The sequence below is a fragment of the Cricetulus griseus genome (assembly GCF_003668045.3).
Source record: "Cricetulus griseus strain 17A/GY chromosome 1 unlocalized genomic scaffold, alternate assembly CriGri-PICRH-1.0 chr1_0, whole genome shotgun sequence".
In the NCBI taxonomy this organism is placed as follows: domain Eukaryota; kingdom Metazoa; phylum Chordata; class Mammalia; order Rodentia; family Cricetidae; genus Cricetulus; species Cricetulus griseus.
The window spans coordinates 48,911,949-48,975,360 of record NW_023276806.1 but is presented as its reverse complement, the minus strand read 5'-3'; the positions used below and the strand labels follow the sequence as shown (position 1 = coordinate 48,975,360).

At 48.6% G+C, this 63,412-nt stretch overlaps 4 protein-coding genes and 1 long non-coding RNA gene across 8 annotated transcripts; 2 read left to right on the top strand and 3 right to left on the bottom strand.

Moving 5' to 3' along the window:
- The first annotated feature begins 22,624 nt into the window (after positions 1 to 22,624).
- Positions 22,625 to 24,106, top strand: Amigo1 (adhesion molecule with Ig like domain 1). Its single transcript, XM_035450671.1, has one exon. It carries the CDS (start codon positions 22,625 to 22,627, stop codon positions 24,104 to 24,106), a length of 1,482 nt encoding a protein of 493 aa, XP_035306562.1.
- A 7,018-nt stretch (positions 24,107 to 31,124) lies between these two features.
- Positions 31,125 to 36,489, bottom strand: LOC100773256 (cytochrome b561 domain-containing protein 1). 3 transcript variants are annotated; one of them, XM_027395486.2, is made up of 3 exons: positions 36,137 to 36,489; positions 35,654 to 35,691; positions 31,125 to 35,258 (listed from the first exon to the last, which is right to left on the bottom strand). In XM_027395486.2, exons 1-3 carry the CDS (start codon positions 36,486 to 36,488, stop codon positions 34,755 to 34,757), a joined length of 894 nt encoding a protein of 297 aa, XP_027251287.1. In that variant the 5' UTR covers position 36,489; the 3' UTR covers positions 31,125 to 34,754. The 3 variants fall into 3 exon arrangements, with proteins under 3 accessions (XP_027251287.1, XP_027251289.1, XP_027251288.1); XM_027395488.2 differs by having other exon boundaries at positions 36,270 to 36,383; XM_027395487.2 differs by lacking the exon at positions 36,137 to 36,489 and adding an exon at positions 35,811 to 36,071.
- A 358-nt stretch (positions 36,490 to 36,847) lies between these two features.
- On the top strand, positions 36,848 to 44,766 carry LOC118239482. The gene is made up of 4 exons (XR_004771751.1): positions 36,848 to 36,980; positions 42,140 to 42,947; positions 43,432 to 43,452; positions 43,812 to 44,766. It is a non-coding gene; the product is annotated as an uncharacterized LOC118239482 (long non-coding RNA).
- Atxn7l2 (ataxin 7 like 2) lies at positions 37,744 to 46,363 on the bottom strand. Of its 2 annotated transcripts, none has more exons than XM_027395482.2 (11): positions 46,193 to 46,363; positions 44,302 to 44,367; positions 43,824 to 43,928; positions 43,211 to 43,421; positions 42,644 to 42,930; positions 41,992 to 42,074; positions 41,215 to 41,465; positions 40,246 to 40,444; positions 40,018 to 40,139; positions 38,762 to 39,557; positions 37,744 to 37,894 (listed from the first exon to the last, which is right to left on the bottom strand). In XM_027395482.2, exons 1-11 carry the CDS (start codon positions 46,317 to 46,319, stop codon positions 37,880 to 37,882), a joined length of 2,262 nt encoding a protein of 753 aa, XP_027251283.1. In that variant the 5' UTR covers positions 46,320 to 46,363; the 3' UTR covers positions 37,744 to 37,879. The 2 variants fall into 2 exon arrangements, with proteins under 2 accessions (XP_027251283.1, XP_035306811.1); XM_035450920.1 differs by lacking the exon at positions 46,193 to 46,363 and adding an exon at positions 44,761 to 44,899.
- A 3,406-nt stretch (positions 46,364 to 49,769) lies between these two features.
- Positions 49,770 to 62,829, bottom strand: Sypl2 (synaptophysin like 2). Its single transcript, XM_027395489.2, has 6 exons — positions 62,776 to 62,829; positions 62,546 to 62,620; positions 55,238 to 55,362; positions 53,928 to 54,129; positions 52,918 to 53,109; positions 49,770 to 50,759 (listed from the first exon to the last, which is right to left on the bottom strand). The coding sequence occupies exons 1-6, from the start codon at positions 62,827 to 62,829 to the stop codon at positions 50,613 to 50,615; spliced, it is 795 nt and encodes a 264-aa protein (XP_027251290.1). The 3' UTR covers positions 49,770 to 50,612.
- Positions 62,830 to 63,412: the final 583 nt, after the last annotated feature.

The window sequence follows — 63,412 nt, the reverse complement described above, 5'->3', positions numbered from 1 at the left end:
TTCATATTTCTATATCTGTTTCTTATAAGTTTGCTTGGGCTCCTTTCCTTTTGTTTGTTTTGTCCTGTTCTGATGTGTTTGTTTTCATTTTATCTTATATTATTTTTATGTGTTTTTTTTTTCTAATGAGAGACAGAAAGGGGGTGGATCCAGATGAGGGGAGGCGGGGATGAACTTGGAGGAGTAGAGGGAGGGGAAACTGTAATCAGGTAGTATTATATGGAAAAAAATATCAGAATGGAGGTGCACCCTTGTAATCCTAGCATGGGGGAGGCTGAGGCAGGAGGATCAGGAATTCAAGGTTAGCTTAAGCTATATAGCGAGACTGTCTCAAAAGAAAGAAAATATCAGAGAAGATGGCTCGGTTAAAGCGCTAGTGATACAAACCTGAGCTTGACCAAATCTGAGCTTAGTCCCCAGAATTCATGTAAAAACATCAGGAGTGGTAGCAGGTGTGTGTAACCCAAGTGCTGGGAAGACAGAGGCAGGAGGATCCCTGAGGCCTTTTGGAACAGCCAGTCTAGCCTCCAGGGTGAACTCGTAGCCATGGAGAGACCCTGTCTCAAAAGAGATGAAAGCCATTTCTGAGAACGACATCAGAGGTTGTCCTCAGCCCCGTATGCACTCATCCATGTGCACATGCACTCATCACACAAGACCACTCACACGTACAGGGACATGTACACACATGCATGCACACATACACAAAGAAAGAGAGAGGGCACGGAAGGAAGAAGGAAGGCAGATGAAAAAGAGAAAAAAGGAACTATCAGGACATCTTGAGTTGTTCACTTGATGGGAAAGTAATTTGCATGTAGAGAGGTAGCTCTACAGGGTTGCAGGGGGTCTTGTAAGCCAGCCTGAGAGGGCAGACTTGGAAATCAACACAGTAAAGTGTTGTGAGCAAGGAAATGTGAGGTTGTCACCAGATTTTTGTGAGTTAATGGTTAGGCATTGCTGAACAGACAAGTTCCAGAGAAAGGGGCGCTAAACTAGACACTTGGCGTTTTCCTTGTGTTTTGGGACCAGAGAGAGGAGCATGAAGTGCCTATGTCATGAGGGAGCTAGGGCCTGGGAACCGAAGGCAAAGGAAGGTCAGAGTGAACACAGAGAAAAGTCAGGTCAGAGGGGAAGAGACAAGAGATGGTGATCCTCGGGTTTCCAGTGGGGCTTTTAGAGCTTTGGCCCAGGTAAGTGTGAGCAAGCTGCAAGTCCAGTCTTTGGGGGAGGAGGTGAAAAGGAGCAGAGCAGCAATCTGAGTCCCTGGAAATCACCCCTCTAGATTCCTGATGTCATAAGGAGCTGCCCAGACTGATTTGCACACATGTGGTATCCTAGGCCACTCAGATGGGCACCTCAGCTTGGGATGCCCCACTCAAGACCAAATCCTTTAGCTTTGGCCTAAGAATAAGGAGCTGGGCTGGGTTTCCCAGGTGTCTGGCCTCGTACTCTAGGGGTCACATCTGCTCTATGCTTCTGGGGCAACTGCCCCAAGTGTCTCATGGTTAGCAGAACCCAACCAGGCCCTACTGGGCCCTTGGGAAGTCTAACTCTTCTTCTCCCGGCTGGCCAACCACCTTGTGGTCTTTTCCCCAGCAACTCTCCTTCCATTATCGTTCTCTCCCTGTGCTTCTGGACTACTGAAAAACAGAACCACATCTTACTGGGTTCTCATTCCCGTCTGATCTCAAGTCCTAGAACTCTGAAACGCTCCTTAAGGATAGAGGAAAACTGAATGCCCCCTCAGAGATGGGTGATGACGAGTGGAAAGTAGCATGTAGAATCTGTTCCTCTTTACAATCTAACCCTCAGGAATAATCTTAAGAGAGTCTAAATCCGCCTCACACTGAGGTAGGGGGGTCCCTGGATGGGAAGGATCTAGCTAGATAAGAAAAAAAGAACCTTGGCGCGATATTTCAGGGCCCTCAGCCTGCACTGGTAGATTTTAGGCACAAGAGGGCAGTGTTGGCCACAGAGCTCTGAAGAGTTACTGCAGTGTCTCCCTACACAGCTTCCCTCTGCCAAACCCACACCCGCTTTCATTATCCTGGGGCCATGTGGTCCTGCGTGCACCTTTTCACATTTATGCAGTCTCAGCAGTGAAGGTTGGACAGAAGGGACAGAGGTCCCAAGGGTCCCAAAAGGCTGTAAGGTGGATTTGGTGAACTGAGGTCCCCGCAGCAGCTGTGTGATAGTGCTGAGGGCCCACTACACTTGGGGGACCCTCTCCCAGCTTCTCTATGCCTCAGCTTCTAACGAATAGTTGAACTAGATTCCTAGTTCAACCCGAGAGGGTCATTTATTGTATGTATTTGGAGTCAGAGTCAGCAGCTACGGTTCTTGAGTGGCTCCTCTCCGTGGCTGACAGCTTCGGAGGCTGGGCAGGTGGGGTGGAAAAATGAATGACAGCAGTCACTTTCCATCTCTCCAAATGGGTCGTTCTTCTCAGAATCACAGCCAGGCAGAAACCCAAGTGGTGCCCAAGAACTACGAATGGGCCAAGAAAGGGATAGCCATATTCAACTGGGTTTGATCGGTTTACATTTGAAGGTGCAAATGGCACAAGGGCTGGGCCTGGCTAAAGAATGTACCCTTTCAACCAAGGCTACCCCTAAACACCATGGGGCCATAATGAGCTGCCCGGAATTAGAGGCTCTAAAAAGCCTAGAGCCCCGCCCCCAGCCTCCTCTCAGATCCCTGCATTAACTCCTTCTCTATTCTTCTAACCTTTGCTCCCAGCTCCCCTCTGAACCCTCATCCTACAGTGCACACGGCTCACTGCCTTGCCTGTCCCTCAAGCCAGTCCCTCCCACACACCCATGGTTCTTGCCTTGTGCCCTTCTGACCCCAACCATTCTCTCCCTGGTCCTGAAATTACACACCAGGCCCCAGGATAGTCTCAGTGGCACCTCAGCTTCCCCGGTGGGGCATCTGATCCGGCACTTGGGGCTTGACCCTCCAAGCACAAGGTGTGCCCTGGTTCTACACTCTGCATTCCTATTTATTCCTCAGTGCCCCATTTTCTCACTTTTTCTGCCTCTCTTGTTTGGTTTTTGTTTTCCCTCCTTTGACCCCCCTCCTCTCTCCTTGACTCTCTGTTTCCTGTTTGGGCCTCAGCTCCCCATTTTACGTGCCTTTGCCTAAATGTACACATTTCACTAGTCTCTCTCCATACCCTCACTTCCTCCTCTGCAGCCAGTACCCAGAGAAGCTGATCTATGCCTCCCTGCATGAGGGTATAAATAGCAGAAGGAGGCTGGGCCAGCAGCCAGACTTGCCTTTAGCCCCTGGCTTGGGCATCTGGGCCCTGTGTAAGGGAGAGTCCTGGACAGGGCCTCGGGTCTATGGAGCTGGAGGGGATCAAGGTTGAAGACCCACTGCACAGAGTGCCTGAAAGTAAAGGATGTGACAGTAAGCGGGGGATTGGGGGGGGGGGAGTATCACACACACACACACTCAGACACTCAGAACATGATTCTGTAGCCCTAACTTCTGCCTCTGGAGAAGGAACTCAGCCAGAAACCCTCCCAACGGCCACTGGAGGGCCCTGCCTATTCCTCCAGGGCGCAGATGCAGGGGCCCAGGTGGCTGCCAGCGGACTGCAGCTGGGGGCTGGAGTGGAAGCTGCGCCCTCAGGAAACAGGCCACACTTTCACCCCAGCCAGTTCCCGGCCTAATTAGAGACCAGAACGGCATTGATCGTCCCTGAGCTCATTATGTCACAGCTGGGGAACAGCTGGCCAGTCTTTTCCAGGCCATTAGCTGCGCCATGAAGTGGAGAAGAGGCGGGGGTGAGGGAGCAGGGATCAATACCCTGTCTGTGTGTGGGGGAAGCAGCTTGGTGGCTGCCTCCCCTGGCACTCTGGGCTGTGTTTCTCTCAAAGGCTGCCTCCTGCTCACAAGCTTTCACTTCCCATGTGGGAACTGAGCCCTAACCATCATCCGGAGCCTGGAGAAATAGACTTACTTGGGGGCCAATGCTGGCCTGGTTCTGGGGACCTTTCCAACCTCCTCCCAGGGCATTGGAAGGGGAAAAGCTCATATTACCTACCCAGTCTCAAAGGGGACCTTAAAAGTCCAGGTCCTCTCCACTGTGCAGGAAGATGACACCCAAGGCAGCTGTTTCTCTTGGCCTCCAGCCACTTCAGTGTTCCTCTGGGCCCAGTTGTGTTTGGTTTCCTGTGGGATGGGAAAATGTCAGGAGTGCTTCTGATCCTTGGGGAGTAGGGAGGGAAGAGGTAATGGCTCTCTCATCCTGGCTTAAGGCTTATCTGCGTGGCACCTGAGGCAGGTATGTATGCTGCCTGACCCCAGGAGCCTGAGGGAGCCCAGCATTGCTGAGCAAACTTGCTCTTTACTTTCAGAGTTTAAAAGTGTCCCATGTAGAAGGACACTCCAAAATCTCACAGGCTTCTTTCTCATTTGACTGAGTGAGGAGATGGCTAGTCTGAGCTTTGAGTTCTGCTGTGCCTTACTGATTCTTCCACCAGGTGCTCCTCTCCAGTCTTTCCCATCTCTTGTAAGCATCCCATATTGAATTTATTGTAGCCCAGAGGTCTCCAGGACACACGCCCTTGAGTTTCTGGCACAGGGCAGGAGAAGAGAGGATCTGTCGGCTCCTGCCCATCCTGTTCAGCACCACCATGAGAAAAAGTACCAGTTCCTGGACCTCTGACAGCCCTAGCTGCATTGCCAGACTGTGATCCCACCCCACTGAACAGAGAGGCCAGGCTACACATAACACCCTCTGCACTCTAGATTCCTATGATGGTCCCTACGGACTCAGCAGTGAATGAAGCATGGACAGTGGTCTGAATTCTCTCTCAGGGCCCAGCTCTACCCCTTAGAAACCAGCACTTGGCTCTAAGTAGAAGCACGGGCGCTCGGAGCGAAGAGGCACAGATGAGGAGGCTGTGCCCCAGCGAAGAGGCTTTGCTCAAGGACATCCACAGGCTGAATGGAGATCAGATTTCCCAGTTCCAAGTGGGTCAGTGTTGGTAGGTTTCATCACATGGCCTAATGGCCTAGCTCTGAGATCTTCTCCAACAAACCAGCAACCCAACCCTCAACTTCCCAACCCCATCCCCGTGCCCATGCACCCACCCTCACCCTCACCCTCCCTCCTCACCCTGGCTCTGGGCTCTTAGAACAGGGAGGAGTTCCCACCACTGACAGAGCCATCTATCAGATGAGCGGCAGTAAAGAGAAGCAGAGACCACTGGGCTCCCCTCTGTCTGGTGTGGAGCTAGGCAGTGCTCAGGGCAGACAGAACCTGGTGATAAGTTGGCCTCAGCTAAATTCCCTCCAGCCAAGTACACAGAAATGGAAGTTGAGGGACTAGAAACCAGGGTTGCTCTTTCTTCTGACATTGGAAGGGAAGGGGACGTCTTCAGGAGCTAGAAGATGACATAGCATCAGGATGGGAGAGCAGGGAGGGCATGTAAGTGATTTCTGGGCCAGCTTCCTGGAGCCATTGGCAGGCACCCTCATCTTCATTTTCTTCTCTTGGCTCCAGAACAGGGAGTGAGTGACAGCCTCAGCAGCAGGGACTAAGATGCTAACCCCTGCAGTTCTAGCTGGAATGTGGGGGCTGGGAGAAGGGCTGATTGGACCAGCTGGAGCAGGGGCAGGAGTAGGGTATTTCAGGGGCAGAGAGCTAGCAGTGGATGTCTTGTGATTGGAAAGGAGAGTACTGAGAAGCCAAGGACATCGGAATGCAAACCCCCCTCTCCAGGTGGGGGAAAGGGAACAAAGAGAGATGAAAACGGAGCATTGCTAACATCCCAACTTCATTCCCTTGGGTGCCATTTATTAGCACTGTGGCCTATGGCAAATCCCAGACCTGATCGGGGCAAGTTCTGATCTGTAAGAAATAACCCAGCAGTTCTTGCCACCCAGGTTGCTGTGGCTTTGAGGCTTACACGAAGGAATGTGGGTGAGAGGCTTTGGGAAGTGTTCAGGCCTCAGCAATGATTTTCATTAGCCTACACTGCCAGCTACCAGTGGGCAGGTGGGCAGCATTAGGACCCTCGTGACAAAAACAGAGGGCTTTCCTTCTAGAAGGGACTACCCAGGCGACTGGAGCAGCTGTTTATGAATCTGGAACAACATGCATCATCCCCACAGCATCTCTGCATACACAGAGACGGCTGGAAACCAAGGCTTCCAAGACATGTGCACTCGCATTCCTGCACACGTGAACACAAACACACACACCATTGCCAAGCCCTGGCGTCTGTGCCAGCCGCGCCGAGTGTCCTTAGTTCTCAGTCCACTGAGAGTCATCTCTTGGAAAGTCAGCACACTGAGATAATACCCAGATGAAAAGCTGAGAGCCACTGGGGCTCCGGGCAGCTCAGCCTTCATTGGCTGCAGTTTCCTGGGAGAAAGAAGATATGTACTACTGTGATACCTGCTGCCACATTTTATGTCTGTCATATATATTATTTTATTACTACTTAAAGCCACAGGGTACTCTTTCGAGGGCTCAGTCCTATCAGATGAGGCTCTACAAGGTGAAATGTCTTCTTGCAGAGCCTCTCTAACTGACAGGAGACAAGATCAGAACCTCGTCTAGATCACTGACCCAAATCCAGTCAGTCTCTCTGACACGACTACCTCTTTCTCACACTGCTAACTCTACCTCTCACATGTCTCTCCTGCCAGACTCCAAAAGCATTCTGTTCACTTTATGTGCTTTTTATTATTTATTTGCCATTTTATTTATTTTTGTTTTATATGTATGAGTTTTGCCTGCATGTAAGTCTGTGCACCACAGGCATGCAGTGCCCGGGGGGCCAGAAGATGGCATCGAATCCCCTGGAACTGGAGTTGCAGAAGGTCATTAGCCTCCATGTGGGCACTAGAAATGGAGCCTGGGTCCTCTGGAAGAGCATCAACATTCTTAGGCACTGAGCCACCTCTCCAGCTCCAACTTTTTTATTTTGAAATAGTTTTGAATTTATAGAAAAGTTTCAAAGAACTCTTACATATCTTGTATTCCATTTCCATTCTCCCTCTCCTTCTCTCTCTCTCTCTCTCTCTCTCTCTCTCTCACACACACACACACACACACACACACACACACACACACACTCGTGTGTGTGCTCACATGCACTCGCTCGAGCATGCATTCCACACATACACATCTAATACATTGGACAGTAAAATACAACATAATGTCCTTCTACCACTTAATACTTCAGTATATACTTAATAAAAAACAAAGACATTCTCCTACATAATCACAGTACAATATTGAAATTGTTGGTACACAACAATGTTCGACTCAAATTTCACTGACTGTCCTAATGGCATTGCTTACAAATCTAGGTTTCAATCCAGATCCACATCATGTGTGTCTTTTAGTCTCTTTCAATATGGAACAACATAAATCTGTGTATTCTCTCCCTCTCTCTCTCTCTCTTTCTCTCTCTCTCTCTCTCTCTCTCTCTCTCTCTCTCTCTCTCTCCCTCTCTCTCTCTCTTTCTCCCTCTCTCCCTCTCCCTCTCTCCCTCTCCTTCTCTCTCTTTCTCTCACACCTCTCCTGGTTGCCTTATAGAAAGTCTCTCAGTTTGGGTTTGACTGATGTTGAGTTAGTGAGTGGATTCAGGTTCTATAGTTCTGACAGGAATCACAGAAGCAATGGTGTTCACTATTGTTTTCAGTTTATTTCACCCAGAGGTGCACCCTGTTGATATGGCCCATTCCCTGGGACATTAGCTTTTGTCACTTGGTTAGGTTTCGGTCAGCCAAGTTGTTCCACAATAAGTCAGTAAGTATTGTGTACTTATCAATTAGTGAGTATTTGGGGGAGATATCTTGAGGTTGTATAAACATCTTATTTCTCATCAAAATTTCACCCAGTGGTTTTAACATCCACAAATGAATCTTGCCTAAATTATTTATTACTATGATGATGATTGCTGCCAAGTGGTGATTTTTCTAACTTTATCCTTTTTTATATTTATCAATTGGCATTCCATTGTAAGACAAACACTTCCCTTTTCCCTTTATTTATTAATGTATATACTAATCCATTCATAGTTTACTCAATGGGTTATAGCCTAATACCAAAATGGTTTGTTCCGCTGTGTAACTGACCTCAGGTTTGACCTGTGAGCACACCTTTAAGCTGAATTTTCTATCCTTTTGGCAAGTTTACAATTTTTTTCCTTTCTAGTGTAAGATACTCCAGGTTTGCTAGTATAGGCTGATCAGCTTCGTGTGTGTGTGTGTGTGTGTGTGTGTGTGTGTGTGTGTGTGTGTGTGGTGTAAAAAAACGATAGTTAGAAACCAAGATCTGGGTGGTTGGGGTGCTTGCTGCTGTTGCTTTTCATATCTTTCAGGACACACAAATGAGTTCTGAGATTGCAATAGAGAATTGTACAGGTACTGAGGAAGTGGCTTAGTCAGTAAAGTTTGCTACACAAGCATAAGGACCTGAGTTTGGATGCGCAGCACCCATGTAAACTCAAAAATTAAGGTGGTAAGCAATTAAAGAAGACACATGACGTTTGCCTCTGGCCTCCACAAGCACACGAACAGACTGATATATACACCACCATACACAAAAAGAGATATGCTTGTACACACACACACACACACACACACACACACACACACAGAGAGAGAGAGAGAGAGAGAGAGAGAGAGAGAGATACACTTATTTATATTGCAAACATGAAGGTGGAATTAATTACCTACTTCTTACCAGTGCATATATATATATATATATATATATATATATATATATATATATGCCCTTCTACACAGATAACTCCAAGATTACTAACCACTGCTCTCATCCTCAGTACATCATTTGTTTGTTCAATCTCTGATCAGAATCAACCTACTGACCACACAGGCTGTCATCTTGGTCATGGGTGCCTCCACTATGCAGGTTGGGGCAGCCAAATCATGATTCCAGCCATACTGGCCACACCAGCTGTGCTGGCTGAGTCCTTCATGCAAAACAAAGGTAAGGGTAGAGGAAGAGCAAGTTCTACAATTTTATGGGTTGAATGTATTGAAGAGTTTGTTTTTATCATACCATGAAACCAGTTCCTCCATCATTCCAACACTTGTCATGTTGTTCAAATAAAGTTATTCCAACTACAGAGAGCTTTAGTGGTTCTAACAGAGCCAGCAATTTTAAAGTTAATGCTAGATTAACTTAAAGAAAATAATTTTGAGACAGGGTCTCATTATGTAACCCTTACTGGCCTGACACTTGTTATGTAGACAGGGTTTAGACTCGCTAATTATATGTTATATATGTTAATCTGAGAAGCGCATGCTTGTTTACACACTTTGCATTCGAAAAGCTCGTGCAATTTGTCCTACTTTATATCATACCCATTCAGATTACAAAATACAGGCTCTTTGACACACACAAACAGAAGTTAAGCAATGTATATCAGAGACTGACTAGTTGTTTATCAAACTGTTTCCTCCTGTGTACATAGTTTGACTACATTACCCAAGGTCCCCTGCAGTCAGATGTGCTCATATGACCAAATCTTGGTCAGGGGAATGGGGCAGAAATGATGAATACCAGTTGCAGACTTGACCTGTAAAAATCCTTTTATATAATTGGGCATGCTCCCTGTTTCCTCTTGCATCTGCCAACTGAATGCAGAGGGTCCAGCAGAGAATTGTAAAGCCCGTGCAGTGAGCAGAACCTTTAACGGATAGGGCTGCTTCCCAGTATCACCAGGTAGGCTATTCACTGCATACCTACATGAAACTATGCTGCACCTTTAACTGACATTAGCCAGTGATGTTGGGGGTTATGATTAGCTCACCCTACCCAATAGAGAAAGTAAATAAATTATCCAGATACAACATTAAAAGTGCTAAAGTCTAATATTCCCATTAGATCAGGCCAGGTAACACAGACTTGGTACCTGGGGAGGCTCCAAGCCTGTCTTTGACTATCCCCAAACAACATTTTTCTCCTTGATCCACGTATAACATTAGTCCTACTCCTTTCTCCTCGCCCCTTCGAAAGGCATTTGTGACCTAGATGTTGCTCTTTAGCCTTTGTCTTCAGCAGATGAAACATCTGGTTTGTCTAGCATCTGTCCTCCAGTAGAGGTAGGCTTAACCCCTACTAGAGAGAGTCTCTTTGTCAAGGGAAAGGGGATGGCCCTTCAATTTCCTACAAGTGGCTCTTGCAATTGGTGTGAAGGTGCTAATAGGCTCCATAGCCAGCGATGGTCCAAAATGCCTGGCAGGCAAACTGATTCTTCCTTTGTCCACAGTTGGCTGGGCAGTTCTGCTCAGGCGGAAGGCACCTCCACATCCTGTCTTTTTGTAAGTTCTGTGCTAACTCTGCAAAGTGAGCACAGTCCAGGCTGCTAAAACTCTTCTGGGGCTGGAGAGATAGTTTAGCGGTTAAGGACATGAACTGCTTTTGTAGAGGAGCTGAGCTCCATTCTCAGCATCCACATCTGGAGGTTCACAGCTACCTGTAACTCCAGCTGCAGAGTATCCACACTTTCTTTTGGACTCGTGTGCAATTCCCACGACACACACATATTTACATACCATTAAAAATAATAAAAGCAAACAAAAAAGGAAAGAAAAGAAACTTCCTAAGGCAGGTGTCGCTCACCCTTTGTTTTCAAGACCCAGTGAGATGAGGGGCAGTGTGGTAGCTGCAGAAGGAGAAATCAGCCATAAGAGCTTTTTCAGCTTTTTCAGTTCTAAGACAACACTACAATCAGATTTCAGACTTACAGTCACAAAAGTTCCAAAGCCATTACACCTCATTTCATCAAGAGGAAAGAGGGGCCAGAGTGATTAAGGAGCATGCTCAAGGTCACAGAGGTAGTCAGGTCTAACCAGAGTCCAGGACAACATTCGTCTTTGCACTTTTCTTCTTTTATCCGCTAGTCCAATGGGAACCACTCAGCTTTAGGAGTCGGAGTAGCAGATGTAATTAGGAGACTAAGTACTGGAGTATGTGGTCCCTAAGGACCCATCCTTCCATGCCCTTGGCCAACCTCTAGCCTTCCTCTGAAAGCCTCTGCCTGCTTCTTTGAGAAGCTGGCTCCAGCGCCCACTAGGGAATGACATAAACAGTCTGTCTGGGGTGAGTCTCTCAATTCCAAGGTGAAGCAGAAGAGTGAACGTTTCCACTTAGAGCTCCAGGGATGGCATCTGGGAAGGGAGAGCACCGACAGACTGGAAAGGCATGGAAATTTCCCTGAGCCCAGAAGCATGCTTGGAATAGTATCAACTGCGGCATCGCATCACCACTCCAGCCCAGCCTTGTTAGTGAGGCAAGCCGCAATCAGGGAGATAATTAGCTTGCTGTTATTTATTCCCTGTGCTAATCAGCAGCCCACTGCTTGCACAGTGGAGAGGGCTCCCGCCCCCAGAGCTATGGGGGTTCTCAGGGACCTCTAGCTACCAGTCAGAAAACAAGCAGCAGAAGACAAAGGGCTGAGGAAAGGGACAGAAGGAGAAGGAGACCTGGACCCTAGGCTCTGGGCTCTTCTGCAAGGCTTCCTGCTCAGTACACAGGTCCCCTGGGAGAGCCAGAAGCATCACCAGGAGCTCAGGGCCACTCCATACTCTTCTTTATTTTGTTCTTGGGCTGGGCTCTGGTCGATAAAGGGCGGCTGGTGTTCAGCTCCCTGTTCTGCCTCACTGCAGTCAAATTGCCTTTTTCCAAGGCGACTTTCAAAAAAAGATGACATTTATCAAAGCCTGCTGAGTGGTGACCTTGGTGGGAGGGAGAAAGGGCGGGTATACTGTCTGTGGAAGCAGGCACAGAAAAATGAAGAAAACCTGCAGGGAAGGAAATGCTTTCAAATCTGAGTTGTTGGAACAATTATGGGGAGATGGCCCTGTGTTTGGGCATAGCCAATCTATGCTCAGTACACTCCCCTCTGTCCACTACAGCACCCTCACCAGCTGGCTCTCACAGGTAGTCTCTGGCTTCCATCTCAACAGCACAATGAAGACACTCCATCCCAATACTAATCACCAGGATGATGAGGTCAGACATAGGATCAGTGGTGGTTCCAAAACATCCACATGGGATAGGCTAAGAGGTTGCCAATTGGTTGAAAGCAGGAGCTGGGGGTGGAGGATTAGATGATTTGTCCTGAAGTTTATTTGTACAGAAAGCGCATTGTTGTTGTTGTACTTTAACAATACATCTGTCGAGCTGCAGAGATGGCTCAGAGGTTGAGAGCACAGGCTGCCCTTCGAGAGGTCCTGAGTTCAATTCCTAGCAACCACATGGTGGTTCACAACCATCTATAGTGAGATCTGCTGCCCTCTTCTGTCCTGCAGGCAGAACACTGTATACATAATAAATAAATCTTAAAAAACAAAACAATACATCTGTCTGAAAGGACATAGTGGGAGCCCTTTCTTCCTACTCCAGTTACCCTTCAACCCTGCTGCTGCACTGGACATCAGAGTTGGAAGAAGACTAGAGGTCATCGGTCCCTCTCTGGTGCTGTGCAGGACCAATCTGTAGATTCATTTCTTTCTCTTCTCTGGCTTTCTGAGTCTTTTAGACATGAGCTCTCACTGTCACCATGCCCATGACCACCTGTGTCTTGGTTTCCTTTATTTAATTGTAACATTGAGAAAAGACTTTCTTTTGTGTGTATCTTTATATTCCACTCTTGTACTCCTAAACACTCAAAAGAGTTCTTGCCATGTGTGAATGGGGGTGTGTATAAAAGAATGAATGAAAAATAATGAATGGACATCTGTGCAAACTGGTCATGCCCATGATCACTTCCTATGATGGGAAGCTCACTACCTCAAGGTGGAGACAATTCATGAATGAAATGTCAGAGGATATTTCTGAACATGGAGTAGGAATCTGTTTGACTCTTTTACTACCCAGTTTTACAGTTATGTCATTTAAAGGCCAAGAAGAATAGATGTTCTCAATCTAGTAATGCATGAAGTCTATGCTTCTAAAAAAAAATGAATGTAAAATTGCATGTGTGTCTGCCCATGTGCTTAGTGGGAGGGAATCTGCTAGTATTACCAAATTTCTGAATAACACTTCATTTCTTTCCTCTGTCTTTCTCATAAACATCTATACTAGATAAACAAAGGGCTTGCTTTTTTGTTTGTTTTTCAGATTTTAATGTTTATTTTTAATTATGTGTAGGGGTGGGGAGGAGTTGTACACATGAGTGCAGTATCCATAGAGGCCAGAAGAGGGCATCAAATCCCCTGGAGCTGGAGTTACAGATGATTGTGAGCCACCTGGTATGGGTGCTGGGACCTGAAGGAGGGTCTTTGGAAAGAGCAGAATTTGCTCTTAACTGCTGAGCCATCTTGTCAGTCCTTTCTCTTAAAAATTTTCCCTGCTAACTTTCCTGAAAAGAAAGCAGACCCCAGGCATTATACACCCTGAACAAAACTCTGCTCCACTAATTACAGTCATTAGATGGAGATTGGTCAACATACTAAAATTAACCATGAATGGTTGGGGCACACAGAAGCCAAGGGAAAGTGCTTGGTAAAAATTCTACCCAAAGAATTCCCCACATTGGATGGCAGGGATTTGATTCATTCAAAACCTTTTTTTTTGGAGGTAAAGTATGTCCTTGTGGAAAGCAAAAAGTAAGTGACTTTTGGATTGCCATCTCTCTCTCTCTCTCTCTCTCTCTCTCTCTCTCTCTCTCTCTCTTTCTCTCTCCCCTCTCTAACCTCTCTCTCTCCTCTCTCTTAACTTTTTTTTTAGACTTTAAAAAATTTTTATTCATATGAGTGCTTTGCCTGCACATATGTCTGTGTGCAGCATGCATGCCCAGTACCTGAGGAAGGTGGTGAGCCTCCATGTGGGTACTGGGAATCAAACCCGGGTCCTTCACAAGAACAAGTGCTCGTAACAACTGAGCCAACTAACTCTCCAGTCCCTGCAAGCCTCTTTCTACCATTTCAGAACACTGTCTCTAACTTGTGCAGGCTCTGGGCCCCCTGGTTTCTGCAGATAGCACCCTGGCTACCCTTTGGGACCCTGCAGCAAATCTCTCTTCCCAAAGATTGCTATGTAAGATTGTTGTTGTTGTGATGATGGGGATGGTGATGGTGATGGTGATGGTGATAAGACAAGGTCTCACTATGTATCTCTGGCTGGCCTGGAACACACTGTGTACATCAGATTGGCCTCAGATTCACATATATCAGCCTGCCTTTGCACCCCACACGCTGGGATTAAAGGCATAGCACTACCATACCCAGGCTGCCTAGGACACTTCTTTGCAGTTCTGAAGATCCCAAAAGATGCACCACTCTACATCGTTCAGAAGTGCTTATCGTGCTCCATCATCCCTTGTGCAAGAGTTATCAAAGTTCCTCCAATGTCTTCATCTATTCCTGCCCAAATTATATAATAATAACTCTTAAATCTAAGGGTGCAAAGAACCACTTAGAATCACATTAAATAATGACTTACAGGTCCCACACTCCAGAATTCTAAGTAAGTCTGGAGATGGGCTTTGGAACCTTCTCTCCAGGTTCCTTTGACTTTCTGATGTAGGCAGTATGAAACCCACATCTAGAAAACATTGCCCTAAAGGGTAGCATTCCCCAACTTCCCTGGTCAAAGTGCCTCCCATGATCTTAATGATGAAGATCCTCATTCAGCGCTTTTTCAAGATTTATTTTATTTTATGTATCTGGGCGTTTTGCCTGAAACTACGTAGGGAGGTGCACCACGTGTATGCAGTGCCCACACAGACCAGAAGAGGGCACTGGAACTGGAGTTACAAATGGAAATGAACCTCTCTCTCTATGGGTGCTAGACATGGAAACCAGGTCCTCTTCAAGGGCAGCTAGTTCTCTTAACCACTGAGCCATCCCTCCAGCCCCAGTTTGAGCTGTTAATAAAGAAGGTCTTATAACTTCAACTTTCTGTGTAAGAAAACAGAGATTCGGGATAATGTCTCCATAGTCTCACAGCTAGTTGACAGGGAGGAACTAGAGTCCAGCTGCCTTGGAGTAAATCCAGTGATCTTCCTACTAGTCCCAAAAAGCCATACCACCTACAGGGAATCCTGAACTTAGCAGGCAGTTGATTGGTACTTGCCAAGTTGAATACAATCCATGTATCATACTTTCTAGGTCCCAGACAGAGGAAGAACTATTGCTGAAGCACATTTAAATCCCCCTTTACCCAGCCTCACCCTGAGGCCTGTAACGTAGTGCTCTGCCCCAGGGATTCAGCAGATGTTTGTGAGCAAATGCATATGATATGATTACTGGACTGTGCACAGCTCCATCAGCGACCTCTGGCTGTGCTCCAGGCTGTAAACGAGCTTCCCAGAACTGATCTGGATACTGCAGCTATAGTCTGACCCAAACTGAGTACAGCAGAGATCCTGTAGTCTTAAAGGAACTACTCTCTGGGGGGGAGGGGAGGAGGGGGGTTGGACCTGTTGGAACAGCAAGAGCTTTCTTAGGAGCTGGCAGGATTGGCTGCTGACTCCAGGTCCTTCTTGCTTGTTCAGCCTCTATTGTGACTTCCTCGTTACTTCCTAATCCTTCTTAAATTTTTTTCTTCATTTTATGTGTGTGGGTGTTTTCCTTGCATGTATGTCTGTACACCACATGTATACATTGTCTGCGGAAGCCAGAAGGTGTCAGATCTTCTGGGACTGGAGGTACAGAGGGTTTTGAGCCTCTATATTGGTTCTGAGAAGCAAATCTGGGTCCTCTGGAAGAGCATCAATTGCTCTTGACCCCCTGAGCCATCTCTCCAGCCCCTAGCTTCCCATCCTTTAACACCCAGAACTCTGTCCATAAGCTCCACTGGACTCCGGGACATAGGACTCTGTAGAACATAGACCACAGACCACAGCTTTCCCCTCTTCTGTGTGTTGTTCCTCATAGACTTGTGGTACATTGACACTGAGTGAAACTGTGATTACCTGCACATCATCAGATTCATCAACATTCCATCATGGTCAGGGAAAGAACTCCTGAGGCCCCACCCTTCTCTGTGGGACTACTGACAGTTAATTGTGGCTGGGGCAATAGGTATAGCTTTCTTCAGTGATATGGCCATTCATAAACTGTCCATACTCCAATAAACAATCTCCCACCTATACTTGTGCAAGAAGCCTTGATTAAACTCTCTCTCTCTGTCTCTGTCTCTGTCTCTCTCACACACACACAAAGATACAGGCAACTTGCTGTGAAGAAGTACTTCAGTGGGAGGAGTGGTGATGAAAGAGAGCAATGGGGTGTGTGAAAATGACTACAGTTCATTGTGTACATGTATGTACATAATGTGTAAGAATAAAAATAAATTTAAAAGGACCCCAATCAAAGATGCAAGGACAGCCCGCTCCACCTTCCTGATGTGTGGTGCTTACTGCCTGCTAAGAGTCCACTGGGATGTTGGAGCTTGCTAAAGTCTCATGACCCTATTAGGCAGGTCTTCTTATTGTCTCAATAGTATATCCTAAGTAATAAAAACACAGTGAGAGGCAGAGCAAGGACAGGAAGCCCGGCAGCTGAGACTGCACTCTAAACCACAAAATGACACTTCTCCCTGCAGTCTCTTACTGCTCTGCCAGCTAGCTTGTGAAATTGACTGTTAACATCTCTTATAACCTGGGCAGGCTGTAGAGCTCTCTTTACCATAAGTAAGGGCCAGACCAGCCAAAATCACAATGAACATGATAAGCAGTTAAGAATAGTATAAATGGTTGAAATTCCTCAAGGATAATTGAATTGGACTCAGAAAGTATAATTAGACATGGGCATGGTGACACACAACTTTAATTCTAGCACTTGGGAGGCAGAAGTGGGTGGGTTTCTGTGAGTTTGCAGATAGCCTGGTCTATATAGTAAGTTCCAGGATAGCCACGGCTATGTAGAAAGACCCTGTTTCAAGAAACAAAACAAACAAACAAACCAAAAGGAAGAAAGAAATAAAGGAAGGAAGGAAGGAAGGAAGGAAGGGAGAAAGGTTAGAGGAAAAAGATCTATTTACATAAAGAATTAATTAAATAAATGGCCACAAGTCAGGGAAAGAAAGCCTTAGATATTTGTTTAATAATTATCCCACCCCAAGTTGAAAAGCCCCGACTTCCTAAACTGGAATATTAAACTCTCCAGACATAATACAAACTAGTCAAGAATTTTTATAACATGAAAATTAGCTGAGAAGTCTCAACGTTAGCTAGGACTTAATTTTAGACTTAGAAGACTTTTTAAAAAATCAAAAGAAAGGGTTGCATGAACAGGAGAAGAAAATATTTTCAGGTTCATGACAAAACTCCTTAATTAAGAAAAAAAAAAAGTCAAACCTCCTTTAAAATACAGTAGTACATCAGGAGATCTAGGGGATTCTTGTTTGTAACAAGGCCTTGGAACCCATCCTCCACCTTGGGAGGAGCAGGGAGACTGTGGTAGTAGAATGCTGTCCTTCAGGGATGTTATAATATTTCAAATCATGAAATTGTCAGATATATTTTTCAAGAAATGTCTGTCTGATGACTCAGTTCAGGACTATTTCGAGATGTTCATATGTGCATATCAAAAGTCAAGAAAATCTTCATAATCTAGCTACCTGGAACAATCGCTGCCATGAAGGCAGGACAGCCCTGACGGAGAGCGATAAATTAAAGCAAGTGCCATCAGATAGGTTTGATAAACTGGAAAAGCCCAGAGCACTGAAAACTGTCTGTGGTACCCTCAGGCCCACACCATTGGTCCATTTTCAGCCTCCAGTCAACATGCTTGTCCTTGTGGTTTGTGCAGACTACCCAGAGCTTTCAGGAAGTGTGCATGGTTGAGGTGACAAAGGCAAGGAGTGGCAAAGGGGGAGTGTGACATCAACTGTCTAAAAAGAGGGAATTCTTTGCCTATAGGATGGGAAAGACATCAATGTATGAGCATGATCAGAACCAAGTAAGTAAAAGAACAAAGGAAATAAGTGATAATTTATATGGTTGGAAGTGGCGACAGAAATTCTGTCAGAAAAAGTGCCATCAGGGACAAAACAAAAAGGGAAACACAGGTGAACGTCTTGCAACCCACTGGTGAGCTCTAAACCATTATCCCTTTAAGCAAATCTCAGAATGAAGTCTCTTTTTGTAACTGCTCCAAGGTAGCCTCATTTCATAGGTTCCACTTTCTGGAGATGCCACAAAGTTACTGTTAGTACTAACACCCAGATGCTCTCCACAAAATGCAAGAACACTTAAAGTTTTCAGTTTGGGGGATGGGCGGATGCTCAGCGGTTAAGAACAACTGCTGCTGTTGCAGAGGAGCTAGGTTCCCAGCACCCACATCAGGGGCTCACAAACACCTGCAACTCTAGCTCCACAGGATCTGACACTGTCTTCTGGCTTTGGCAAGGGCACCCATACATGCATGCACACGTGTGTATGCTCTTGTAACCCCCCACACACATATGTACACATGGACAAATCATTTTAAATGAAGCTAACTTATGGATCTTTGTTTATTATTTAATTTTTAAAAAAAATTTATTTATTATGTATACAACATTCTGCTTCCATGTATATCTGCACACCAGAAGAGGGCACCAGATCTCATTACAGATGGTTGTGAGCCACCATGTGGTTGCTGGGAATTGAACTCAGGACCTCTGGAAGAGCAGTCGGTGCTCTTAACTGCTGAGCCATCTCTCCAGCCCCTATTATTTAATTTTAATTTTTAAAAATTATATATACATATATTAAATATCTATCCCATGCTTGTCTTTATCAAACTCAGGGTTTCTTCAATGCTAGGCAAGCATTCTACCAACTAAGTACATCTTCAACCTCAAATTTTTGTGTTTTTTTTTTTTTTTTTGGTTTTTCGAGACAGGGTTTCTCTGTGGCTTTGGAGGCTGTGCTGGAACTAGCTCTTGTAGACCAGGCTGGTCTTGAACTCATAGAGATTCGCCTGCCTCCCGAGTGCTGTGATTAAAGGCGTGTGCCACCACTGCCCAGCAAAGTTAGCTTCTTAATGGGGTGTCTTCCCCCACCACCCTTTGTTTTATTTTATTTTTATTTCTTTATCTAACTATTGTCTACTTATTTATCTATTTTTTGAGACAGGGTTTCTCTGTGTAACAGCTCTCGATGTCCCAGAACTCACTTTGTAGCTGCCTCTGCCTCCCAGGTGTTGGGATTAAATGTGTGCACCACCACCACCCTTTCTGCTTTGGAGTCAGTATCAGTCAGCCCAACAGAAAAAAAAATACTTCTAGTGTGGAGGAAAGCAATCTATTCAGTCTCATAAGCTAACAGATATATGCAACCTCTTTTGTTCAAGCCCTGAACTATCCAAATCACCTTTGAAATTGTAATGAGGAACACTGGGTTGATCTGTTCCAGCAAGAGGAAATAAATACACACTGTAAATAACCTGTTGCTATTTATCCTGCATGGGTTGTCTTTTGTTGTGAATTAATAGATAGTTGTTTGATCTAAAAAGCAGCTGTGGCAGAGTTATTATGAGTCAGTTCTCTATACTGTGCCACCCAAAGGACTTTCTGGGACAATGCCTTGTTCAGCTTGGCTAGGAAAACTAAAGATGTGGTTTCTAAGGCTATTTATTTGTAATTAATTCAGCTATCTACATGGCTGGCTCACAGCTACCTACTTGAATGGCACAATTCTAGTCCCTTTGGACTCAACACGCGGCCTGTGGATCTGCAGCATGCATACCACCATGTTAGAAACACAGAATGCTGGGCCCCTCTCTGAACTAGTGATTCAGAATCTCACTGTTGACAAGATTCCTCGCTGGTTAGTATGCATATTTTAAAAAATTTAAGTACAGTCAAGATCAAAAGAGGCTGAGGATACATATCCAAATTATAGAGATATAGGTTGTACCTATCTTGAAACTGGCATCCAGCACAAAAGGCCTTTTTCTTTCTTGCTACTGTGTTTTCCCTACCTTCCAAAGACAGTAGAAAGAAGAGAGGGTTAGGAGAGAGCTTGGAATGGTGGAGTCTAAAGGGAGAATAGGGAGGTTAGAGCAAGGTAGGAGGATGCATTTTTTTCCCCAGGGATATTTGCATAAAACACATTGACAGTATTTCCTTGTTAAAAGAACAGACATGATTTCAGAGACCATGTATGAGGAAACAGCTTCAAGATGGCCCCCAACAATCCTCTTCTACTGGAATTCATGATTTTATGTGATCTCTTTCCACCAGGATCTGTCTATGTGACCAAAGTGGAGATGACAGCAGCCCTTTAAAGACCTGGGTCACTGTGACTTCTGTGTTTTTGGACCTCTTGCCCTGAGGGAAGCTGTCCTGTCTCGGCACTTAAGCAGTCTTGGGACTTGAGTCCTGGAGAGCCACTGAGTTCTTGCCAACAGCCAACCATCTGAGGGATCCATGTGACTCTCTGAAAGTTGACCTTCTCTCACAGTCAACTTTTCTGACATGCACCCGCAATGGTGAAACCTGCCGGCCGGGACTGACTAGCATGCTTCTCAGGAGTCTCTGGCTAACAGAAACTCTCATGATTCCTCCTTCCCTCTCCCTGACTTTTCACCTATGCCTGGATTAAATAGGGAAGGAGGAAAAAAAAGATCTTTCAAATCCTGCATAAGGTTAACATGCTAATATCCCTTGAAGAGATACAGTGGTTTAAATTCACAATAAAACATATATTTTTATTTGTCTTTGTTTTTCGAGACAGGGCTTTTCTGTGGCTTTGGAGACTGTCCTGGAACTAGCTCTTATAGACCAGGCTGGTCTCGAACTCACAGAGATCCACCTGCCTCTGCCTCCCAAGTGCTGGGATTTAAGGCCTGCACCACCACCGCCCAACCTCCGTTCTTTCTTTTTAAAACTCTTACCAAGCTAATCTGTTGAGATATTAATTTCAGGCTTGATCTTGCTACTGTAAGAGACTAGAAAGAAAAACTTAGTAATTTCTCCCTCGGTGTCCACTATCTCAAGAAGAGTTTTAGTTTGTCCTACACCCCGCCCCCAATCATCAATATCATACATTAACAGCTAGTTTGTGTTTGGGGGGGTTACCCTACAGAAAACACCTTAAACGCCCCACCACTGGCCTTCATTTTTGAGAATTAGGTTAATAGAGAAACTACAGGATTCATCCCCGCAATAAGAAAGTGTGGGCTCTACTTTGGGAAGAAGACAAGTGAGAGAGCTGCATGGGATGGGAAATGGGGAGAGCACAATGGGCTCTCTGGAGGGACAAACCTCCCAACCACACTTATGCCCAGCAGGCTTGCAGGCTGTGGAGCTGTGCTCTTCAGTGGTACTCCACGGTGTGTGGACTAGTGGCATCAAGAATGGAGAAAAACGCAATAAAGCTCTTCCCCCAAATTTTTGGAACTTCACAGCTCCACCGAGAAAGCAGGAGGAACATCAAAAACGTGACTAATGAATTTCCCGCCAACACTGAAGGGCGGGAGTCGAGCCAGATGTCTTTAATTTGGAAAATTAAAAGACGTGTGACGCTTCTTGCCCCGGAGTCAATCCCCTGGCTCCGGCGAACTCACTCCTGTTGGACTTACTTTTCCTGACAGTGGGTTTGAGCAGGAAGAGGTAGGTGCTGCGGCATGAGGAGGATGGAGAAAGGGGTGCAAGGGAGAAGAGGCGCTTACGGAGCTTCGGTCGCTAGCTTTAGCCCCGGCACGGGTTCGCAGAGGAAGTGACCCCTGACTCGAGCCAGCCACCCGCGTGTCCGTCGGGAGCCGGAGACAAACACACGCACGTGCGCCCCGCCCCCGCCGCGCGCACGCGCCCCAAGGCTCTGGCGGCGCGACGGGCGCGCGCGCGGTGCTCGCTGCCCCCACGCTGCTCCCTCGGCTGGGATCGCGGCGTCTCCCGCTCGCCGCACTGCTCCACGCCTGGTCCGGGGGTCCGGAGGCGGCAGCCGTGCGTGGGCTGGGGCGGACGAGCGCGGCGGTCGAGGCGAGGCGGCGGCACGGGTGGACAGCGCGGAACCCAGCAAGTTCCTCGCAGGCGATGTCGCCGGGCGCGGGCCCCTGCGTACGCCGGGCGCCGTGACAGGCCGGCCGGGGAGGCGCGGACGGGGGAGGCCGCGACGGAGCTCCCGGACTGGCCATGGGCTGAGACGCATCCTAGCAGAGCAGGTGCAGTGACCGGAGGTTCTGGGGAGGGAGCCCGCGTCACAGGCCCCGGAAACCTTCGGCCCTTCCTAGCCCGGTACCCTGTTGACCTTCCCTGGGCTCCTCGGGAAAGGCCCTGATGACCCCGCCTCCAGACCTCCAGTGTGCAATCCCTGTGACACCCCACCACCACGCCGCAGGCGACACGCTGTGCATACCCTCACTCTGTACCCCGGCGACCCCAGCCCACGGGGCCTTTGCGCCAATGCCTCTAATGCCCTAGTATTTTGAGCCCACAGTCTGCCTGCACTGTGCCTGGGAACTACCCGGGATAGCTTCCTCTTTCTACTCGACCAAGGGGCTGGGGGCAGGGGTGGGAGGGGAAAGGGGGAGTGGTGGTCCATCCCTTCGGAGTCCTTGGTGACAACAAACCCATCCTTTTTCTCTCAAGCCTGTAGTGAAAGTGACCCTTCCATACTCCACCAGAACATGCCGGGGTGACTCCCTCCCAGATCTTCCAGTGGCCTTCCTCGCTCTCCCCAGTGACACTATGCAACCCCCGCGTGACCTGCGAGGCCTCTGGCTCCTGCTGCTCTCCTTGTTCCTGCTCCTCTTTGAGGTGGCCAGGGCTGGCCGATCTGTGGTTAGCTGTCCCGCCAACTGCCTGTGCGCCAGCAACATCCTCAGCTGCTCCAAGCAGCAGCTGCCCAGTGTGCCCCAATCTTTGCCCAGCTACACAGCACTTCTGGACCTCAGCCATAACAACTTGAGCCGGCTACGGGCCGAGTGGACCCCCACCCGTCTGATCAACCTGCACTCCCTGCTGCTGAGCCACAACCACCTGAACTTCATCTCCTCTGAGGCCTTTGTCCCAGTACCCAACCTGCGGTACCTGGACCTCTCCTCCAACCATCTTCACACACTGGATGAGTTCCTGTTCAGCGATCTGCATGCACTGGAAGTGCTGTTGCTCTACAATAACCGCATTATGGCGGTGGACCGGTATGCCTTCGAGGACATGGCCCAGCTGCAGAAACTCTACTTGAGCCAGAATCAGATCTCTCGCTTCCCTCTGGAACTGATCAAGGATGGAAACAAATTACCCAAACTAATGCTCTTGGATCTGTCTTCCAACAAGCTGAAGAAGTTGCCATTCACTGACCTGCAGAAATTGCCAGCATGGGTCAAGAATGGCCTTTACCTGCACAACAACCCCCTGGAATGTGACTGCAAGCTCTACCAGCTCTTTTCACACTGGCAGTACCGGCAGCTGAGTTCTGTGATGGACTTCCAGGAGGATCTATACTGCATGCATTTCAAGAAGCCGCACAATGTCTTCAATCTGGATTTCTTCAATTGCAGCGAGTACAAGGAAAGTGCCTGGGAGGCTCACCTGGGAGACACCTTGACCATCACATGTGATACCAAACAGCAAGGGATGACCAAAGTGTGGGTGACACCAAGCAATGAACAGGTGCTAAATCAGGGGGCCAATGGCACAGTGACTGTGTCCGAGGATGGCAGTCTTCGTTTTGAAAAGGTGCAGGTCGAGGATGGGGGTGTGTATACCTGCTATGCCATGGGGGAGACTTTCAATGAGACACTGTCTGTGGAGTTGAAAGTGTACAACTTCACCTTGCACGGACACCATGATACCCTCAACACAGCCTATACCACCCTGGTGGGCTGTATCCTCAGTGTGGTTCTGGTCCTCATATACTTGTACCTCACCCCTTGCCGCTGTTGGTGCCGGGGTGTAGAGAAACCTTCCAGCCATCAAGGGGATAGCCTCAGTTCTTCTATGCTCAGTACCACACCCAACCACGATCCTATGGCTGGTGGGGACAAAGATGATGGTTTTGACCGGCGGGTGGCCTTCCTGGAACCTGCTGGACCTGGGCAGGGTCAAAATGGCAAACTCAAGCCAGGCAACACTCTGCCAGTGCCCGAGGCAACAGGCAAGGGCCAACGGAGGATGTCAGATCCTGAGTCGGTCAGCTCGGTCTTCTCTGATACGCCCATTGTGGTGTGAGCAGGATAGGTTGGTGGGGAGGTTCTGCCCCAGGAGAGGTAGTGTACCCTTGAGGGATAGGAGGGGATGGAAGAGAGGGCTGGCTGCCCAAGGGAGCAGGTTCTTCCTGACCACCAGGGAATTGGTCATGGGCACAAGAGCAGGCACGACCCCAGTGACAGTGTGGATGCTGCAAGTTTCACATGCGGATATATTAATTCTCAGGCAGACACCACACCCCTACCCAAAGCCTTGGCTATTCTCAGTGTGGTAGAGGAGGAGGGATGCATCTGAGTTGGATGGGAATGAGGAAAGGGGTGAGGGGAAGAGCAGATTCCCAAAACTTTTTTGAGGTCATCCTTAGCTCCTTAAGAGAAAACCATTTGAAAAACAAATTTTTTTCTGTCTCTGCCCACCCACACCTGTGAAGTTGTGTGTTGGGGGAGCCTCCACAGGAGCCATGCTGGGACGCTGCAGTGTCTTCTCTGGTCAGGAAGTCCCATCCAGAGCTAGGGGATTGGAAACCTTTGGAAAATGAGTCAGGGAAAGATGGAGGCGCTGCCTGAAGCTGCTGTGAGACTTCTCCCCGGGAGTCCGGAGTAGGTGGATTTTTGCAGGAGTCTGGCCTCTTGCCTGTTAGTTATGGCAGCAATATAGGATGTGGTATCTGTGCTTCGTCCTGGGGCAAGTGGCACAGATAGATATAGAATGAATTAAGGGGTCCCTGTCTTCACGTAAAATTTGTAGATAGGACATAAATTCCAGGTAGGCTAATTCCCTGGCTGGGGGAAAGCTTTGATTAGTTTTTGACTCCCAGTGTATGTCTGTTGGGACCACAGTAGAGGATGCTGAAGGCGGAGCTTTATAGATGACTGCCACCAATGTGGCACAAGGGCCACTCTCCCTGAAAGCATGAGGAAAACAATTCTCTTTGATGTAGCAGCCAGCCAGACCTACCTGATTTTCTGTGTGTGCCCTCTCTTCAGTCAGCCTTCTAATCAACTCAGGTGGGGTTCTGAGCCTGCTGTATTATGCTGTTCTGCAAGGGAGGAGTCCAGTAAAGTCCGGTCCTGCTCAGCTAGACTAAGTCTGGAGATAGACAGGACCCAACGTTTATCTTCTCTCTGCTGACAAAGCTGCCTCATTCCTGCTGCGAAGCCAAAGTGTGGGATTTTGTTATTGGAAGGGTTGGAATCTAGTGGTCTCTAACCCAGAATAGTGCTTGCTACACAGTGTGGCTTAGAGTTCTTCCCTCCCCACCAGGCTCTAAGGCAATCTTGTAACAGAGGTGTAAGGGGCAATAAACTTTGTAAAAGAAGTTCTGCCATACCATTCCTCTCAGTTGGAGGTCAGTGCAGTTGTGGCTGTCAGAGCAGAGAGAATTAAAAACAAACCCAGCCTTAGCTTCCATCCAGGCTTGCAAAATGCATCGAGTACGGAGATGACTGCGCCCAGCACCCTTTGACCATACTGCAGGTCCAGGAGCTTTGGAAGAGGGGTGAGCAAGGCAAAGGTGAAAGTGTTCCCCAGCATTAGTCTTTTTCGGTGTCTTTTCTTTCCCTTGTTTCCTGTAGTTGGAAGTTGTCCAGGTCCTCCAGTTTCCTGACCTGCTTTTTAAGTTCTAAGAGGTGTTGTTTACCTATGGTGAGGGCTGCTTAGTGCTAGGAGGGCCTGTCAGGCTGCCTGCAAGGACAGGGGAAGAGAAACTGAAGTAAACATTGTCCCCTGTCTGTTCTAGGATCTCAAGGCTGCTGTCCATCCTTTATTAGTAACCTAGTTTTTTCAAGAGAGGTGCAGCGATTCCCCTTACGTAGTTGCATGCTCATAGGTGTGCATGCTCGTAGGTATGCATGCACCCCACACCGGCACCTTGACCTCCACTGCGACAGTGAATCTATGGCCCCCTCCAGAATGGCCTCCACCCACGTGCACAACTTCTCACACACAATTTTCTACCACTGTAGGAGAGACAGTGACCATGCCAGGCTCCTCAAATGCACAGTCTCTTGTACTTTAATTTCTGAACACCCTGAACTTTACCCATATCTCCATGGCTCTGAATAACTTCTCTGCCGGAGTTAAGGGGAGCACATGTTGAAGCCTTTAGGAGAAGGGGTGGAGAGGCACCAGCTGGTTCATCAGACTCCTCGGAAACCCTCCTTAGAGACTACACATGTATAAGATAGGAAGCTAGAGCCAGAGCAGTGAAGGACCCCAAAGGATGCTGGTCATGGCTAAGCAGCTGTGAGTTACTCTTCCTGTGTTACCTGTCCTGATCAACGAGGGCTGGAGACAAACACTGTCTGGTTGTATACCAAAGACTTCTGGGGCCTGTGTCACCAGAGGTCTGAGAGCCAGACCTCTGTCCTCAGACTGATCAGGAAATGAGAAAATCTCTTATGTGGCAGATTCCTCTCTTGACACCTTCTAGGGCTGTGAAACTCTTTAAATTGGAGGCCAAATGAAGTTTGCCTTTGGGGGCATTCTAGCTGCAGCTCCTGGGGACCAGGATGGCCATTTTCTTTGTAAGTCCTACTCTGTAACCCCAACTCTCCCCACTACATCCACTAACTTGGGCCCTAGTTTGAGACACCTGGAGGATATGTCTGGACACCACTAGGACAGTTAGCTGACTGGTCTCTTGTAGTTTCAGTTCTTATAACCCAATGGTAGCTCTCTCCTTGTATGTGGAAAGGTGTATGTGTATCTGTATCCCACATGTATTACCCATTAGACCTTGGAAAGAAAGCTGCCAGATGTAGATATAAGAAATGTTGACCTTCACCCCACCTGCACCCATAAACTGTGTCTCCCAGGAAGGAGAAGCAGGTGTCTCTGGAGACAGGATATGACAGGGCTCTACAGTCTGTGTAATTATCTGTGTTCTTTTCTTTGCTGTATCTATGAGGCCCCTGAAAGAGGCCAGGAAAGGGTAGACCCATCTAGGGAGAAGAAAGCCAACTGTCTGGTTTTGTGTGTGTTCTTGCCTCTGTAATTCCTTTTCCTGTGTCTAGGACTCTTCCTCCCACTATGTATACCAGGCTGGCGAACCTCGGAGCCAATGGGCTCTATCAGTAGACAATGACCATTAAACCTGGCTTGAGTCTCTGCTCTGGCACAGTTTGTGATGGTTTATTTATCTTAGCCTGTGGGTGAGTTCAGCATACTTCAAAAGGGTGTGACATATCTAAAGAGAAGACTCCCTTTTAAGTGTTATCTGTATCATCTGGGAATTAAGTATGAAATATGTATCACCCAGGCACTGAGATTGGACAAGAGATTGGCAAACTTTTTCTTATAAGCCAGACAGTAAATATTTTAGGCTTTATAGGCCTCACCATTTATTAAACCTCAACTGCACTGCTATAGCAGACAAATGTCCACAGACAGTATATAGATGAATGACTGGTTCTGTCTCATTGTAGTACTCCATTTGATACAGTAAAATGCCTATGACAGAGTATTTTATGAGGGAACAAAAAAGGGTTTTGGAGGCTGAAAGTCCAAGATCTGGTGCTTGTATTTGTTGTGCATGTCATGAAGGCCTCGTGGTATATGTCATCACAATAACGGGAGGGCATGCAGAGGGACCCCGTGGTGAGGCAGGAGGCAAGGGAGATCCAGGGTCTGGTTTGTTCTTTTTATGGCAATTTGCTCTTGTAAGGACTAACCAGGGTCCTGTGAGAACTACATTAATGTCTCCTAAGGATGGTGCCCGCAGTGACCTAATCATCTCTCACCAGACCCTATGTCTCAAAGGTTTCACCTTTCAGCTAGGGTCCAATCGTCTAGGACATGAATCCTTTAGGTAGTTATTCAAATCACTGCCGAAACATAGGATCCAGTGAAATTTTACTTATGGGTATTAAAATGTTAATGTCTTTTGAATTTGTCTCAACCAGTTAAAATTGTAAAAGTTGCCAATCTTACAGACCACACAAAATCAGGCAGGGGGGTTGGTCTGCCGAACAGGCCATAGTTTTCCAACCCCAGAGACAGAGACTCAAAAGCAGCATCACAGTGCCTGAGCAAGCAAGAGTCTAGATACCCTGGGCTGAGGCTTGTACATAATGATGATTTTCTAGGTCCCTAAGGAGGAGGTTGCTTCCCTAAAGGCTTCTCTTAAAGGCTAGATCAAGCTTTCTAATTGGTACAATGGGAAAAAAATGCTCGGGGTTGGAAGGTTGCTTTTTTTTTCCTTAATGGTGGGAAACAGCTCACTTTCATAAAATTTTGATTATTACCAGGATATTTTCATCTTGGGCTAAAAGCATATTCATCTAATGGGTATGTTAATACTCAGTGACTGTTTCATGTGCAGTCAGTATTCTGCAGAATAGAAAAAAATGAAATTTTTACTTTTTTTTTATAGAGATATCCTACCAGAAACTGGACTGGAGTATACTCTGACTAGGCCTTTGAGGCTTCTGGAAGGGGTTGTTGTGGTAGATCCAAAGAAGATGAGGTCTAGAACCTTACCACCCTACACGTGCCAGGTCTCAGCTGATCTTAGAAGCTAAGTAGGGTCATTTCTGGTTTGACTTGGATGGGAGAGCAAAGAGGGAGAACATATATAATTACCCTAACCTATTATGTGTATGAAATTGAGCCACTGCAGCCCTCTTCTGTCTGGGAGGTTGTCTTTCTCACTTTGGGAGGAATAGTGGAGCCACTCCACCACCAGTCACATGGTCAGTAAGTGACACACAGATGCTGAGGTCAGAGCTCTCGCACAGTCCACATCTGTGTATGTTGTCATCTTTACAAAGTTGCTTTTGCTAGGGCTAACCCCCTGGTTAAGAGGACAGTGCTGGTAGAGAACAGGCTGGGAAGACTGCTTGGAATTCCCCCTTTTATGTTTTCGAGCTTGCTCACCTTCCAAACCTATGTCTCCTGCTTTTTCTGATCACTTCACTCCTAAGCCACAAGCTCCTTGGATCGTGGTCAGGACATGCAATTTGTCTGTCAGGCCTTGCAGGGCTTTCCCTCATTCCTCAGGCAGCACTTCAGGGGGCACAGAGAAGGCTGATGTGACAGAATGAGAGTCCAGTGTAGGAGCTAACCTAGTCTTTCTTCCACCTGGTCTCTCAGCTCCTCCCCTTTCTGTATTTGTACCACTTATCTTGTCTCCTAGGCAACCAATGGTGATGCTGTACTTTCCCCACCCACATGGCAAAAAAAGCTCAGGCCCTGCAGTAAGGACAGTCGGCTTTTTTGGTCAGGCCACAGGGAGTCTGCTGGCTGCTTCCTCTCCCAGGGCTTTGAAAGAGAAGGCTAAAAGTCAAGCACTTTCATCAGGCTCAGACACTGACGAGGAGAAGATATCAAATGGCTAAGATCCTTAGAACTGCCCTGAGGCCTTCCCTTCAGGTGTGTGCCAGCCTCATTCCTGTCCCTGGAGCACACAGGGCATAGAACTATGGCCTGAGAGGCATCCCGCAGTAAACCAGAACATGCAGTCCTACTAGGCAACTTCTGCACTAGCATAGTTGAGATTATGTGCAGGTTGGAGAGGGCTGGATTGAGGTAGAGCTTCTCCTCCCTTCCCACTGCTCCCTCACTTGGTTTGCTTTACTTTAGGTGTGGTCTAACTATCACTGCAAGGACATATTGGGAGATAACTGAGAACCTATTTCAAAGATAGGGTCCTAGGAGCCACTCATGTCACCAGTGACACAAAATCCACCAGATACAAGACTAGCCTGAAATGGTTCCTTCATTAGCAGGTTAAAATCCTCTTTGGGAAATTCTGACAATGGCTGGCTGGTTAATAATGGACTGCTGTTCCCTGACCACATCTGTGACTAGCCAAGCTTTCTGGGATAAGGTAGTCCCACCAGAGGTAATTTGTTTGCGTTAAGCCCCGCCCAGTACTGACCATCTACTCCCCCCTCCCACCCCCCAGGGCAGCTCTGGGGCACTGCTCTCCCACTTTCAGCTTCTGTCTTCTTTGTGCCATTCTGGTAAGAATGGCTAAGGCTAGACTAGTGTTTCATTCCTGGATCCCAGGACAGAAAAAACAATTAAGATAAAAAGACAAATGTTCAAGCCTGCCTGCTACTGTTGGTTCTGCTTGCCTTCATCTACTCTGGGCCAAACGCTGCCTGCCCTCAGACAAATGGAATAGAAAGTATCCCTCCTTTTAACTGAAAGTTTACATAGAGCTACGTGTGTGTGTGTGTGTGTGTGTGTGTGTGTGTGTGTGTGTGTGTGTGTGTGCGCGCGCGTGCGCGCGCTCGAGCTCACATATGTGTACAGGTGCTTGTGTGCTAATTCCAGCAAAGCATTTTCAGGAGAGAAGATTGTGCTATTACTCCAAGAGCCTAAACAGAAAAGAGAACCTGGAGTTGTAGATCTCTGGAAGCCAGAAGACATGTGGCCTCACAGTATCATATCCCTAGTTCTTAGAATATAGGCCTGAGGCTGCAGAGGGGAAGCAGGGTCAGGGTGGTGGTGCAGTGATCACTACTGTTTTGTTTTTTGAGACAGGGTTTCTCTGTGTAGCCCTGGCTGTCCTGGAATTTTGTAGACAAGGCTAGCCTTGAACTCACAGACTTCCACCTGCCTCTGCCTCCTGAGTGCTGGGATTAAAGGCATTTGCCACCATGTCTGGCTGCAGTGATCACTACTATTGACCCTTCCTTCCTTGTATCCCACTCTTCCTTTAGACGGGCAGAGTTAGGAAGGAGAGATTTAGATAAGTTATGACCAGAGCTCCAGGCTGAGACCTTACCCTTCCTATTAGACCTGGAGGAAGCTGTACTGACAGAAATCTGCAATCAGCTCTGTGGCTTGACCGCACTGGGTAAGCAATATGCAAGACAAACTTCAGTAACCATGATTTTGGTGGCCTCTCTTGCATGGAGAGACAGGAGATGACCATGCACCCCAAAGTAAGAAATGCGGCTGTTATATGGCCCCCAAAGCCCTTCTGAGACTTGGGTCCCCCGAGCATCATCTCCCACAATTTATTTATTGCCTCTTCAGGAAACATAAACCCCAGAGCCAGGCTCAGGGAGAGAAAAGGACAGAACAGCCATCTGGTTTCCATTTGTTTAATGCTTTGAACCTTGTTCTCTTGTCTGACCCTCACAACATCCCTGTGAGGTAGGATGAGAAGCAAATAGTTTGCTTATGCCACCCAGTGTTAGGAGCTGAGACATTTATATAGCAGCTTTCTCGGTGTCCAGGCTGATGAACCTTTCAGTTCATGACACATAGTTTTTTTTTTGTTTGTTTGTTTTTTGTTTTGTGCCAGTCACAGACAAGGGTATTGGGGGTACTAACCCAGAAAGTTTCTTGCTCTCTAAGCTTGCCTAAGGGCATTCAGGTGGAGTGCCTTGCAGAGGCCAAGGCAAGTACACAGGAGTTCTAGAGGTCTGGGGTTATCAGCTACCACAGCCATGGTGGTCTCTGCTGAGCATACTATATTCTCTGTGTACCTTGGCCTCACTGCTTACTCTCAGAGAAAATCCTCAGGCATGGTCAGGCAGCAAGAATCCAGACTCCCTCTCCCACAGTGCCTTCCCATGCTATTACACTCCAAAGCCCAGAAGAGGGGGAAGGTGAAGGCTGGCTGAGTCAGCCTGCAAGTGCTTAGAGATCTGGAGCTGAAAGGCCCCAGCGCCATTCAACTAATGATTATTATTAACTCTGAACAGGCCTTGGCACAGCAGCCAGCTGGCTCAGGGGGTATGCCTGGATCTCCCACAGTGAGGTTCAAAAAACAAGACCCACAGCAGCCATGCATGGGGGTGGAAATGTGGGGACAATGAGAGACAGGGTAGGCCAGTGTCATGGAGGAAGGGTGGTCTGCCTTGGGAGGGGGAGAGAAAGCACCGGCTGACGAGTGATAGCAGCCTATCTTGGACGGGGATGACAGCCAGAGAAGGAAGCAAGAGTTCTCAGATGCTGAGCTCCTGTCATTCATTTACTGCCACCCCCAACCCCAATGGGACTCACAGAAAAGGGAGGATACAGGAACAAAGGGGCTCCTGAGAGGACTCTAGACCTGAACAGTATGCCCATTACCATTTGGATTTGATACAAAACTCTTTCTAATGCCCTCAAGGTTGAGTCTGAGTATAATCAAGCTTGGACCACAATCAAATATGGAACAGGACTTAGCACGATATGGAAATTTGTGCAAATGATGGGCGACTTTTAAATCTTGAGCATCCTGAGTGTCATCTCCCACCCCACTTTAAAAAGCAAAACAAGCTGACTGGTAGCAGCTTCCCCTAGTCAAGGAACACCGGTGAAGGATAGCCATGTGCCCCCTCCCCCAACAGTCCCTGCCTTGCTGCTGAAAAGCCTAGGTAGTATCCAGACACTGGAAGATACAAAGAGGAAGGGGCAGACGGTGTGGGGAAGAGGAGCACACAGCCAGGAGGCATATGCAGCCGGCAGCCACAGATCCCAGCTGGAGGAAGAATACCCTGGCACTGAGGTCCATTGGTTGTCCAGCTGCTGCCCCAGGATGTGAGGGCAGGTGGTGATGCAGAAGTGGAAAGACAGGAGGGGAGGGAAGTCCTCCCTCCCCCCACAATCTGGCCTACCAGCAAGAAGGGCTCATCCTGGTGACCTGCTCCCTATACTGCAGTCAGATCCCTAAGAAGGAGACCACCGCTACCTGTGCCCTCCTCTCTGCTCTGCACGAATGTCCTCCAGGCCCACTGGTCAGAGGAAGCGACAGCTGGGTCCCTTCTTCCTGCAGAATATAAATGACTCCCCTTCCTCCCAGGGCTGGGAATAGACATCAGATGGCACAGCCCACGCAAACTGCCGGCTGTCAGCACGCCTGCCTGCCCGCCCACCAGCCCCCGCACCACCTGGGAGGAGGCAACACCTCAGGCAGGCTCAGGCTTTCCGGCATTGCCTCTGTGCTCTGAGAACAGGCTGCTGAACCTTACCTGGCCCACCCTGGGGAGCCCCCCAGAACTGGCCTTGATATGGGAAGGAGAAAGAGCCTGGCATCAAAGTGACCCTAGTGAGAATCTCTTTCATGTGGCCCAGTAACCATTCCTTCCAAGCCCGCAGTACACTGGATAGCTTGACAGGGAGAGAGGGCATTGAAAAAAACAAAAAACAAAAAAACAAAAAACAAGAATGGTTCCTCTCTGCACTGCAGGCGCTTCTGTTCAGTAAGTTGTATTTAGATAGCTGATGAGAGATGCTATCTCCCAGGGAAAAAGCATGGTGAGGTCCACTGACAGGACACTTCTGCCCTACGGTCCCCATTCCTGTACTATTGAATCCCACCCGCCTTGTTTCTGAGTCACCCGGAGAAGCCTTAAATCTTCAGAGGATCTGAGACAGACAACTGACACTTTTCCTTTGTCTCTAGACCTGGTGCTCCAGCCCCTGTACTGCAGGCCTCCCAGATAGAAAGTTGCACAGGTACCTTTCCTGGATCAGCAGTCTCCAGTCCTTACTAGGATCTATACAAGGCCCGTCTCCTGGACTGACCCACACCACAGCTAACCAGTTTGACAATCAGCCCTCACCACCAAGGATGCTCTGGGGAACTCAGTTGGACCAAGGAGGTATCTTGGTAGGGAAGAGAGCCCAGTTGGTACTGAAATCATCCCACTCTTAAGCCGAGGGACTGGCAGGAGACAACAACTAAGGGAACCTTAAATGAAAAGGAGGGAAGGGCAACCAGGGAAACACTGTGTTTCTTGGATCAAGAGGGTCCCACTGCTTGGTTTTTATTTTGTTCTGAAAGCTTCAGAATAGTTCTCTGGAGAAATGTGCTAAGTAAATCCTCTAAGCCCTATGGGCAAAGTATAAGATGCCCAGAACTACTCTACCCTGAGAATGGATGTCAGGAGCATACCCAGACTCTACAGTCTAGACCCAGAGGTAGCCTGAAGAAGTTCTTAGCTGAGCTAAGGAGTCCAAGAGTCTAGGTTTGGTTAAGGCCAATTCCCTCCTGTTCCTCCAAAGAACTTTAAAGTGACTTTTGTGCCTTTACTATCTTACTGTCCGGGAACCCTCACCACAGTCCCTTCTTTCCATGATTCGTGGCCCTTGTTCCTTGGTTCAGGAGTCAAGTCAGCACAGAATTCCGAAGGGTACAAGTATGGAGAAGTCCTTCCAAGAGAGCAAAGGAGGAATGGATGAAAGAATTACATCCTGAGCTGTCTGCATGGTCCAGAGCTAAGAGGGTATCCAGTGACATCATTCTGCCAGACACTAAATGTTAAGGTAAGGGCCTTTCGGATGAAGAAACTGAGGTCCTGAGATGGAACTTGTCTAAGGTTGATTGTACAACACAGCCTAAGAGACCATGGGCTCTCCACAGTACTGCCTTTTCAGAAGGGACCCCAATATCTGTGGCTGTTATTCATAACCAAGAGGAACTCAACTCTTCATCAGGCACATAAGCAAGTCATCACCACCATCCCATCACCACCACCACCTAATCCTTCTTGAAGCCATCAAGAGTGAGGCTTCAGTTTCTCCAGAACCTTCCACTTGCACCCAGTAATACATTTCCCCATTGGAGCCCACCAGATCACCCCTCAGCAGTAGCAGCTAGGGTTTCTGCACTCTTTGGCTCAGCCATGAAGTACAAAACTTTGCTTCTGAAGTGGGTCCCCTGAGGATCAAGGAACTGCTGAAGTCCAAGGCAAGAATCTCACCTAGGTTCAGAGTTCAGAGGCATTCACATTTCTACTTTCTTCCTTGGCAAGTAGGAGCTGGAGATCTGGTGCATGATCACCAGTGCCGGGTACAGCGGCAATGCCAGGCACAGGTACCAGGCTGCACCTTTAATCTGGGCCTGGAACCACACTGAGTACATGCCCAAGAGCACCGTCACTGTAGCCATCAAGTAGACAACCAGGCCACATGTCAGATGGTAGAGCTTGAGGCGAGCCACCTTTGAGACCCGGGCTGCCCTTGGACAGAGGAGGCCGAGCCCACACAGTGCTTGTCCCCCAGTGGCCAGCAGTGTCAGGGTGCCTATCCAGCTGTGCCAGGACACCAGATGGGACAGCTCACTGCGGATCTTGCTGGAGATGATGAAGCCCAAGCCCAAGATAGCACAGAGGATGGCCACGGTCTGCCCTGCCCAGTGGAGTCGAATCCGGGTCTTTCGGGAGCAGAAGAAGAACAGGGAGTGTTCAGGTGAGAAGAGTAGGATGGCTTCAGCCATGCAGAGACAGAACTGTAAACACGGGAGAAAGGCCAGTGAGCATCTAGTCTGCATGAAGCCTGAGAAAAAAGGGGGTGTTCTCACACATCCAGAAAAACATGGAGACGCTTAAAGGACTTCCAGCCTCACACATACTGTTTCTGGATCATAGAACAACAAACGCCAAACTTTCTCCTGAATTCTGAGAGCAAGGCCTTGATAACAATCCCTCTCACATCTTCCTTTCAGGTCCTAGAGGGGAAATATCCCCTTCCCCAACCTCAGGCCCCCGACAATTTACTCCATTTTCCCCAATCCTATAGGTAAAGGTATAGATGAAGCCCTCTATCCCCCATCTCTCTGATCCTTAAAAAGGCTGAAAACCAGAATGTTTCCCCAAGGATTAAGCTAAGTATATCCAAACTCACCGCCAAGGCCATGAACACAGGGTGCCAGGAGAAAAGACCTAAGTAAGAATCAAAGAGAATAGTCTGACGGCTGGGCATCACGGATATTGCAAAAAACCTGGCCACAAGGGAAAGGTCAGCATACTGTCTCAAGCCTACGCAAAAATCAGGAACTCACCACAAAGGGATGGCGGCCAAAGGGTCCTTACACCACATTAACCTGGGTTCTGCGTATGATGCCATTCCAGTCCTACACTAGACTTTAGTCGGCCCCGACCCGCCTCATGCTTTTCCACAAGGGACCTCATTCTAATAAAGTGTCAGTTCTGTCTTTTCAAGTGCCACCCTCCCAGGACTTCCGGGGACCCGCCCACTAGGCCTTTACAACCACTCCTCGACCCGCCCCTCCTCGATTGAGGGGTTAGTTTCCCAGCTCCCCAAAGCGGCCCCTCCGGCACCTAGGCTCCGCCCCTTCCATGGCCCCGCCCCTGCTCGCACACTCACTGGTTCCTGGCCGGGACAGCACAGTCAGAAAGATGGTGAAGCCCAAAGCTGTCAGGTGTGCCAAGATCCCACTGCCTCTCCGCAGCCAGCGGGTCAGTCTCGGCTCCCTCGCTGGAGCGGGAACCAGACCTACCTCTTCGAGCTGCATGGCAATACCAAGCCGGCTGGTACAGTCCAGCAACCAGAGGCTTCTTCCGGGTTTGCGATCGCGGAGGCGGCGGCGGCGCCGGCTACAGGAGAGGCTCCTCCCCGGGGAGGCTGCGGGGCCGTGTGGCGGAGGCGCCCACAGCGCCCTCTGCAGACTGGGGGGGAAGCGCCTCGGCCCCAAAGGGCGGCTCCCGGAAACCTCCATTGACTTAAGCCGGCTCCCAACCCACCTTCATTTCTACCTTTGTGTCTTCAAGGGTATCTCAAGCAGCCTGTGAAAATTACGTCCGTAGCAACTGATATCAGCGAAACCCCAAAGCACACCTTTGGTTCCCTGACCCTAGAGCATGACCCAGTATTTTGAGCAGTTTTCCAGAACTACTGGATTCCCCTGGCTGCTCGCTCTCCAGACATTTCTGGCTTGTTCAAGAGACAAGATTCCTCCCTGCCTACACATAAACGAAAAGACAAAGCCAAAACATAGTGACCCAAACCTGGTGAATTCAAGAATGAGAACCAAAAGATAATCTCATCCCTAGTTACAGGAGTAGTTGTCCCCTGTAAGATACTCCAAAGACTTCGGGCACTTTCAGTTTTTGCGACCCCCACAGCTGCACAGCCCTGAGAAGCAAAGTGATCCAGAGGAACCAGGGCCTCCCACAACCGAAAGTTCTGCAACACTATTACTTCCAAAAAGGTATGGTCCAGTTTACCCCCATTCAGGGCAAACTCACAGAAGAGGCCAAAACAAGCTATCCAGGGACTGGGGAGATGGCCCAGCAGTTAAGAACTTGTACTCTTCTAGTTCATGACCTGACCACCCACACGGGGGGGGGGGGCTCTCAACTTACTGTAACTAGCTCCAGGGGGGGATTTCAGGGCCTCTGCAGGCATCACATGATCACATGCACATTCCCACAAACAGACACACATACATATATTAAAAAAAAAAAAAAGCTGTCCAGGACCTCTAAAGCAGTGATCACCAAGCTCAGCCTCTACATGGTTGAGAAACTAAGGCTGCTTTTAGAAGTGGGAAGGGCATGAACAGCCAAAGAGACTGAGGAAATAGTTTGTAGAGGAATGGAAGGAAGCCCAGAGTTGGTAGGGACATAAGCTAACTCCCACAGAACCTCGGAACAAAAATCCCAGGGTAGCGTCAGAAGTGTGACTCCCCTCCCTTTCTCATTTCCTTTCCCAATGGAACCAGAGTTTCTCTTAAGACTCAGGGTGCCTTGCTCATTCAGAGTCATATGCCTTGTCATCCTGCCTGGAAGAAGATTCCCAGGGACACCAGCTCCAGGTTTTGTGCACTGTGTGCAAGTGTATGGCTTATTGTCTCAGCCTCTTGGGATGGGGCTGAGGAGAGTAAGGACACTCATTCGGCTACATCAATTTTCATCCTTTTCTATGTTTCTGTTTTTATATTTTCTTAGCAGCAACAGAACAGGGAGACAGTCTTGAGGTATTTTAAAGAGTTTTTTTTTTTCTTAAAAAAAATAATATAAAGTTATAAAAAGCGGCAGCAGCCTGGGGCCCGGATCTGGAAGGGAGGAGGTGCTGGCGGCTCCGTTGCAGTGGGCAGGCACTTTCTCGTTAATGGGCTTTTGACTGCAGGAAGACAAGAGGTAAGAGACCGGATCAGGGAAGGGGCCTACCCGTTATCCTTTTCAGTAAATTTCTGGGCTTTTCTGGGCTAACCCGGAATTCCTTCAGCTGGCCTGATAAATACATCTGAGCAAGGGGAAAATGCATGCCAGCCTAACAGAGGCCGACTGGGTAGTGAAGCTGGAGAATGCACATGCACACACCTGTACACTATCAGATTTCCCTTATAGGAGCCAGGCCAGTGGGCATGCACCTAATCGTGCCTAACTCAGCAGCCTATTACCCCGTCTCGCCTCCCAGAAGTCCCTCCTTACAGAGATCACAGGGATAGATCAAAGCAGGCTTCAACAGAAAAGGCAAATAAACCCAACTGCAAGCTTTACTAGAAACCTGGAGAACCTGCTGTAATCAGTAATGACTGTGGACCTTAAGCTGAGTACTTGCTTTCTAATGTCCTAAAAGAATTAGAGCAGCCCACCCATCCACAAACTCAGCATGCTGGGACCCAAACTACCTCTCCCTTAAGGAAAAGTAACTCCATAGAGGGAGGGTCACAGTCAGTTAAAAAAGAAAAAAAAAAAGTGTCCTTAGATTAAAGCATGAGTAGAGGGATATGGGACAGCGTGTCCTAAGCCCAAAGGAGACTAGGCATAGGAAACGTCCCTTAGGCAAAAGCTGGGGTCACCTTGGAAAGAGCCAACCAACCTCTCCCTAAAGTAGATGGCTCAAGGGCTCTCTCAGTTTCCCCTTTATTCCCTTTTTTGGAGTCATCTCCTTAGTTCCCTCTGCATGTCACATACCTACTGTGTTCCCCAGCCTTAGCCCTCTGACCCCTTTCTGCTCATGTTTTTCAGGAAGCTGGACTGGTACCTTCAGTGTAGAGCACTTCTCCTCAAAGGGCAGGGCTGGACCTGGCTTCTTGCGACGCACAGAGCAGGTCCCATCAGGAGGGACACCAGCCTGACAGTGCTTGGCCTTGACTGGCCGGCAGTAAGTGGCCAGGTTTTTCCGCTTCTTGGCTACCTCCTCCTCAGAGAGGCAGTTGGATGGCAGGACCTTAGCTGGGTGGCCAGCCATTCCCCGGTTCTCTAGCTGAGAAGCCTTGACTGGTATGGGGGATGAATGAGGGGAACCCCGACAGTCCAGGGGACCTGCTCTTTTCACTCTTGGCCCCACTGTTCCATTAAGCCCCATGCTCAGGGTTGTCTTAGTCTTGGCTGAGAGACCCCGACAGCCAGAGGGTTTGCCTTTTCCAGCAGGCTCCAGGATGCAGGTCCGTTTGAAAGTGGTAGGGCCAGGGGATAACTTCCTCTTTCGAGAAGGGGCCTCCATCTCCACCCCTTCCTTGCCTTTGGACGACTTGCTGGCCTTGGAAGGTGGCAGCTTGCTGAAGGATGGAGATGGAGTGTTGGCAGGCAGTGGTGAGGTAATAGCCTGGCTACCGCCCATGCACTCTGCCTGGCTGCAGGCAGCTGCTACACTGGGGGAGCCTGCAGGGTAGCTAGGGACAAGGCTGTCCTTCATGGGTGGTATGGAGGCTGGGCAGGCAGGTCTTGGGGGTGGGCCTGGAAGTCGGGGGCAGCTGCCCATAGAGGATGGACTCAGGGGATCAGATAAGGAGGGGCTGACAAGATGGGATGGAGGTTCAGCAGCTGGTGGGATCTTCCTGTAGCAAAGAGAGAGTTTCACTGTGATATTGAGCAAATTCCAGGCCTCGCTAATATACACCAGTCTCTGCACCTTCAGATGGCCAGCAAAGACCCAAAGCTGCTGCCCCCTGCTGGGAAACACTGGAACTAAGAGCCGAGGAAGGCACAAGAGAAGGAATGACCTATCAGTACAAGACATGTAGACTAGCATGTAGACCCAGTAACAACCTAATTTTTGTTCTTGGTTTGGGCATTCTCCCATCCTACATTACCTAATAGGTATTAGAAGTGATGAGTAAGAGTCTAGATTCACCCCAGCCACCCATCCATGCCCTCCTCCAGGCTACCAAGGCTCACCCCACCATGCCACACCCAATTTAGGTTCTTAATCAGCCAACAAAGCATGCCAGGCTGGGGCTTCTGAAGCCCAAGTATACCAAAGCCCAAGAAAGGAGATTCTGAGTCCACAAAACTCACTTCCACATGTGTGAGCTGAGGTGCCGTTCTAGCATGGAGCTGAGTGCTGAGCAAAACCGGTCCAGCCGGCGGCTAAACACATAGCATCCCGGGCTTACCAGCCGGCTTCCAAATGTGCAAAACTGGAGGCAGAGGAAAGAACTTGGTTGGTAGGGCCTGAGATACAGGAAGGATCTGCCTACAAGACTCAGCCACCCTCCATCCCAGTTCCCTGTCCTGTGTCCTTACCGCCTGTGGCCTAGGGGGCCGGGTTGTATAATGGCAGTCAGGGGGAAGGTGGAGATCATCAGGTGTCCCCTCCTCCTCACTCTCCTCGCTGGAGGCCTGGGCCCCGCCCCGGGGCAGAGGGAATGGGAATAGGCCTGGATCCCCATCACCACCACAGGGACCTTCATCATCCGCCTCACTCTCAGAGGAGGCCTGGGACCTGGAAGGGCCAAAGGATATGAAGATGATGTGAATGACGGAGGGTGGAGGGGTGGGGGGGCTATCCAAGCTAGGGTAGACACACCCTTCTGGGTACTCAGAGGAAGATGAAGGGGTCGGGAAAAGACAGGAAAGTACAATATAGCTCACTAAGAGACAGAACCAAGGGTCACAGCTTCCAAGGGATTCTCTCCCCAGCCCCTTCCTAGGCCTTGCCTCTTGATAGAGAAAATCTGCTTCAGACTCCCTTCCTCCAGAAAATCTTCCCAGCTGAACTACACCCAGCACTGGTCAGCCTAGTCAACTCCCTCAGCTCTCTTCTTCATCACACACTCCTGTGAGCCTGTTCACGAGCTGAGCCTGTGTTTCATGTCTACCCCTGTACTACAGGTAGAGGTCATGTGAGTTTCCATCAGTAAGGCAGCCTCTGCACACAAGTGGGATGATTATACAGTAGAACTGCTTCACCCAGAACCCTGACCCGTTCCTGCTCCTTGATGACAAGTGCTAAACCATGGGAGTAGCTGAAAAAAGTTCATATCCCAGGTAGTGTATCTGGCACACCTCACAGAGGCTGGAGTACTGCAATGTGCTTGGGCAGGAATAGGGCAGTCACCTGCCTCACACCACTGGTAGCGTTCTAGTTATCTTCCCATTCTTAGAGGAAGTGAGCACATCTTCAGGACATTCCCTGGGCCTGTCTCCAGGGCTCCCTGGTACCTTAGGGGCTGAGTATCCCTAAGTTAGTTTGGGTTAAGATTCTGTACATACCTGGGAAGTACACAGTATGGGTAGGCCTGCTTAGAACGAGCAGAGGTGTTGTTGGGGGCAGCTGCTGCTGCCACACCCTGGATGGCAGAGGGAGGCTCCTGGGAGGGGCGTTCAAGAGCTGGTTCTTTTCGTCCAGGGCTCTTCTCCTTGGGAGACTCTCCTTTACGAGAGCTGGCTTTCAGTTCAGCCACTAGTACGTCAAAGTCCTTGGTCCTGCCTGGGACCTCCCTGCGCTGGTGCACTGAGTGGATCTAGAATACAGCAGGGTAGAGGGGTAGGGTAATCTGAGCAGGGTTGAGGGGTATCGGTCTTCTCTGACTCAGAGAGAGAATATGTGCGTTGTGAGTGAGGGTGATTGTGTGTCCATTTCACTCTCTCATGGGGACAAAACAGTCTGTTGGGTATGGGGATCTGAAGGTACTCCCTACCTTTCCCCCAGGGTAGCTTCTCTTCTCCTTCCCTGGTGTATGCCAACCCCCATCCCTTGAGCTGAGTTTCTTTCTTTTTTAAAAAAATTATTTATTTATTTTATGTGCATTGGTGTTTTGCCTGCATGTATGTGCAAGGAAGGGTATCATCTTGGAGTTACAGACAGTTGTGAGCCACCATGTGGTTGCTGGGAATTGAACCCAGGTCCTCTAGAAGAGCAGTCTTTTCTTAACCACTAAGTCATCTCTCCAGCCCCTTGAACTAAGTTTCTAGTAACTTCTGAATGCTCCTTTCCAAGGTTCCATGTCTATGCTGGCCCCTAATCACCATGCAGAGGGATGGGGTTACCTTGCAGGTCAACAGGCGTGTACAGATCTTCTTGGTCTCTGGATTTATGACCCCACACTGCCTGTTAAGGTCAAACTCTTTACCTGTGGGGATAGAGTTCCAATGAATCTCAAGTCCTTTTTTTTTTTTTTTTTTTTTTTTTTTGCAGTCCAAGGAAGAATCTGGCCTTTTCCTGCCAAGGGCCTAAGAAACAGTAGGACTAAGGTAGAAGAGCCTCATCTTCAGGTCTTGCTACCTGCTGGGCATAAACTACCCCAGCCCCATCCCTGGCCCAAGCACTCCTGGAAGACCAGAAGCCCAAAGCAGGGCAGCCCATACCAAGAAGCAAAAGCAGCCACAGGCATCTGAGATGCCAGGAAAACCAGCTGTGGAATGAGGAAGGAGGTAATGGTCAGTAGCCCAAGGTGAGGATGAGTGGCTTTGCTGACTTGGGCACAGGGGCACTCAGACTGGCTCAGAGACCTAGACCAGCAAAGCTTCCTGGGAATAAGCGGGACAGGTGGTAATGGTGCTTCTGTACCCTGTAAGATGTAATGGCCAGACCTGGCCAGGTCCACTCCTTCATAACCTCAAACCTTTCTGGGCCATGAACAGAGAAGCCCAGTGAAGTGTCCACTCTGCCTTTCTGAGCCCCATGTCTATGACTACTCACGAGCCATCTTTCGGTGGGTTTTAGGAGGCAGCCTGGCTCCACTGGGCTCCTTCTCCGGGGGGCTGCTTTCGGCCCGGTGACTGGAGCCCTCACCCGGGATTAACTCCATGTTCTCTCTGCCAGGAGGTTCTTTAGGAGAGGGGGCCGTGGGGACTTTTCCAGGGGAGTCCTTGGGGAGGCCTCCTGGCTGACTGAGGAAAGCAGAGGGTGGAGCCACCCTGACTCCATGTCCATCAGGCTTCGGGAGACTGGACATCTTCTCCAGATTCACCACAGGCACGAAAAGGCTACACGTGGAGAGAGGGTATGGGCTGGGAGGTGGGGAAACTGGGACTGGGGTCTGGACTCTAGCCCAGAGCCATCTCCTCCCTAGCTCTGGAACTTGGGTGGGCTCCAAGAGAGGCGTGGAAAAAGGGGGAGCCCATGTTCCCTGGAATATATGGAAAGGAGCTGGAGATGGGGTTAGCTATTTCTTCCTATGAGCAGTATCTTGCAACCCAGGGCTAAGTGTCAACCCTTCCTTGGGTCAGGGTCAGGGCTAGTCTTTGGGGGTTTCCAGCCTCTTACCAGAGGTTGTCCTTCTGGGTCTTCTCAGGAGGCTGATGGCCACGGCTCCGGGACCCCTGGCCCTTCTCCCTGGAGGAGGTTTTGGTGGAACCTGGGGCTCTACAAGCTGGGCCCTGCCCATTCACTACATGGCATTTCTGAGAGCTGGCAGGGGCTGGAGGTGGGGGTGGGGCCCGGGCATAAAGCTTGCTGAGGGGCCCATGTCTTCTTTCTGTCACCAGGAGGTGGAGAGAGCAACTGAGGTGAGTGGTATTGACTGCCTCCTTCCCCAATTTCCTAACCAGCCCACCAATTCTTTGACAGAATCTGAATTGCTAAAGCTTGGGTTGTGAGTTTGTCTCCTTCCCATCCAAAATTGAGCCTTCAAGATTCAAAATTCTAGACCAAGTTTCTTGAACCTCTTAACTCTACTGGATGCTAGAAGTTTGTTCAAACTTCTTAACTCTACTGGATGCTAGAAGTTTGTTCAAACACTAACCCTAACACCTACAATACTCAAGCTTTCCCTGGCACCCCCATCCTTTACCCCACTTGACCTCCCAACTGACACTGTCCTAAGAGTTCCACATTCCACCTTCTTGTCCCCTTATCACCTCCCTAGGGCGCCCCTCACCGCAATGCTTCTGGAAGGCTTGAGGCTTCACCACCTGGCTGCAGTGGTTACATACAACCAAATAGAAGTCATCATGGGCAGGGCAGTGCCCGAAGATGGACATGTCTGCAATGACAGAAGTCTTTATCACTGGGGTTAAGGACTCAGGATTTCTCTAGATCAAAGAGCACTCTCACCCCACTTAGAAGGCACTCTGCCTTCCAACTGACATGTGGGCTTTTAGGGGGATGCTCCCAGCTTCCACAGTCCAGTCTAACCAGACCCAAAGTGTATGGGCTTTCCTGTAAGTGGGCACCAACTATGATGAGGATCTCCAACAACAGGCCACAGGAGCCAGGGCAACTGGCTGACTCAGACCTATCAAAATGAGCTCCCCCGCCCCCCACTGGTCTTGCTGCTTCAGGCTACCTCCCCAAGTGGGAGAGGAAAGGTGGTTCAATTTTCCCGGAGTCTCAGTCCTGTGTGTGTTGACGCCCACCTTCTTTAATGAGGGTCATGGCGTCCAGCTTCTTCACGTTTTTGTTACTCTCCTCCAGTTCAGCCCCTGGAGGAGAAGCAGAGCTCAGAAGGCCCATCCCCTTCTCAGAACCCAGCAGGGCTGCAGCCCAGCGGTATGAAGCCCAACTCCCTGACAAGCACTCAGAATTCCTGGAGAAACTTTCAATGGGTCATTCACAGGTGCCCATTTTTCCTTCATGTGCCCTCTGAGATGAGATGACCCATTAAGAAGGATCATAAAGTCTCTTCACTCTCAGGTACACTACAGGGCTCCACTGCTAACTAGACGGGTAACTGTGGGTAAATGTCTCTTTTCTGGGTCTTGCTTCCCCTTTTTGAGGCTGCTTACATGGGTCGTTTCTGCTACTCTGTGGCATCCCAGAGAAGTACCCTCCCAGAGCCCCACCCCCATAAACTCATTTTGCTCCACCCAAGTTACCATAGTATCATCAAAGTTACACTCAGCTTCTCAGGTCCTGCACTGAGAGGATGGCCATAGAGTAGAGAAACTGCTGTCTTTGGACCCTTTGGCATCTTCAAAGTCTCCTTGATCAGCTACGCAAGCCCCTCCCCTTCTTAGGGGGGCTTTGTCCAGGGGTTGCCCTTGTACCTCAGTTTCTGGGTTAATGACAAAAACATCTTAGCTGTGCAAAGCAGCTCTTTCCCCATCCCCCTACCTCTCTCCTCACCCCCCTCCTCTAAGCCCCCTCCCTGTCCCTTGGGGGGGAAAAAAAATCAATTCTGAGTCACCAAATCCGTCTGACTCCATTTCCGGTTCTCAGTGCACCTAGACCCTGACAAGGGCCCCCTGTCAGCCCACTCAGCACGGGGCAGTCCAAGGGTGGCCTGCACTCCCATTAGGTCGGCTCTCTAAAGCTCACTACGAGTGAGTGGCCCCTTTCCAGGGTGAGAAGATTATTGGCAACCGTAATATCCAGACATGAGTGGTAGTGTGTTAGGCATGCAAAAGACAAGGGGCAGCTCCCACTCTAAGTCCTCAAATGCAAGTGTGGAGAATGCTAGAACAGAGCTGGAAGTCAGCTGTCTCAAAAGAGAACAAGTGTCATTAGAGACTGCTCCGTGAGATCTCCTCCTCCACCTCTTCTCACTTGCAAACTTCTTCAGGGGTGTGATGCTTGTTGTCACCCCAAAGGCCACGAGGCCAGGTGCTCCCTGGGGCCCAGGAGACAAAGATCAGAAGGGGCTGCAGGCCTGTTCACCAAAGGCACTCAAGGGCCTACAGAAAATAGGGGTCAAGGGAGAGAGCCAAGGGGCAGGGTAAGAGGCCCAGGAAAGGACGGAGACTTGGAGGCATGGATGGCTGGATGGACTGAAGGAGGGCGGTAGGGAGGATAGATGGATGTATGGAGGAGGGATGAACTGAAGTCGAGGGGCGCGGGCGGGGGTTCATGAATACGGCAGCAGGCAGGGAAATGTGGAAAAAAGCTAAGGTGTGGGGCAAAAGGCGAAGGATCAAGGGGGTGGGGATGGGGGCACAGAAGTGGGGTGCGTGGGAAACACGTGGAGAGGACTGTTGCAGATGGGTAGAGCCGGAGCAGGTGCAGAACGGATGGAAGCTGAAGGCCAGCACACAAGAAGAGAGATAATGGCAAGTAAAGTGGGGGACAGGTTCTGTGCACCCGCAGAGACAGAGGTGGGCAGGGTGGGCTGCAAGCGATGCGCCGGCGCTAGGACCCGGAGGCGCGAAGGTGGCTGAGCAGGCGGGCACTAGGACCCGGCGGGTCCTTTGTTTGGGGGGCCGGGGAGCCGGACGGCGGCTCTAGTCGGCGGCTCCCCTCAGCTGGAGGGGGCCCTAAGGGGGGAGGGGAGATAGTGATGGGGTCCCCGGACTCTAGTGTGGCTGTACTCACCATCTGCCGCAGGCAGGTCGGCCCGTTCCACCCACGAGCTCCAGCTCTGTCCCGCGAAGTCATCGAGACTCGGCACTCGCCGCTCCAGAGCGGCCATTGCTGCCACCGCGCGTTCACGCACCGCCATCACCGCGCGACGCGCGCCCGCCCCGGCGCCGCCGCCGCGCGGCCCCCTCCCCCCACCCTCCCCGACCGGGGGGCACGCCTCCCTCTCCCCCTACCTTGCCAGTTCACTCTTTGCGCAAGCGCAGTTCAGGTCTCCTGCCACCACCTCCTCACTCCCCGCACAGCTTTCTGGGAAGTGTAGTTGCGGAGGGGCGGTGATGCCTACGGAGCTAGCTGAGGGATCCCTTCCAAAACGCACAATCGCACGCGGGCAAAGAGAGATCAAAACCTCGGGATACCCTCTTCCAACACCTCTGCACACATCCTTTGCGCCACCAGTCCACTCTCCCAAGCTTACTACACACACCCGAGCCCCAAATCTCTCTCTGCCCGAGATACCCCCTAAAGCCGTGCATCCGCCAGCTGGCTGGCGCCCCTTCCTGGGCAGGCGGCCACGAAACGACTCTGCTCCCCTGTAGATCGAATGGAGTAGGTGCAGGGAGGTGGGCGCAGTGAATCAGAAGGGCAAGGGGAGGGAGTCTGCAGGACGTGCTGAAGGACACAGGGGTTGGAGTGGGGGAGGGCCCCACCTCCTGTGCTGTTCCTCTGTGGAAGACCCACGCTGCCTCGATGCAGAACCAAGGGTTGGAGTCTAGGTTTGGGAGGACCTGGCTGAGCTTGCCAAGATCACCTGTCAGTATGACAGAAGGCTATCTCGGAGCCAGAACCAGCCCCGGAACTAGGGTGGCCCCCGAGGCTTCTGGTGTTTGCAGTGTCCCTGTTGGTCCATCTCTCTCCTCCTGGAACTACGATCGATAACCTGCACTGCCTCTTCCCAAATCCTGGCTGGACCCTGACTCCATCCATCATTTCGGCTTCTTTTCACCGCTGGAAAGCTACTACTGAAGCCTTGGCATAGGGAGGTTTCTCATCATATCTATCTTTTTTTTTTTTTTCTTCCTGCTAAGGCCCAGGAAGTACCTTAATCACCCACCTTCAGCTGATAACATTTTTTTTTCTCACACCAGGGACAAAAGTCTGCCTCCACCTACTTCCCCATTCTCGTTGGAAATGAAATATTAATACTCTTTTTCTTTCAGTACCTCATATCTCACGCCATATTGCATCCCTTTGCCCAAAAGAAACCAAGTTTGGAAGCAAATAAGTCAAGCTCTGTGGCTTTAAGACCGCAGACTTTCTGCTTTCCATATACGAACAGTTTATATAAAGAATAATATCTGAACAGAAGTTGTAAGCCAAAGACTCACCCATAGGTGATCCCTAAGAGGCCCAGGAACCTGATGAGATTAAATGTAAAACTGTGTCCAAGTACATTTCTCTAGGGAATGTAAGTGTAACACTTGACTGTCTATCTGAAGGAGATGGAGGTGCAAGTTTGTGCGGTGTGAACCTTATAGTAGAGAAGGAAGCATATGGCCCTCGACTCTTCCTTTGGGTCACAGATGGTAGGAGAGCAAATGGAGACAGCACTGTGGAATCCACTATCTTTTGCCTTTTGAGTTTGATCCAAATTTGCTAATGAGTCTCAGTTTCTTTGGACTAATTGGGTGCCACCAAAAGAGTCGATGTCACCAGCCTGGGGCTTGCCAAGAACAATTGCTCAGCCAGCAGACTCTATTGCCTAGGGTGCAGAGTAGACAGGAGTTGAGTGATGTCTTGGTAGAAATGCTGATATTTGTCCAAGAGCATAGAACAAGGGGAAAGGAGAGGAAAAAAAATTCCCAGACGTCCTCCGGTCTTGGCTTCTTTGTGGCAAATGTTCGCAGCACTGTTTATTCAAATTGTAATAACAAGCACCAGAAAACAACATGCAATATTCTCCCCCACCCTTGATCTGCAGTCCCAGAATTAGGAGACCCATGGTCAGGATGTTGAAGGGAACTCATGTCTAAGAAAGGTCCTGGATGGGCATCTCCACATGGTCAGAGTTGAGTAGGGGAAAGGGCAAGTCCCCTGCTCGTTGGCCTCCTGCAACAGCTAGAGAAACCAAACACCTTCTTCTACTTCAGGCCTGACTAGGCAAAGTGGTGGTGCCAGCCCTGGTTGGAGAAGACATCAGTCCTATGAGGACAGCCCTGTCCTTGGCACTTATCCCTGCTCAGCCCCCTGGAGGTAATGAGGTGAACTGGTCTTTCCTCCTAGGGTGGCCATGGAGAGAGAGAGGCCATAGCCTTAATCAAGGCTCTTCTGGCTAAGAACCAGCCAGACTGTTGGTGAGGAAGAGCCTTCTCAGCCCTAGAGAGAGCTCTGGGCTGAGAGTGCCCAATGGGCATGGACAGTTCCCTTTCTAAAACAGTCGATGGGCCAGTTGCTAACTTAGGCCCCAAATGAGAACATCTTATCCATCACATTTCAAATAAATTATAAATATAGACGCAGAATCCAAACAGAGTTCGAGTAGAAGCTGCTCACAGATCCCCACAGGGGCTTGCTTGAAGAAAAATGAAGGTTACCCCTTTGTTCTTTGTATCTCTACAGCTGTAGACAAAACTGTGCCCCTTGTCCTTAGCCACGGGGACAACTTAGGATAGACAGTTTCAGCTTTAGGAACATTCTCACCCTCTTCAATTTTTTCCATCCTTAAATTATTTCCCCAGAATCTAAACCAAAAAACAAAAATTCCAAATTCTTTTACTGAAGGGCTTGGGAGCATCTAGAAGTGTATAAAAATCATACTCCCCCTGTCAAGTGGGGAATTATAACCCAAAGAAGAAATGGATGGCCCAAAGTTAAAGGTTCTAAGCCCTGGGGACTCAAGTAATACACGTCTTGATGTGGGTGGCATTGAGGAAGGTGAGGAGGTTGGAGGTGGTTGGCCCTGTCTTGAGGACAGGTTAGCTCAGGACACATTCATCTTCGGGATACTAAATGGGCCAGTTGGCACTACATTGGGAAATGGCTGGATTCTTCCTTCTTCATCTTTCCATGAGCAGCCCTAGTGCCAGAGTAGGCCAAGGGGTTTTGATCTGGGTAGGAGGCAGATGGTATCACCCAGTTGGTACCCTCAGATCTTGGGGCCCAAGGAGTGATGGAAGGAGGTGTCAGGAAGAGGAAACACACTAAAGACAAATATGGAACTGGGTCCCGAAGTGAAGAAGCACCAATAGCATTGGGCTGCCCAGGACTGGGGGAGGGGTGGAGTCTGGCTGCCATATGGAAGCAAGGGAAGAGGCAAAGAGAGAGAACACCTCTTTGTAAAGACGAGGAAGGAAAGGTATGAAAGACTAGAAAAGGTGCTGGTTGGAGAAAATAAGCAGACAATAGGGGACAGGGGGGCCATCTATCTATGTCCTGGGACTCCTGGGCACCTGCCTCATGATGGTCCTTTAGGCCCTCCTAATGTCCACAGAAATAAAAGGAAGGCCTGGACGGACATCAAAAAAGATCTTAAATGTCTCATCTCCAAAAGGCTAGGGAAGGGAGATGGGCTGATGGGTGGAGTGGGGATGGGAGAATGAAGTGGAAATATCCCTAGGCTTCTCATCTTGTTTCCTAAGTGTGAGACAAAACCAAGTCCACAGAGGAGAAGAAAGTTAGGAGTTTCACGAGTAAGTAGCATTTAGGGAGCTATTGAAAGTGTTCCAGGTGAGGGACAGGGAGAACTGAGGGGACAGAAAATGTATTCTGCCAGCAACTTTCCTGACTTTCTTCCTTGAAGTTGCAGTGCAATGGCAACTCTATCTGCTCCCACTGAGTCCAGGCCTCACATGGACCCTTAGAGGGCCCTTAGATAGGGTAATGGGTCTCCCTGTTTCACACACGGTGGGAGCTATGGACAAACAGAGGTCAGAGGAGAGATCAGGGAGCACATTGGGCTCTGGCAGGGCTAGAGATAAGACACAGAGACTAGATGATAGACATTGAGAGATGTCATCAAACCACTGCTGGGCCCTCCACACAGGAATCAGGGCAAGGCTGCCAACTGACTTCCCTTCCCCTCACTGCACTGAGACTGTAGGGCAACTTTTAGAGACCTGTATCAGGACTCTAGTTTCCTGGCCTCATCTGCAGCAAGCAGAGACTCTTTGAGGGCACAAATGAAAGCCCAGTAAGATGCCTGAGTCCAGGCAGTAGACAGGAGGTACCAAGTTCTGCCATTTGTAGCTCCAGCAGGGTGAGGGTTCAGAAGGAAGCCAGTAAAGGGCTGCCCAGGTTACCAATAGCTGATGCCTACCCATCCATCATTTCAAATCTCAAAGCCCAGAATGATGGGGGAAGGGAATTGGAAGAGGAGGGTCCTGTGGAAGCCGGAGGAGATGAAGAGGTGCTGTCCAGTTCGGGAGTAGCCAGCTGTTTACTGCTTCTCCACTGCTCCCTGTTCTGCTGCACTCTCCTGGCTGGGGCCCTGGCCCTGGTCCTGGCCCTGTCCATGCCACGGTGTCTCTTTGAACACAAACCAACAGTTTCCAGCCCACAGGAAGAAGTTGATAAAGCCGAAGAGCTAAAAAAGAAATCAGGAGAGTTTGTGAGAATAGTCAAGGAGGAGCCACATGAGAAATGGGAAGAGGAAGTGCACAGAGAACTAGGAATAGAGGCAGGGTTCAAGGCCATTGTCTATTAAGGGATTGTCTAGTGGAAGTATCTAAACTCTATTCAGAGTACTCATTGACAGTGTAGCTTGGTCACTAGCTGAATCTGGCCTTAGGAATGCTAAGTAAATCAAAGAACACGTGCCAGCCTGCTTGAGGTTCGGCGAGGCTGGAGCTGTCCAAGGTACTCCTCTAGGGCTAGAGACTCTGTGAGAAGGATTTGCTCAAACATCTGTTGTTTTGCTGTTGTTTGATTTCTCTATGTACCCAACCCGTTCTAGAACCTATAACCCTCTTGCCTCTACCTGACAGGATGTTGATATTACATGTGTGTTCCACCACACTAGCTCTACTCAAATATTTATTTTAAATGTTTTGAAAAAAATTAACAACATAGAGTGGGTAGTGGCACGTGTCTTTAACTCCAGTACTCAAGAGGTAAAGGCAGGTGGATCTCTGTGATTTGGATTTGGAGGTCAGCCTGGTCTACATAAGATAGTTCCAGGACAGCCGTGGCTACTCTGAAAGACTCTGTCTCAAAACACACACACACACACACACACACACACACACACACACACACACACACAAAAATAATAATAATAACAGCAACAACAACAAAACCAAACCCCCAAAAACTAACTAAAGAGTAATTAGGGAGAAAGGAACTGATGTTTACAATTCACTTTGAAAAGCATTTTTAAAAATGGATTGAGTTATCCTTGTTGGTGCACACCTTTACTCATAGTACTTGTAAGGCAGAGACAGGCAGATCCTCATGAGTTAGAGACCAGTCTGTTCTATATAGTGAGTTCCAGGCCAGCCAGGACTATATAGTAAGACTTTGTCTCAAAATAAAAATACTACTAATAAGATGATGGTAGTTTACACCTGTGTAATCCTAGCATTTAGGGGATGAGAGAAGGAAGACTGTGAATTAGAGACCAGTCTGGGGCACACAACAGATTGTATCTCAAAACACAAAGGAAAAGCCAAGTTTAGTGGTACAAATCAGAAATCCCAGTATTTAGAAGGCTGAGGCAAGAGATTCATCAATTCAAAGGCAGTTTGGGCTGAGTGGTGGTGGCACACGCCTTTAATCCCAGCACTCAGGAGGCAGAGGCAAGCAGATCTCTGTGGGTTCCAGGCCAGCCTGGTCTGTGGATACAGTTCCAGGACAGGCTCCAAAGTTACACAGAGAAACCCTGTCTCAAAAAAAAAAACCCAAAAACAATAACAATAGCAACAACAACAACAAACCAGCTCAGGCTATATACATTCAAGGACAACTTGGGTTAAATAGCAAAATCTTGTCTCAAAAATTGAAACAAAAATAATAGGTAAGGAAAGATGGGCAAATACATTTAAAGCAGATATATTGAAATGTTACAATTTAGATGGTGACTATGTAGGCCTCTCCTGTACATTTTTTTTCAATTTTGCTGGATATGTAAAAAATTTTATATTTAAAAATTGGAAGAGAAACCTATGTGCATGGTTTCAGAGGGCTTCTCGGTGCACTGGCCATTAAACATTTCAAATGAGGGCTTGGGGAGGTCTGGAGCATTTTCTGAGTGGGTATGGGGTGGCTGAGATGACAAAACGGCACTTGAGAAGGGCATTTGCTGTGGATGGGTATTTATCAGCTTACATAGATACATCTCGGCATTGAAACAACCAGCATGGCCAAAACTTGGATTGCCTGCCAACTGAACCCACCACTGCCCCCTAAACCCTTTCCGGTAGGGAGGGCTAAGTGTCAAGGGGCAGTTTCTCTCTCACAATGGTCCACTCACAACCCTGAGCGCCCTCTGCACATGCTCTCAAGTGACCTGTGGCCAAACAGGCGAGAAAGGGTAACTTCCAGGGCAGCTGAAAGTGGGAGGGAGAGTTGATAAAGAAGTGACTCAGATTCTCATCCAAAAATATCTTCTCAGGTCAATGTCAGAGGCAGGGGTTACTAGTCTAGAGGCACAGTATATGGGCTCTGGGGACACCTTCTCTATTCATCTCAGATCCAGCCAGCTGGGACAGCTAGGCTGCTATGCCTTTCCCAGACCCAGGTCTCACCACAGAGAGGTTAGCTAGCCCCATGGAGGGTGTGGCCCCGGCACTGCATACTGCATCCTCTCCATGACACACGGACATGGCTGCAGTCAGGCTGGATGGCCGTGTGGCTCCTTTGACGTCAGTCAAGCCCTTGCCCCAGGCAGCTGCAGCAACCAGCCAGAAGAAGGTGAAGGAGACAGTCACACAGAAATCCTAGGAGGAGCAGAAAGAAGAAGATATATTCAGAATGGCCTCATGATTATCAGCTACTTTTCTTTCCTCTTGTCACACCAGAATCCCAAGGTCCCAAGACAGTTGTCTCTTCCCATCCTACCTGAGGACCCTGTTCAGTGCCACCAAAGGAATGCTGCCACTCAGACTGCCATACCCCTGCCCTTAAAAATTAAGGTCAGGCAACGAGCTGCCAAGGTATCTGCTGGTAATCCTCCCTCCTTGCAACTCGAGTGATTTAAACTGCCTACTGGTTCCTCTCAGCTGCCCTTTGGTTACCACTGTCCAAACTATAAGTAATGAAGAAAGCGGATTCAGAAGACAATTGAGGTCTCTAAAGCCCACTCCCCATCTTGAAAGTCTGAAAGACAGAGGAAGTAGAAGAAACAATACCAAGAGTAGCTAGCTCTCATTGAGAGTAACTACATGCTAGATGCTATACATGAATACTCATTTTCTCGTCCCCAAACACTCAGCACAAGTATTCATCACTCCATCTTTATTTTTTAGCCAAGGAAATTAATGTGTAGAGAGACCGAGTAACTCATTGAATGTCACACGGCTACTATGAGCAAGTGTTAGGATTTGAACCTAGTTAGGTTCGCTCTTGACCCTGCCTCCTCTGACTGCAAACAAACCAAGAGAGGTTGGTCGGGTGGAGGTTCCATTTCACACACAGGTATCAAGGACTCAGAGAAGCCATCACTTTTGACCTCCCCCCCCCCCATCTCTGATTTCAGCCTTCTCACAAATGGCTCTTCCATTTCTTGGCCTTGTCTGTCTGGGCTGTGCTCACTCACCACCAACGGGAAGCGTTTGTTCTCTGTGTAGAGGTTGTGGAAGCGCAGGTAGAGGACTAGGGCAGCCATTGTATAGAAGAAGGAAAAGATGCCAAGGGTCACAAAGAACTCTGCGGGGGCAGAGAAGTCTCCCATGAGGTGCATGGTTTTGGAGGTGGAGTCCTCGTCACAGAGAGGCATCTCATACTGGACCCGGTGCAACCTGCAGGCAGCAATGGGAGCCATGCTAAGCCAAGGCCAGCCTCTCTAGCCCTGCCCAAGCGGGGCCCCTGTGTTAGCTCTCACCCTGGGAAAAGAGTCAGGTAGGAACGTCTGAGGAAATCTTTTGGTCAAGCCAGAAGCTACCTCAAGATTCTACTCATCTTTTTTTCTGTTAATACTGGGGGTTGAACATACGGTCTCACATAAGCTAGCCAAGTGCTTTAACCACTGAGCCACAGCCCTAGTCCAAGATTCCATCCAAGCCTTATATCCCCCATCAGCAGCCACCCATCCACCTGGCCAGAGGTGGTCACCCTGGATTTCTAAGTAGCTCTAGGGACCTTTAAGTCATAACATATATACAGTCCAACTATTTCTGGTAGCCAAACCACTAGACAAATCAGATTCATTCTGCCCTTAGAAACACACAGGCCTGTATTAAGCAGTGGCCAAGTTAAGGTTTGAATTACCCATTCACAGACTGGATTTAGCCCTCCCTGATTAGGCCACATTGAAAAAAAAATAAAGTGGAAAATACAGCTTGTTGTGTAGAGATACTTAATCTAAGTTGGAGGATGAAATGGTTTTAGACATTCTGAAAAGATGCCTCCATCCCCCTCTGAACAGTCATCCCTCTCCTTAGGCTCCCAAATTCTCAGGGAGTGAGTATCCTCTTCTACTTCCTGGTCAAGATGTATCTCCTTATATTTGGGTGATAGCAGGTGAGCATTTCACATCTATTGTTTAATATCTAAACTCTAACAAGCTTCTTCAAGGCACAGAGGAATCTGCAGAGAAGCAGAGAGAGCTCCAACAGTTGGATTCTCTCCATTTGAGTTGGGATGAGATGCCATTGCTTGAGTTTGGACTGGACCATCATAACAATGGTATATCCATGTTTCACTCTGGTCAGAGTGTCTGAAATGGCTAAAAGACAGAATGAGCCAGGTCTCGTTCTATTTTGATCTAGAGCGGCACACAGTAAATGGTCTTTAGGTTGTGTGTCCTGTGAGTACAAATAAATGAGAGGTTGGTAGGAACAGAGGAGGAAGGAAGCCCTGCTAACCTAGTAAAAGGGGGGCACTGGCTCAGAACCAATCCCTACTCACCTGAAGGGATAGCCGAACAAAACAATGATGGAGCTCACATCCTTGGCTTCGTTGTTGCAGCGAACCATGGCTCCCGTCTCCCCGCTGTAAGAGCCGCAGGACCCGAAGGCGAAAATAGCAAAGAGCTGAGAGAAAGTGAAATCCCTTTGAGAGTCAGAAGATCTCACCTGTCCAAGGTAAAGAGCCACCCTTTGATTCCAGAGGGTGCAGATGCTTAGTGGGCAGGCAGGAAGGATTCCTTTTATCTAGTTCCTGGTAGGGACCCTCAGCTGCCATTCTTCTTTCAACTCCAAAGATCGTATTCTCTGAACAAAGCATTGGACCAAGTAACCAAATGAAGAAGACCAACTTTGAGTGTGGTCTCAAGGGAGAGGAAGTGAAAGGAAAGTTTCCAGACCTTTCTATTGGGCATGGCACTCGGGGCCACACATAGCTTCTTTAAGATAATGACTAACACAAAACCTCTGTAATTCTGGCTTTGGTAATGCCTGTTTCAAAGCTAGACCCCTCCCCCCTCCAACCGAAAGATCAGAAATAGATCAAGTCAGATCAGGCATGCCTGGAATGTTTTTCATTTAATTTCATTTTCACTACTCCTTGACCAGTCGTGGACTCTTGCCCTTACTTTATTTCTAACTTCCAGTAGTTTCTTGCCTCGTTGGAGGTATGATGGAGGGGAGGCTTCTACCAAGCCATTTCCTGGTACTGCCAGCCTGACTTTTCCTCCCTGAAAGCATATACCCTTCCAGCAACAGCACTGGCTCTGTGAATGTTGACAGGCCTGGCTCAGGCCCAGCGGGAAGCACCCTCCTCTTTCCTTATCAGCCTCTATTATTCCCACTTCTGTTCCTCTTTGGAATCTGCTGATGCTGCTATTTCCCAGTGGTAAGAAGCAGGGGTGTTTCAGACCACTGGAATTGTTTTCTTTTCCACCTTTCATCACAGCTGACTACACCTTCTGTGTTGAGTAATATGAAATGTCCCCATCCTATGATACTCACATTTCTTTCCGGGGGAACACACATTGATTAGAACAGAAAGTAAGAAACTGCCATCTCTTGTTCTCCCAAATTGTCTGTTCAGCCCATCACCTTTGGCGTGTTATGGGCATCCTCATTAAATGATGAATATATTGTTAATTGTTTGCTTCTATCTGCTTCTCTGTCACTCAGTCAGTGTTTGGACATTAAGCAAGAAGACAGTAATCTGTACTTGGGGCTTGCATCCACTCAAGAATAGAGCTGTGCACTATTTGTCTAGTGCTGATCAAAGTAAAAAGGGATCTAGTTTGGGGATCAGGAAACCCAGGTTCTAGTCTTGGCCCTGTAACTCATTCACTAGGTGCCTTGGATCTCTGAGTCCCTGTTTCTTCATTTTTAAAGGAAGGACTTAAGGTTTATTTAAAGGCTGTTTCTAGCTCTGGAATTCTTCCACCCTCTGAAGTTAATACTATCAGCAAAGCATGCTCTTGGCTGGGTTTACCAACAGCTGTGCTCTGCCCCTGGGTGGTATCCAGTGCTACCACCATGCCTTGCATGGCCTGGTCTGGCCCAGCTCAATGCTGGAGCCATCGACTGTTCTGTAAAGGTCATATGTGCCCTTGTTTTCAGCAGACTTGTTCCAAAGGAGTAAGAATTATCTATATAGATGACAATACTGAGGAAGGAAGACAGAGTACCTGCCTGCAGGGCCTACATAACTTCCGTATCTAAACTAAGCTCTGAAAGCTTCAGTAGAGAGCACTGGTGGCTCACCTTCCTGACAGAGCCAGGGACAGAGAAAAGTCACTGGATGTCTTTGTACCATACCCTTAACATACTCAAAGCTGGCCTCTCCAGCAAAGCAATGGATCTTCCCTAGTTCATCCTCAGAGGGATTTTCTTATCTTCATCCACTCTGTGACTCCCTGACTCCCCATGGAACTTGTTATTCCTCTCGGTTTCTGGTGTCTATGACAGGACACAATCAGGGTGTCACATCTGAGGAAGGGCAGCAATGTTGGGTGTATTGTCAGTGAGCATAAGGAAGCATGTACAGATTCCTAACTTGGGGCAGTGAATACTAAGTATGGAACCTTTTCTTCCCTGGGCACTGTTGAACACCTGCCAAAAGATGGCATTTCTTGGTTGAACAAAACAACATTGATTTGTAAGACTGTCAGTATCATGATATCTCCGAATGTGATATTTGTCTCATCAGGAAATGAATGACCCTTTGAAGTGATCGAAAATATTTGTTTCAGAAAATAAAATGAGAACCTAGGTTTTTAAACTGAAAAAATACAAAGATGGCGTTTCTTAAGCATGACCTGTACCAATCACTTTAGCAGAGAGAAAGACATGGAGCTCAGGCCTTAGAGTTATCCTACTCAACAAGTAGTGTCCAGCCAACTATTGTTATTTAAATTGCTTCAAATAAAATGAAACAAAAGCTAAGATTCAGTTGCTCTGTCATGCCAGCCACATAGCAAGTGCTCAGTAGTCACATCCAGCAAACCCTACTCTGCTATCAGCATGGATTACAGAGCTTTCCCATCATCAATGGGAATTATAAGTTTAAACTTGAGCCCTGCTCTGATTCTTCAAAAAGAGAAATATACTCATAACAACTTTGTTGTTAATTGTTTTTTCTTTTCTACTTTGAGCCTCTGAAGTTAGGAATATCTAAATACTGTCTATAGTAGATTTCTTTTTACTTGTCGGAGTGAATGTTTCTTATTTTTTCATTTTGTGGTGTCTGGTAAACACAGGGCCTTAAGAATGCTAGGCAAGCGTTCTACAATAAACCCTTATCTCCAAACCCAGAACACCACAATCTGTGGTGCCAGACAGCAGAGTTAGTGGATAACAGGAAAATCTGAGAGCCTCATAGGGACCAAAAAGACCTCAGACATTATCAGACCACTTCTGAACCCAGAAGCCCTCCTTCCTCTGATTAAATGATGTCTCAAAGTCATATTTAGCTAATGTGAGAGCTGGATTTCAAATTCACAGCTCCTGATTCCCTGTTCTGAGCTCCTTCTATTTCATTCATTCATTTGAAACTCAGCATCTACCTTGTGTCCTGACACTTGAGATACGGAGATGAGTAAGACCCTATACCACAGAGTCCCTAAGGCTGAAACAGAGGTCTCTTCTGTGCAGTGCATGCTACAATGAGGAAGGCTGGCACTCTGCCCTGGGCTGCAGGAGCAGAGATATTGGTCCAGTTCTTTCACAGCTTCAAACCCCCTACTTTTCTGCACCACATTGCTTCCTGCCATGACCACATAGGGAACTAAGCCCCAGGAACAAGAGGAGAACTTGAAACCATGCCTCTCTCACATACAAGGCTGTGAGATAGCACACTGATCATAAAGAATAAAGATGGAGTACCTGAGACCAGGGCAATTTCTGGAGCTCTGGTACTGGGAATGGTGATGGCCATATTTTGCCCTCCCCCCTTCTTCCTCTTCCTCTGCATCTCTTTGAAAAGATAGAAAACCATCTAGGTTTAAGGTGAATGCTCCACTCTGATGCTGACTGGTTTACTGGTAATAATCGGGTGTCAACCCAAAGAACAGGGACTGCAAGGCACAAGAACACACGGATTCTTTCCCCCAGTCCTGCTCACAAACATCTATTGATGTTATGGACTCTGACAGTGTCCATTCAAAATCTCCAATAGAAAAAAACTACACCAAACAAATATAAATAAATTCCACCAATGAAATAACTTCTTTGTATTATAGATCCCAAAGCCTGCCCCCCTCCTAAATCATCAGACCTCATCAGGAGGGCACACTAGGATAAAGTTAATATGATCTATTATAATTTGTAAGGAAATAGAATCCCATATGATTGGGTCACCTGGGTTATTTTGTACCTTACACTCAAACTGAAGGGTTTACAATGGTATTTGAGTAACCTCACCAAAGGGTGGTTCTAGTGGGACAGCATGCATAAAGAAAGTTAGGGAAGGTGGGGGGAAGGAAAAGTACATTTATGGAATCTGCTCACCATAATCTTCAAGAATGTTCCATGCATTATAGACATTATCTCCCATAGTCCGCCCAGTAAATGTGGATGACATGGTTTAGCCTCAGATGAGGGAAAGGAGGCCATAAAGACTTCATTACTTAACCAAGCTTTGTGGGATGGAGGAGACTGAATTTAAGTCAAAGTCCATCCAATTCTCGTTTTTTTTTCCTTTCTTTTCTTTTAAAGCTCGTTTTTTTGGAGCCAGGGAGATGGCTCAAAGGCACTTGCCATGTAACTCTGGTGACCTGGAGTTCCATCCCCAAAATCTATGTAAAAATTAAAAGAGAAAACAAACTCCTTTGACTCCACATGAATGTCAGGCACCCGTGCCACACCTCCCTCACCCCTGTCTCTCTCTGTTTCTCTCTCTCTCTCTCCCTCACTAATGCTAATATAAAATAATATAAAAATTAAAAAGAAAACAACAAAAACCTTCTTCAGAGTTATTTGGCTATACTCGGGAGGCAGAGGCAAGCAGATTTCTGTGAGTTGGAGGACAGCCTAATCCTGTGAGTCCCAGGTCAGCCAGGGCTATGTATAGAGACCCTGTCTCAAAAAAAAAAAAAGATAAGATGGATAGATGGATGGACGGATGGACAGACAGTCAGAAAGACAGACGGATGTATAGAGTTGTCTGGCTGGCTTGATATAGACCTGATAAGATTCTTGAATTGGAACTGAGGTGAGACTAATTTATGAGTCTTTTTGTTTATTTGCTTTGGTAGACCAGGCTGAGATCTGCCTGTCTCTGCTTCCTAACTGCTGTGACTAAAGGTGTGTGTCAGTATGGCCAACTTAATTTCCAAATCTTAAAGACACTCTAAGTCTTGACTCACAAAAGAATCACATCACTTTCTCACAAGGATTCCAGAAAACCTTTGCTATTATAGTAATAATCTGTGTTTTATATTTCTCCTCCAGTAAGAAGTATTTCTCACACTGGTTCCTATGACTTTTCTCTTCATCTACAAAGATTCAAGCAAGCCAAACTCACACCCTGAATTTAAGGCTACCTGGAGTAGCACTAAGAGCAAACCATAGCTCCTTCTGATGCCACCCTGTGAATGAAGGTGAGTTCTAAGTCTTTCCCAGAGGCCTGATTTAGCAGTGTAAGAGGAAGAAGGTCCCTGTTTTGTACAATTCCTTCTCTACAAAGTTGAAGATCATAAAAATCAGAGAAGCCTTAATTCTTAGAAGAGTGGTTTTCACCTGTGGGTCATGACCCCCTTGGGGGTCAAATATCAGATATCCTGCATATCAGATATTTACATTATGGTTCATAACAGTAGCAAAATTACAGTTAAGAAGTAGCAACAAAATAACTTTATAGTCGGGGATCACCGCAACATGTGTCAAGGGGTTGCAGCATCAGGAAGGTTGGGAACCTAAGACTTAGGGTTAGAAGAAGATTGGGTCATTCTAGGAAGCTAGAAATAGCTGTGTGCAGAAGTGTTGTAGGAGGTGGTGGTGGTGAGAAAGATGGGAGGAAGCTTTTCCGAATCTTTCCAGGGAAAACAGATCCATGGTTTTTCCTCTCGGTGTCCTCCAGCCTTCAACTGCCTGTCTCAACTTTCTATTAGATCCACTTGTTTAGTTTAGACAGCACTAACCCGTTCCTCTGGGTTGCTCACAATGCCTCCCTACTTCTGAATACCAGTTCCTTTGAAGCTGTACTTTTTCTACTCAGTCCCCTCTGCTGCTCAACTCAGAACAAGAAAGGGCAAGAGGTGAAAGAGGTGAAAGAGTTCAGTCAACACTGGTCCCACTCTTGAGGCAGCAGAGAACCTGGAAAGTCCCATAGTTTGTTTACACTTGGGCTGGTCTGCAGCCAGTCAGGGTCTCAGATACCTAGAGACAATCCCAAATGCACTATTGTCTCTGAACTCCAAATTTGATGATTCCCATCCAAACCACAATTATTCAGGACACAATTATTGGTGACAGCTGCTAAATCACTGGTGAATGCAAAGCTCTTTAGAACTCACTCCTCTCAGGCATCAATGGTAAGTTGTTCCCCAGCTGAATGCACTGCTGAGGGCACATTAATAACTTCATATAAGCCAGGCAGTGGTGGCACGGTCCTTTAAACCCAGCACTAGGGAGGCAGAGACAGGTGAATCTGTGTGTGTGTGTGTGTGTGTGTGTGTGTGTGTGTGTGTGTGTCTACAGAGGGAATTCCAGGACAGCCAAGGCTATACAGAGAAACCCTATCTAGAAACACCGAGGGGGAAAAATAACTTCATATAGCAGTTGGCACATGGATTGTTTAACAAAATCCTTTTTGCAAGAATGCACAAAATGTCCCCCAGGTCATTTTTGTGTTTTGAAAAACTGACTGTACCTGTCCACGTTTCTAATTTATGACGATTTGGGGCATTGGGTCTAAGAACAGGGGGCTTGCTAACGTCTTTAAAGTACCAGTGAAACAATATTCCTACTAGACCAAAGCAGTGGAAACTGAGGACCTGGGCAGATGAATGTTTCAAGGACACGGGGTAAATTTAATGTCGAGCTATAGTCTAGCATGCTGACAAGTTTGACTAATGTTGGAAACTGGTGTCCAGAGAAGTGGCTTGCCCAAGGTCACAGAGCTGAGAAAGGTAGATCTGGCCTGCAACCTACCACCTCACCTTCCCAGCTCAGTGTTCTGTTATTCTAGTTGCCACACTTGAGTCATGCTGTGATTTTCCTTCTGTCTTAATTGTTTTATTTAATCGTAGGACTGGGAAACTGTTCATTCATTCATCCACTTCTTTACAGATGCCCAAATTACTCCAGTGACCTCAGCTGGGAGTCTGTCTCCTGAGTCCACCCCCAGGATCATCCAGGTCCAAGAGCGTTCTGGGTAGAATGGCTTCTGTAACCCTCTTCCTTCCCTCCGGTGCCCTCCTCCGTGGCTCTGCTCTCACTGCAAAGCGGACCTTACCCCCATGTCCTCTTCACCCCTCCCGCCACTGAACAGTGGTATGTGCAGGATCAGAGTTCTGGAAAGGTTACACCCGGGTCCTCTCGCCCTAGTGAAATGTGAGCGCCCTGGGCAAAGGCGTCTTGCACATAGAAGGTCCGAATCCAGGACTCCGCAGGCCTGGCTCCTCTCCCTCCTTCCACCCAGTGCTGGTGAAGCAGCCCTGGCCCTCCCCTCCCCCGCCCACCTGTCGCCACCCCCCCCCCCACCCTTCCGCAGTAGCCTGGGCCGGCTGCATCTCCCCAGCCTCCTCGGGGCCACATTGCTTCGGGTCGGCGTCACAATCCAGGCTCCCGAAATAGCCCGGGGCTAGGCCCGACTCACCCACTGGAGAACTTTGATGAAGCCCAGCGGCTCCTCCAGGCGCCGCCAGCGCAGCCCCACCAGCAGGCGGTCCACCTGCCGAGACAAAGCCCGTAGACGGTCAAAGCAGCGAGCGGGGTGGGGGGGTGGGGCTCACACTGGGGGACGGGGAACGTGGAATCGGAGTCAGGCAGGACATCCAGGTGGACAGGGGCTGGTGAGGGTCCATGGGCCGGGCGCTTGGGGCGTACCTGTGGGCGCGGGGACTTGTCCGACGTGCGGCCGGGGCTCTCCGTCGAGGACATGCTGGCGCGGCGGGGCGCAGAGCGGGGCTTCGGCTCCCTGGCCGGGAGGCTGCGGGGCGCTCGGGGGCGCTGGGGACGGTGGGCTCGCGGCCGTGGGCAGGCCTGGCTCCAGGCTGGCTGGCGGGTTGGGTCGTGGGGGCGCTGCTGCTCGCGCTCTCGGAGGCTGTGTCCGCGCTGCCCCGCCGGCTGCAGAAAGCCCCCGAGTCCGATTCAAACTTCTGTCAAACTCTCTGGCCGAGTCTGCAGCCGAGTCACGTGGCGTGCAATCGCGAACCCTGCTCCCGCCCCCTGCGCTCCCCTTTTTCCACGCGTAGGGTGCCTTAAAGGGACCTGTGGAGCCTGCTAGCCGTCGGGCTGCCAGAAGGCTCCGGGTTTTTATTAGTAGCTTTCAGGGCGGGTGACCACTGAAACAGCCACGCTGCTCCAACACCGGGGCCAAGGCCAAAAACCCACCGGGGATGCGTGGGCTCCTAGAGCAGCTTTCCCGGTTTTCCTGAGTTCTGTCGGAAGGTTTTCCTCCTTTCCCATACCGTAATAACTAGAGCGCACAAGATTTTCCTAAGGCATCCTCAATGTTCCTGTA

Excerpts from the sequence above, each read along its gene's own strand:
- Amigo1 (XM_035450671.1), top strand. The coding sequence starts at position 22,625 with ATGCAACCCCCGCGTGACCTGCGAGGCCTCTGGCTCCTGCTGCTCTCC.
- LOC100773256 (XM_027395486.2), bottom strand. The coding sequence starts at position 36,488 with ATGGAGGTTTCCGGGAGCCGCCCTTTGGGGCCGAGGCGCTTCCCCCCC. Across the intron at positions 35,692-36,136 it reads GCTGTCCCGGCCAGGAACCA|GTCTTTTCTCCTGGCACCCT; the intron begins GTGAGTGTGCGA and ends ATTCTTACTTAG. Across the intron at positions 35,259-35,653 it reads CTGTGTTCATGGCCTTGGCG|TTCTGTCTCTGCATGGCTGA; the intron begins GTGAGTTTGGAT and ends CCGTGTTTACAG.
- Atxn7l2 (XM_027395482.2), bottom strand. The coding sequence starts at position 46,319 with ATGGCGGTGCGTGAACGCGCGGTGGCAGCAATGGCCGCTCTGGAGCGG. Across the intron at positions 43,422-43,823 it reads AGCCTTCCAGAAGCATTGCG|AAAGAAGACATGGGCCCCTC; the intron begins GTGAGGGGCGCC and ends TCCTGGTGACAG. Across the intron at positions 42,075-42,643 it reads AACCCACCGAAAGATGGCTC|GTAAAGAGTTTGACCTTAAC; the intron begins GTGAGTAGTCAT and ends CTATCCCCACAG.
- Sypl2 (XM_027395489.2), bottom strand. The coding sequence starts at position 62,829 with ATGTCCTCGACGGAGAGCCCCGGCCGCACGTCGGACAAGTCCCCGCGC. Across the intron at positions 62,621-62,775 it reads ACAAGTCCCCGCGCCCACAG|GTGGACCGCCTGCTGGTGGG; the intron begins GTACGCCCCAAG and ends TTGTCTCGGCAG. Across the intron at positions 55,363-62,545 it reads TCATCAAAGTTCTCCAGTGG|CTCTTTGCTATTTTCGCCTT; the intron begins GTGAGTCGGGCC and ends ACTTTCTCTCAG.